Source organism: Xyrauchen texanus, chromosome 33 (assembly GCF_025860055.1).
Source record: "Xyrauchen texanus isolate HMW12.3.18 chromosome 33, RBS_HiC_50CHRs, whole genome shotgun sequence".
Taxonomy (NCBI): Eukaryota; Metazoa; Chordata; class Actinopteri; order Cypriniformes; family Catostomidae; genus Xyrauchen; species Xyrauchen texanus.
In genome coordinates this window covers 34,542,562-34,614,650 of record NC_068308.1, presented here as the reverse complement: position 1 = coordinate 34,614,650, position 72,089 = coordinate 34,542,562, and positions in this window count along the sequence as shown.

Sequence of the window (72,089 nt, the reverse complement as noted above, 5' to 3'; positions counted from 1 at the left end):
TCGCTGGAGGAAGCCGTACGGCTCGCGGAGGACCACATGGTGGCGATTCCCAGGGCGGATGAGCCCTCTCTCTCTCTCTCTCTCTCCTTCCCCTGTGTCTTCCCCTGTTTTTCTCCCCTCCCCTCTTCCCTCTCGTTCTGCTCTCTCCCCAGGGTCCGTTCCTGCCCCCCACAGGCGCGGAGGATTCACGAGACCAGCTTCCCGGCCGTGGGAAAACCCGCCTACCCCTTCCCCATCCTTCAGCCGCTCTCCTCCTCAGGTGGGGGCGCCCGCCAGCCTGGGCCGGTCTGCTGGAGGTGCGGAGACCCGGACCACTTCCGGGATCAGTGTCCGCTGATGGAAATAGGGACGGTGGTGCGGGTCTCCGACTTCCCGCAGGCTGCCCCTGATTGGGCTGGAGCGTACCGTGTTCCGGTAAGGATCCAGGGGGGTACATACCAAGCATTGTTGGATACCGGCTGTAACCAGACCACCATCCACCAACGCTTGGTTCAACCCGGGGCTTTGGGTGTAGCTAAACTGGTGAAGGTGAGGTGTGTGCATGGGGATGTTCACAAGTATCCCGTGGTGACCTTGGCGATTAAATTCAGGGGAAAAAACCATAGTGTGGAGGCAGCGGTTAGTCCCCGCCTCACCCATCCGCTAATCTTGGGTACCGATTGGCGAATTTTAAAGATATTTTAGAGGGTATTTGTGCGGATGGGTCCTGCATAAAGAGGTGTGCGGTGTGCGATGCTTTGGCAGGGGAGGCGGAGCCGGGGCCATCCTCGGCTGCTCTGAATGACGAGGGAAGGGGCGAGGTGGCGCCCCTCCTCTCAGGGAATTCCCTGAGGGGACTTTCCTCTGGAGCAGTCGCGGGATCGAATCCCTCAAACATGCTCTTGACCAAGTGAGAGTAATTGATGGTCAACAGCTCCGGCCGGGCATCGCCATTTCATACCCATATTTTGCCATGATTAGAGATCGGTTATATAGAGTGACGCAGGACGCTCAAACAAAGGAGGAAGTAACGCAATTGTTGGTTCCACAGAGCCGCCGGAAATGGTCTTCCAGGCGGCTCACTATAATCCTATGGCCGGTCACCTAGGGGAACGGAAAACACTTCTCCGTCTAATAGCCCGTTTCTATTGGCCGGGCATTGGCGGTGACGTCCGCAGGTGGTGTCGCGGCGTGCCGTGAATGTCAGCTGGTAAACCCACCGGCCACCCCAAAGCGCCATTGCGCCCTCTACCATTAATCGAGGTCCCCTTCGAAAGAATTGGGATGGACCTCGTCGGGCCATTAGAACGGTCAGCACGCGGACATCGCCGTGTAAGTCCTAGTGGATTACGCGACGCGATATCCAGAAGCAGTGCCTCTGAGCAACATCTCAGCACGTAGTGTTGCAGGGGCACTCTTCAAGATAATCTCCCGGTGGGGATTCGAAAGAAATCCTCACCGATCAAGGCACGACTTTTATGTCACGAACACTTCGCGAACTTTATGAGCTCTTGGGCATTAAATCGATTCGCACTAGCGTTTACCACCCGCAGACTGATGGCCTAGTGGAGCGATTTAATAAAACGCTCAAGAACATGATTCGTAAATTCGTACACGATGACGCTAGAAATTGGGATAAGTGGCTAGACCCCCTGTTGTTTGCGGTACGAGAGGTCCCACAAGCCTCCACAGGGTTCTCCCCGTTTGAGCTACTGTACGGGCGACGCCCCCGCGGTGTCCTTGGCGATATCCGGAAGCAGTGCCTCTGAGCAACATCTCAGCACGTAGTGTTGCAGGGGCACTCTTCAAGATAATCTCCCGGGTGGGGATTCAGAAAGAAATCCTCACCGATCAAGGCACGACTTTTATGTCACGAACACTTCGCGAACTTTATGAGCTCTTGGGCATTAAATCGATTCGCACTAGCGTTTACCACCCGCAGACTGATGGCCTAGTGGAGCGATTTAATAAAACGCTCAAGAACATGATTCGTGAATTCGTACACGATGGCGCTAGAAATTGGGATAAGTGGCTAGACCCCCTGTTGTTTGCGGTACGAGAGGTCCCACAAGCCTCCACAGGGTTCTCCCCATTTGAGCTACTGTACGGGCGACGCCCCCGCGGTGTCCTTGACGTCATCCATGGCGTGGGAGGAGGGACCTTCTAATAGCAAAAATGAAATTCAGTTCGTTCTCGATCTTAGAGCAAAATTCCACACACTGGGGCGACTAACACAGGAGAATTTGCTCCAAGCTCAAGAACGCCAACGCCGGCTGTATGACAGGGGTGCTCGGCTACGGGAATTTGCGGGTACTCGTATTACTCCCAACATCGAGCTCTAAATTACTCGCCAAGTGGCAAGGACCCTTTGAGGTCACACGACGAGTAGGGGATCTCGATTATGAAGTTAAACGTACCGATAGAGGGGGTGCACGTCAAATTTATCACCTCAACCTCCTGAAATTATGGAGAGAGGAGGCGGCCTCTGTGACGTTGGCCACGGTAGTTCCGGAGAGGGCGGAGCTCGGACCGGAGGTAAACAAAAACTACAATCTTAACACTCCGGTTACTTGTGGAGACCAACTCTCACCGCGGCAACTCACAGAGGTTTCTGGATTACAAAAGGAATTTGCGGATGTGTTTTCCCCTCTACCGGGCCATCCAGACATCATACAGCACCACATCGAGACCGAGCCGGGCGCGGTAGTGCGTTGCCGCCCCTATCGCTTACCCGAACATAAAAAGAAAATAGTACGGGAGGAATTAGATGCAATGCTTGATATGGGCGTAATAGAGGAATCCCACAGTGATTGGTCCAGCCCGGTTGTTCTTGTTCCCAAGAGTGGTGGGTCTGTTCGATTCTGTGTGGATTACAGAAAAGTCAACGCGGTGTCTAAATTTGACACGTACCCAATGCCCCGTGTTGATGAACTGCTCGATCGGTTAGGTACTGCTCGATTTTATTCGACCTTGGATTTAACAAAGGGTTATTGGTAGATCCCCTTGACACCAATGTCCCGTGAGAAAACAGCCTTCACTACGCCGTTTGGATTACACCAATTTGTGACGCTTCCTTTCGGTTTGTTTGGGGCCCCGGCCACGTTTCAGCGACTCATGGATCGGATCCTCAGACCGCACACCGCGTACGCCGCTGCCTATTTAGATGATATTATCATTTATAGCAATGATTGGCAGCGGCACATGCAACATCTGAGGGCCGATCCTGAGATCGCTGCGGCGGGCGGGCTCACAGCAAACCCTAAGAAGTGCGTGATTGGGCGTGTGGAGGTACGGTATCTGGGGTTCCACTTGGGTCATGGCCAGGTGCGTCCCCAAATTGATAAGACCGCGGTGATTGCGACTTGCCCTAGACCTAAGACCAAAAAGGGGTGAGGCAGTTCCTGGGGCTGGCTGGCTATTACAGAAGATTTGTGCCTAATTATTCGGACGTCACCAGCCCGCTGACTGACCTCACTAAAAAGGGGCTCCAGATCCGGTCCAATGGTCAGAGCAGTGCCAACAGGCGTTTACACAGATTAAAGCTGCACTTTGTGGGGGCCGCTTTTGCATGCACCTGACTTCTCTCTCCCTTTTGTTTTGCAGACGGACGCTTCAGACAGAGGGCTGGGGGCCGTACTCACGCAGGTGGTGGAGGGAGAGGAGCCCTGTGCTGTACATTAGCCGGAAGCTCTCCTTAAGGGAGACTAAGTACAGCACCGTGGAGAAGGAGTGTCTGGCCATCAAGTGGGCGGTCCTCACCCTCCGATACTACCTGCTGGGGCGGGCCTTCACCCTCTGCTCGGATCATGCCCCACTGCAGTGGCTCCACCGCATGAAAGATACTAACGCCCGGATCACCCGTTGGTATCTGGCCCTCCAGCCTTTTAAGTTCAAGGTGGTCCACAGACCGGGGTGCAGATGGCTGCCGCTGACTTCCTCTCCAGAAATGGGGGAGTGGTAGGCAGGCCGGATGACGCCCCGGCCTGAGTCGGGCGGTGGGGGTATGTGGCAGTGGGGGCGTGGTCAAGCGCCCGTCCGGGAGAGAAAAGCGGTAAGGGCGCCCACACCTGAGCTAAATTATGTCTAACACCTGTCTCTAATTGCAGTAGCGTGAGGAGAGCGGATAAAAAAGCCAGCAGCCACAGAGCATGGGGAGAGAGCCTGACACGAAGCACAGAATAGTTGTAAACTAAAGTAACTGTAATAATAAAGCTTACCCCTTGAGCTGACATCTGTTTCCGTCCCTTCCTTGGTCCACTTCACAATGATGCATACAATTGTTTCTTCATTTTCCCTTCTGTTTTATTGTATTTTCTAAATCTGCTTTGCAACTACAAATAACTATTTAAACTGCTTTTTTTGTTTTTGTTTGTTTATGTGCCTTTTACTTTAAACATGAAATGCGATTCACAATATAGACTCACTGAGAACATTATTAGGAACACTATGCTCCTAAAAAAGTGTCCGATGTAGTCTTCTGATGTTGTAGCCCATCCATCTCAAAGTTCAATGTATCATTAGCAAATGATGCATTGTGCATTCTGAGATGCTATTCTTTGCACTACAATTGTACAGAGTGATTACCTGAGTTACGGTAGCCTTTCTGTCAGCTAAAACCAGTCTGGCCATTCTCTGTTTACCTCTCTCACCAAAATGGTGTTTATGTCCACAGAACTGGCACTTTTGTTTTTGGGCAATATTTCGGGGGAAAATCTAGAGACTGCAGTGTGTGAAAATCCCAGGAGATTAACTGTTCCAGAAATACTCAATCCAGCCCATCTGGCACCAACAAGCATGCCACGGTTGAAATAACTGAGATCATATTCTTCCCCATTTTGATGGCTGATGTGAACATTCACTGAAGCTCCTGACCCGTATCAGCATGATTTTATGTACTGTAATGCTGCCACATGATTGGCTGATTAGATAATCGTATAAATATGTAGGTGTACAGGTGTTCCTAATAAAGTACTCAGTGAGTGTATTTTACTTCTGTAGTTTGATATATTTCTGAGTTAAAATGTATATTCAATAACAAAGAATGTAGGGCTATACTCCCTTCCATCTATCAGGAATTAGTATAATTGAGTAAATTGGTTTTTATAGAGGGATTTGTAATGTCTGAAAAAAAAAAAGAATATTGTTTCAGAGGTTTTTTTAATTTATTACATTTAGATTATGTAGAGCAGGGATGGTCAATACCACTTATTTTCTTTTCGATCCAATACCAAATGCTGTCAATGCCAATATTGCTGATACGGATACTGATGATAAAATGAGTAATGGCAAATATTGTATGTATAAACGATACAAACAAATATAAACGATATTGTGAGAAATGGGTTATTTCTCACCAAAACTTAGAATATGACTCATGAGTCAAATGGACTACATTTATGATAACTATTGGTGCTTTTTACGCTTTAAAATTAAGCACAATTTACTGACATCATGAAACATGAGCAGGACAACATTTTGTGTAAATTGTTTGTAAAGCTTTTCTGATGTAAGTTATCGGATTCACTTAATTTTTCATATTTTCAAAATGTTAGTTGGTGTTCTGTTCTGTGGTTAATTTATATGTATTTTATAGGTGTTCATGCTACTGGAATGTGGTTTTGAATGTTATTATTATTTCTGACAAAATATAGCTTCCTTTATAGCCATAATGTGTGCGTCTACATATAAGGACTCTTATTTTGACATATCAGATGGTAAAACGTACAAAAGCATGCTGGGTAATTGGAAGAAGCTAGTTCCTGATGCTGTGAGCACACAGAGACATCTGAGTTTAAATCCAAAACAATCCTTCTATCAAAACCCTTCAGAAAGCAATGGCTTTTTACACTATTCAACTGTTCATCATCCTGTCAATTTCACCTGTGTGAAAACATTAATTAAACCTGCTCCCGATTACATGTAAATCGCGTCATCTGATTTTTCTGTGTTCTTTCAGGCAAACTTCCATGATTTCATTTTGATAGAAGTTAAATGAAATAAGCAATGAAAACATGAATTAATAATTGAAGCTTGCCTAAATCCTCTATAGGGGCAATAGTATACACAAAACCACCTTCTTTAGGCACTTTCATGATCTGTACACCACAGAACTCCACAGGCCCTGGATTTCATGTCAACCTCTCACACTACAATCACAGAGATATACGAGCTGACCTTCCTTTAATGGTGTCTCTCGTACCTGCATATCGTGCTGGACATTCAGGTGATCTGCCACAGTCCACAAGTGCTCACGAGCCCCCTCAAAAGCAACCTGCAACCTATTTTGATGTTCCAGGACCCACCTATGTACGTTACCTGCCAATGGTTCTTGAATTCTACCAAACGTGAAATCCACTGGGAGTCTAGGCTCCTAACCAAACATCATGTAGAACGAAGACTCCGCAGTCACTTGGTGAGGGGTTGTGTTATAAGAAAAGATTATATGTGACAAGCAAAGTGCCCAATCCCCTTTTTGAAAAGCTGGCAGAGTGCGCAACAGGTTAAGCAGGGTCCAATTGAAATGCTCGCACTGGCCGTTTCCGGATGAATGGTAAGGATTAGTGTGAGACTTCGCAAACCCATATAGACAACAAAGCTGCTGAATGGGTGATGACTCAAAATTACAGCCCTGGTCTGGATGGATACGACCATGAGCCCCTCATTTTCTAAACTATTTCACCACATGAACTTGAGCCACAGTCACGGCTCGTTGATCCTTGGTGGGCACAGCCAGTGTATTTGGTGAAGATATCAGTCATCATTAAAACATTTTCAAGCTCAGAACGGGAGGGTTCCAAGACAGTGAAGTCAATTGCCAGAATTTAGTTTGGTCTTGCGCCCAATAAATATCCCATGAAGCTACCAGGGGCAGGTTGGGTGTCTTTAGCACACTGCCATCTATCACACTCCTGGCACCAACGGACAATGTCCGAGGACATCCCAGGCCAGTAACATTGCTGATGCACCAGCTGTATTATACGTTCCACAACCTGGTGCCCATGCTGTTGATGTAGTTGAGTCAACATGTCACCCATCATAGCTGCTGTCAACACGACTTGGAAGACCTCTTCCCAACCATCTGGACGAAACACTCAATGATAAAATACCACATCCACTTCCACCAGACGATCCCACTGGAGGAACAAAATCACAGTCAAATAGGAATGGCTCTTACACTCTTCAGAGCTGGGGAGTAACTTCCACTTCCAGAACACCAAAAGCTCTCCAATAACTGGATCTGCCTCCTGCCAATAACTCATGTCAGCCATAGAATAACAAGGAAATTATGTTATTTGGTTTACCTAAGACACCAATTCACCCTGAGCAGCTCGCTGTAACAAAACCAGAACCACAACCCTGGGCACAAGTCTTGAACTTCCCCAAACACACAGGTTTTTTGTCTTGACAAGGCATTGGCATTCTGGTTGCTCCTCCCTGACCTACACTTTACCTCAAAATCAAAGGCAGAATGCTGGGAAACCCAATGCTGCTCCATAGCACCCAGCTTTGTGGAAGTCAGGTAGCTGAGGGTGTTGTTGTCAGTAAACACCAAACACTTGTGCCACAAGAAGTAGTCCCTAATCTACTCAGTCATGGCCCACTTGAGCATCAAAACTCATGGAGCTATATTTGGACATATTGTGCTCAGTGGGCCTAAGTCTGCGGCTGGCATATGCTTTAGCATGCACCTGACCATGTTATTCCTATGAAAGGACTGCCCCAAATCCACCATGGCTGGCATCCACCTCCAAGATAAAAAGCAATGAGAAGTCAGCATAGGAAAGCACAGGGGCCTTGGTAAGTTTAACCTTCAACCCCACAAAGCTACTCTGACACTGTGCAGACCAAATGCCAGCAAAGTCATGTGCCCCTTATGCTTTGGATTTGCTAGATCTGCCACCACCCTATGAAGAGGGGAAGCCAGCTTGTAAATCCCCTTCACAAAATGGCGGTAAAAGCTAGGAAACCCCAGAAATGGTCCACTGCCTCAGACTTACATGGGTCTGTTGAAAGCCCTTCTGTCGAGATTACATGACCCAAATACTGTACCTTCTGCTTAAAGAATGCACGTTTACCCAATTTAGCCTTTAAACCCTCTTTCCACAGCTGCCTCAAAACTACCTCCATCCATGCAGGATGTTGATTAATGGAGGAGGAAAACACCACAATGTCATCCAAAAACAAAAACAGAGCCTGGCATTGCTGTTCACAAAACAGCCTCTCCATCAGCCGCTGGAAAGTACTGGGAGCATTGCAAAGCAAAAATGGCATCCTAGTCCATTCTAATAGGCTGAACGGCATGCAAAAGGCAGTGTTATGCTTATCATCCTCCTTAACAGGGACTTGATTATACTAGCTGGCAAGGTCCATTGTCGAAAACGAACGGGCCCCCGCCAGTGAATCCAGCATTTCCTCAATATGGGGTAAAGGAAACATATCCTTCCTGGTCTTTGAATTTAAATGACGATACTCTATGCACATGCGCAGACTACAGTCCGTTTTCTTGACCAGGACGATGGGCTGCATGGGGCCTGCAACTCTCTTGGATTACCTGTGATTACAGATCTGGATTACACACCATGGAGCTGTGTCTACCAGGCAAAGGATTTGGACTCTGCCCATATGCATGACGAGCTGAGGACATGTTGACATGAAACAAGATGGATCTAAAATCGGATCTAATCAATACACTCGAGTCAGACTTTTCCCCAACCGAGCTGTGGCCCTGCAGCTAGTTTTCACTAGTTTTCCAATGGTTGCCGAGACTGAGGCAACCCACAGATTGTGGCAAGGTGGAGGTGTGGGTTTATGACAAAAATATTGATCTTAAACTTTTGCAATTCGACTATGCCACCCCCCAGGGAAATATTAAATAAAACCCAGAATTCAAACTAGGTCACACAGGTTTGTTTCTATAAAGAGGGCAAGAGACATGGATTACATAGAAAAATAATTACACTTTATATGTACAATGCAAAAATATAAAAACTACAACACACTAAGATTCATACTCATTCACTCAAAGGTCTTCTAGGCCTTGACACATCAAAATCCAACAAGGGATCAAGGAAGAACAAATGCATATAAATACATATAAAAATAGCTATCCTCTTTTAACAAAAGAAAAGAAAAAAAAAAACTTTAACCAAAATATACAAAAGCACAGGGCTGGGGCTTACCAGCAGAAAGGAGAGTGACAGGGAAGCTATCAATAAAAAACACACTCCCACTCACACACACCACCGTGCACTTATCTTACAGCAAAACACTCAAGATAAAGTGTTACACAGCACATGAGGAGAGGAAACGCCACCACCGATAGGAGAGAAAGCCTTTCTGCTAGGGAGTAAACTATCGGATCAAAACAACAACAATCCTAATAATTATTTTGCTGGCAGCGGCATAACAACAGAAGGGGATCCCATACGCCATACAAATGAGACTAGAAAATAGATATCCAGTTACAGATGCCTTGACCCCAACAGAAAAACCAAGAGCACTTACCGGACAACGAAATCCTTCATGGGTATATGTCCCCAAAATCTATCCACACTGCCACACACTACTGGGAGTATAAACAAATCACCATGCCCCATAAGAGGGAAAAAAAAACGACACCACCAGCCCAATACAAAGAGAACTTATAAAATGTACCTGAGAGGTGAGCAGTTGCCAAAATGCGCTGATGAAAGTACAAGGGAATCCAAACACAAACATAAACAGAGTGAATCATTACTACAGCAACAAAGTTATTTTTAGCCAAATTGCTACTTGCTAATCACAACAGCACATATCTTCTGTTACCGTCAGAAACCAGGAAGTAGAGGGAAAATGGCACGTGACGCATACCAAGCTACATCCAAATGGCTCTAAATAAGGGAAGTGTTGTGTTGTCTTTCAGCTGTTGGTTGAGAGTCAGTTGCCAGTGTGCTATTAAGTGAAGTATAAAATGTGGGACCAGTCTGAAGATAATAAATTGCAGTGCTGATATATGTATTGTGAGCAATCAAGAGTTTTAAAGTCTGATTACTTGGGGGAAGATGCTTTCATGAAGTCGGCTAGTGTGGGTCCTGATGCTGCGAAACTGGCTGCCTGATGGTAGCATTGAGAGCAGCCCATGGCTTGGTGGCTGGAGTCACTGATGATCCTCCAAGCTTTTTTCCCACAACGCCTGGTATAGATGTCCATGGAAGGAGGGAAGCTCACCTCTGATTATGTGTCTGGTAGTTCGCACCACACTTTGCAGGGCTTTGGGGTTGAGGAGTGGTGCTGTTGCCATACCACGCGATGATGCAGTCAGGAAGCTCTCTACAGTGCTGGTGTAGAACTGTGTGAGGATGTGGTGGTTCATTACAAACTTCCTCAGCCATCTCAGGAAGAAGAGGCGCTGGTGAGCCTTCTTCAAAATGCCTCAGTATGGATGGACCACGTGAGTTCCCCAGTGATGTGGATACTGAGGAACTTGAAGCTGCTGACTCTCTCCAGCGGTGCTCCCTTGATGGTGATGGGGCTGTGTCTTTTCTCCAGAAGTCCACAACAAGCTCCTTGGTCTTACTGAAGTTGTGGGAGAGGTTGTGCTCCTAACACCAGCTATTTTACGAGTAAATAACTCCCCATTTACTAATTTATATACAAACGTTTTTTGAATGAAGCTCATTGTATTGAGAAGACAGATCACAATATTTATAAAAAAATAAAATATTCTGGATATGAAAGAATATGGGTCATATGGGTTTGGAATGACATGAGGGTGAATAAATGATGACAGAAATGTCCTTTTTAGGTGAATTATCCCTTTAAGATAGTAATGTCATGACTTTCAGTTACTCCCCCAACAACAGACCAAGACAGTTGGTCATGGTTTTGGCACTTAATTATAAAGGAAACATGCGCTTAACCGGAGGCTATCAGCATCTTTTGAGCACATTAAATAGCTACTTATACATTGAGATAGTTGAATTCTTCATTAGTATAATGTACTGGGAAATAGAAACTATTCAGATTTTCTATTTTCCCCAGAAAAGAAAAGCATAATGTATGTAAATGCATGCATATCAGCCCTCTGGTGGCTCTTAAATTAAAATGTCCCTAAATATGTGTATAAGTGCAAGTCTTAGTCTTTTCCTCTCCAACTATTCTACAGTCATTTCCTCTCCAACTATTCTACAGTCATAAGTTTATAGCACCATGCAATCATTATCAGACAAGTCAAATAGTTTGCTTCAAGAGTCAGTTGAATAATCATCCTGTGAGGCCAAAAAATATTCTGACTAACGAGACCTTGTGGCAAGGTTTGCCGTTTAGTGTCAGGAAACTGCAATGTTGGGTTCAAGGAGAGCCGCTCTTACTGATTTATGAAACAGGAGGAAGGAACAATGGGTCTATATCCACTATTCTTCAACTATATGTTTACACATTCTCAATCCCTTTTTCACCCAGAGAGAGTGCATTATTTGTGAAAAGTGGTGTTCACTCTGGGGTGAGGTTTTTAGGTCAACAGAGGTGATTTTAAACACAAAATGCCCTTTGGGGTTTCTAGAGGAAGTCATGCGGTAAGTCCTGCATCCACTGTAAATCACATATGCCCTCGATTCTGGCTAGATCGTCACTCTCAAATAACAGGCTGATATGTCAAACAGCAAGAGAATCTCTAAGTCTCTCTCTCTCTCTCTCTCTCTCTCTCTCTCTCTCTCTCTTTCACACACACTCTCTCCTTCTCCTTACTGTCGCTAAAGTATTGAAGCTGTCCATTTGACAGTATTGATTTTTTTTTTTGCCTCAGGACATTTTTTTTCTCACCTCTATGCTTGTAGCTTGATAGAGTCAACTCTGGGCTACATTTAAGTTAGATTGAGTTGCAGATAAGCCTTTAGGACAACATTCGAATGATCACTGTGGTCTTATGTCAGAGAAGATGAGGCAAAAGCGATTATGAATAACTTTGGTCGATCCTTTCTTTTCTGAATAGCATTTTCATGTCCCTGAATTTTGAGAGAATGTACATTTAGCCAACGTTTAAATTATAAAATAAGTGTATAGTTTAAAGGAAAGATGATTCCTTACAAAGGGCAAGAAGAACAGCTTGTTCCAGCTGTGATCTGATTTTTATTAAATGTGTAAAATACATCTGGCATCATAAAAAAATATATATATATATATATATATATATATATATATATATATAAAACAGTTGGTTCCGGTGCTCGAATCTGATTGGTCGAGAGACATTCCATGAACACTTGTGTTCTGACACCATCAGCAACATGCTTCACTGTGTGTATCACACCTCTTGTGTTTGTGCCATTCTAAACTAAAAAGCGTAAGAGAAGTGCAGATGTGTTAAGAGCTACTGTTTGTCTTTTTTAACATGTATTTTTTTTTACATCCTATATGTTAGCCAGCAGGTGGTGGCAAAATATTATTTTTGTGTGTAATATCAGCCAGTTAGGTGATGTGAAGTGAATCTGCATCAGCCAGTGTTTACATACTATTTCTGAAGTGACATTTTTGAATTACTAATGGATTCTTGGATGCATCATTTGGTTTGAACCAGCCATGTTAGATTTGGATCCGCCACGTAATAAAGTAGTTCCATGCGCAAATGTGTTATTATGACCGTACTCAGTTTTTCCTTATTCTTTTACATTTACTTGTTCATTGAACAGTTGTATAAAAGCAATATCACACTCGCAACCATGCTATGTGGCCCTAAATCAGCACTGCTGTGATTCGGTTGCAGGCCGAGTGCTGTAGCAGTGCTGATTTAGGGCCATATAGCATGGTTGCGAGTATCGCACTCTTGCTCATATGATAATGCTTAAATATACACATATATATATATTCTATGAAATACCATATAGGCCTATGAATACACATATTTAGACACCCATATCTATAACTGAATGGATCTTATAACAGCACAACCACACAATTTTAAGGAGTCCCACCTCAATTTAACCCCTGCATTCAAGGCACAATATTTTATTTAATGCATCTACTACCAACTGTAAATGTTCACACTCCATACAAAAACATCCAGATGAAGAAATGATTATTATTGTTGTTTACACAGATGCCTGAAAGGCTACTCATGTTAATAATTATTTTAGCAACTCAATATTAAGCTACATCAAGCAAATATGCCAAGGGAAGCCTAAGCCTCACCCAGCATTAAACATGCTCCGCATATGTTTATTTGGATCTGTGACTTGGGTATATTGTATTTTGCAGTCTATCATCCAATTTATTAAATCCAATCTAAATATTTTTTGCTCAAGGGATTTTTCAGACTCTAATGATTTAGAGCAGGGGTGTCAAATACACATCCGGTGGAGTAGTCCAATCTGGCCCATGGGATAATTTAAGAATTTTTTTTAATAAAAGTAAAATATGCAAATAATAAAATGTATTTTTTTAATAATGAATATAAAATATGGTAATACTACTACTACTACTAATAATAATAATAAATAATTATTTTATTTGAAACATTTATATTCATTTGATGCTGTCATAATAAAATTAGATGTACATTTTCTGTTTGAAAATGTAAATTTTTTGAATGGTTTATTAAAGCTACCAAAGTTTTTAAGCCAAGAGCAACGAATGTTTTATTTTCCTTTTCTTGCCAATATTCTTGTTCATATTTCTAAATAACCAATTGTGCATGTTATATAATCTAAAGGCCTCTGTAGAATAAAATTAATGAATTCCATTTGCTCCCATAAAAAAAAAAAAAAAAAAAGTTTTGAGGTGACATGTCCACTGAGCTGTTAATGCTCTATCGAGTTTTAAATCAACATAGCCGACCTCCCAACCCTAAACCTCAAACCTAAACCTAAAAGAGAGTGTCATTATACACTAATGTGAGATGAAAAACACAATTGTTGAAGCAGCCACGTCATTTTTTGGTGCTGCTGTGACACTTACCATTCGACTTAATTGCACTTGAACTTTTAAATTAGTCAGTTATGTAATGTAAATGGTCAAATGCATTGCCTTACAAGTCATGCACTACATTAAAATGTTTGGATGTCATGGAATAAGATGAAAAGTAAGCATTTATGGACTGTTTTCCACAAGTTGTTTTTGTTTTAGCACCTGCATGTATGGACAATGCACAAGTTATTGTAGTTCTTATTTCATTTAGTAAGCCAAATGATCATTTTCCTCTGTGTTAAAAAATATATTGGTACATTCTATTTACTACTTTTACAACAATTATGCTACTGTTTTCTCCAACTTTAGATATAATTGCTAGATCCCAATATTTCCAGTGCATAATTTCCTCAGATAACTGTTTCTCCAGCAAGGACTGCATGATTCAAGCCCTGTAACAGCACCTTAGTTAGGTATTTAACATTCTTGAAGGGGCAAAATGTTTTGTGAAGAACTTAATGAAGACCAGAATAAATAGCAGCCTGTTAATTAGATTAAAGGTAAGGCATTGAGATGAGTCATAAAAAGGTTTAAATGCCTTATGAAGAATTTCATTAATCTGACCTGTTTTCCTCTGTATGCACCTCTTCCTATGCTGCTACTTTTTTATTTTTTTAAGCCTTTGTTCCGATACAGTAATAAGGAGAGATTTTGTGATTTGGGCTCATGTTGTGTTAGTTGATTTCCTGTTATCTGCATATCAAAACATGTCTGATTACTTAGACACAGAGTGAGACAGGGAGAAAATCAAGCTAGAAAGTTTATAAATGTGCTTCCTTTCTTAATGAATATAACTGTTTCCCTTTCCACACTTGGTCATATCTGCACGGTAGCAATTAAATAACTTTATTCATATTTTTTCAAATTTAAAAGCACGTATTTACAGTGTAAGGTTATCGGTGACTACATTTACATTTATGCATTTCGCAGACGCTTTTATCCAAAGTGACTTACAGTGCACTTATTACAGGGACAATCCCCCCGCAGCAACCTGGATTTAAGTGCCTTGCTCAAGGACACAATGGTGGTGGCTGTGGGGTTCGAACCAACAACCTTCTGATTACCAGATTACCAGTTATGTGCTTAGACCACTACACCACCACTACTCCAATCTTTGTGACTAGCAACTTGAATTTCGGTCGGCTCCTTACACAAAGCTTTCGTATGGTTTCAGACGACTTGGAATATAGTGAACATACTGTATATGAATAAGTTATATGGACCCTTTTTTTTGGAGCTTTTGTGATGTTTGTTCAGAGACCATTACAGACTTGGTCAATGTGAATTGTTTTGGAAAAGAGCTATGTAAAGATTCTTAGAAAATTCTCATTTTGAGTTCCACTAAAAATACCACAATGCAAGTTTGCATTGACGTCAGTGCAAGTTCTTCAGTTTTAGGGTCTATAATTCCTTTAAAATGATGTTGCGTAGTCTGCAATGGTGAAGTCATGATATTTCTATAAGGCAAAGAAAGTACAATAGCTTGCAATTAGTTTATTCTATATTACTAGAAGGTCTAGAACACAAATTATTGATTAAACCTCTAGGCCCTTTTGCCTGTCTTGGGCATTTTGGCAGTTATAGTGAAAAGTGTATGTGCTTCCTTCATTTTTCCACCCCTGCACTTACCGGCTGGAAATGTATTACTGCAGCCCTGTGCAAGATATCCAGCATCCATAATTGAGGAGCGTTTGATAAATAGCTGGTATTTTCCATTTGCCAGCCATGGATGGGTAGAGACTATTTTTGCAGGAAGAATCTCACACTGGTCACATCCATGTGTGGAGAACATTTTCACGCTGGTTATTTAGCATGCAAAACATGTAAGAATTTTTTTTTTGACTTATTTATTTCTCATAAGCAGTGTCTGTGTGCTCAGAATGTAAAGATTCCAGCCCTCTAACTGCAACTGAAATATAATGTACATGGTCTGTATGTTAATATAAACCCTGCCTAAGATGCTCATTTCTATTCATAACCTTATCATATGGCATTTCATTCAGAGAAAGATTATGTTCCTCAAATTGATCATTACGTGACCGTGGCAAAAATTTTGAAAACTAAATTATGTGCCTTAATACACGTTTGACTGCAGTTTCCCAGTGAAATGTCCAGCAGGGGACGCCAAAAGCGAGTGAAATTGTGTCGTAGTCAGATGAGGTTTTTAAGATTTTAATGTGTAAAACATTCCTCCCTAACCTAAAACCTTAGCCTAAACCTAATCAATAGAGATCTAAAATTAAACGAGGGTAGACACAAAAGAGACTTCCTTGCCCTTAACCAACACCTAAACCTAACCGATAGTGCCAAAATAAGAAATGAAAAGCACATTTTTGAAGCAACTTTGTCATCTCGAGTTGCTGAAGCAACCACTTGTCAGTTTGCGTGATTGACTGATCTTGAACCTTGATCCTCCGACTCAAAACACAACACTCAATCAGGTGAGCTACCGCGCAAGCAAATCACATTGGAATAAGAGTGTAAATGTAGGTGGCTCTGTAAAAACTGTTAAAAAAGCATTTGGATATCATAGCATAGCAGTGTGTTTATAAAGTCATAATCAGCCATTGTAGTCATGATTTGTGTTAAAGTAAATAAAACGTGCAATTGTTGTAGCGGCTCTATTATTAATTTCACCTGGAAACTATGACAAAATTTTGAATTTGGCACGTAAAAGTCATTTTGCTAAAATTTTGTCATAGTAAAGTTCATTCTGAGACTAGGTTGGGCAATATTATTTGAGCGTTAAAACAAGATTTATGCCTATTGCAAACTGCATGCCGAAGCAGTGCAGAAGCAGCACATGTTTTTATTTATTTCTTTTTAGCAGAACAGCAGCAAGAGTTTTGGTGATGAGTCTATTTTTGCTGCACTGCTCATGCTGTATAAGTGACAGCGCACTGTTGATGGACATCATAAATATGGCAGAAGCGTTGCAACAGCAGAATAGCAGCAAGAGTTTCGGTGATGAGTCTATTTTTGCTGCACTGTTCATGCGGAATTAAAGTGACAGAACACTGTTGATGAACATCATAAAAATGAGCTCATTATGAGACACGAAAAAATATAAATTTCACAGAACAAGCATATATGTTTAGTCTAGTGTTTCTGCATGAATTAGAGCATTTAGAAAACAAAAACAAAAAATACAAAAATAAATAAACTCTAGCCTTAAACCAGAAACCCCATACCTGAGGCACACCCCTCATCTAACCTAATTTCTGCACAGAATCTCTTCTCAGCCATAATATCCCCAAATCATATGCAAGTAGAATAAACCACAAAAAACTATTGCATGAAAATCAGGTCTTTTAGACAAATTACAATTTTGTTAATTTTGCATGTTTTTTTTTTCAGTGCACAAACACAAAACATTTGCAATTATCTTAACTAAAAGTAAAATGAACCAACTGAATTGAATTAAAATAAATTAAATTAACACCTGCAACAGGTAAAATGCATTTAATTCAATGTTTTCCAATTATCACAGTTATACATTTTGCAGAGGGGACAAACGGAAAGCCTTGCATTAATGCAATATACACATGAAAAGGATCAAACAACATATAAAAAACAATACATTTGTGTATGTGTGTGTGTGGGTGTTTGTGGGAGAGAGATTTTAATTTAGATTTTTGAAAAAACTTTATTTACAATATATAAACAATATAATACATTCAACAAATTTCACAGAGAATAGAACGTTTTGAAATTACAAAGAAAAAACCAAATCACCTTCACATACAGCACACAAAGCCCCATGACTGCACCATATCAAATCAAAAGTAGAAAGATCTCCCATAGTTTTATAAAACCGAAAATCTATCAACACTTCTATTTAGTTTTTTCTGCTGATATAAATAGCCATTTTTGCTTGGCCTAAAATAAAATTGAACAGTTGACAGTTAAACCGTTTTTTGTGAAAATACTTAATACCCAAAATGAAAGTCTCAATACAAAAAGTTTCATTAAACCTACAACACAATTCTTTTAACTTCATAAATAAAGGTTCCAGTCTAAAACAATGCATGAAAGCATGAAAAACAGTCTCCCTTTGAAGACAAAAAGGGCATGCAGAACTGACTTCTGGATTTAACACCGAAATAAAAGAATTGACAGCAATGGTGCCATGGAGAATTCGCCATTGAATGTCACCTACCCTCTTAGATAATGGTGGCTTTTACAAGGATCTCAATTCAGGATTTACATCATTACTCAGTTTCAGAACAGAACGCCATGGTGTATCAATTTTTTGATCAAAAACCTTCTTATTAAAAATCAAAACACAGGCTTTATACAGCTTTTTGCCTTCAGTTGACAAAAAATCTAAAAACAAAGATTCACATGTTTAAGCAAAAAACTTAAACATTCATCAAGATTGGGTTGAACAACTAAATACGGAAAGGGATCTTCAATATCAGGAGTACTATCCCCAGTAAAAAAGTCTTTCAGTAAGTGGTCCTCTTCAATTGTAAAACATGATTTTAGTTTTGTCCAGAACTGAGTAAATACACGAATAGATCTGATTCCCAGATGTATGGATGCTGCCTCCACATTCTCAAAGTGAGGTCCAGTTTAAGTCAATAAATGTCCCAAATTGAAGACCCTGGATTCCTGAAATAAAGTACTGAACCCTGGTAAATTACATTGCATATTAATGTCCAGACGGGCCTCAAGTATCAAAGGTTCTTGTAATAGCCAGTGGAGAGAATATGAGTTCTCAGTCTTATGAACATGAAAAAAACTAAAAAAAACAAGCATTCCGGAAAAATCCAATTTTGTCGGATCCATAAAAAGAAGGGTTTATCCCGTCCAAAACCTCCAATGGTGCAACTAACAGCAAGCCAGCTAAAATCTGTCGAACCATCAAAAATTATTTGTAAAAACTTTAAACGGAAAGCAGCAACCCTGCTTTGTAAATTAATCAAACCTTGCCCACCTTCTTCTTTGGGGAGGTATAAAACACTTTGTGGGACCCAGTGAAGTTTGTCCCAAAACATTTTCAAAAGGGCAGCTTGAACTTCAGCTAAAAACTGTGATGAAGTGTCTACGCATGCCAATCTATGCCAAAGTGAGGATGCCACTAAATTGTTGACAATGAGAGTTCGACCCCTATAGGACATATTTGGTAATAACAATTTCCATTTTTCCAAGCGACCTTTAACTTTTTCCAAAAGCCCATCCCAATTTTTTTGTAACACACTGTCATCTCCTAAATAAACTCCTAAGTATTTTATACCCCCTCTACCCTATCAGGAAGGCAATGTTTCCCATCAGTCCATTGTCCCAACAGTAAAGCATCACTTTTTGTCCAGTTAACCTTTGCAGAAGACAACACTCTAACATCTTCAATTAAATTAAGTAAAATCTGCACATCACTATGTCTGTTGATCATTACTACAATATCATCAGCATAAGCTGACAAACAAAAACTAGTATTACAATTTGGTAAAACCAAGCCACTTAAATTACTTATTTGTTGAAGCAAAGGCTCAATAGCTACGGAATACAACATTCCAGACAAGGAATAGCCTTGTCTGATACCTCTAAAAACCTTAAATGGAGCACATAAGCCACCATTAATTTTCAGTGTACTCTCAACATCACAATAGAGTACTCTGACCATGTCAACAAACGTTTTGCAAAAGCCAAAAGCTTTTAAAGTACTCCACAAATAAGAATGCTCAACACGCTCAAAAGCTTTCTCCTAATCCAACGATATCAAGCCACAATCTAAATTCAATAATTTTGAGACATAAAAAATATCTCGAATTAAAGAAATATGATCAAATATAGATCTACCGGGGACACAATATGTCTGGTCTGGATGGATAACCTGATCCATTACTTCAGCCAATCTGTTAGCCAATGCCTTGGACAGCAGTTTATAGTCGCTACATAGAAGTGAAACAGGTCGCCAGTTTTTTATATCAGTAAGGTCTCTTTTTTTTTGGGATAAGAGTGATTACCCCTCTTCGGCAACTCAACGGCAGCCTACCCTCTGACAAGCTATCATTGAGTACATACAGCAGATCTGCACCCAACACCAACCAAAAAACCTTATAGAAGTCAACTGGGAGGCCATCCACTCCTGGAGCCCTCCCAGACTCAGCCTTATGAAACTCTCCCATGGTCAAAACTCCTGCGAGGTCATCATTAGCCTCTTCTGATACCTTTGGTAGACAGTCAAGGAAATTTTTTTCCACACAACACCCTGACTTGAGCTCACTTCAGGATCAGACAAAAGCACTTCGTCTTCAGAACGCAGTGCATGAATAAAACGTTTCTGCCCATTCTTTTTTTCCAGATTGAAGAAGTATTTGGAAGTTGCATCCATCTGATCAATACTTTGAAAACGTGAACGGACCAGAGCCCCCTGTGCATTATACCCCAGTAGATCAGCTAACTTAGCCTTCTTCTTTGAGTAGGCTTCCAAATAGTGAAGCTCACCAGTAGATTGAGCTAATCATTGAGATTCAATTGTCTCTTTTTCCAAAAAACCTAAAGAACGAGTCAACTCTTTAGCGACGTTGTGAGTGTACTGTTGAGTAAAAGTCTTAATTGGACCTTGACAAAATCCCACAACTGTTGTATTGAAGAAAAAGAAGACTTTGATGTTCTATAAACTTCCCAAAAATACTTAAAAGATTCCTTAAAAAAAAATATCATTTAACAGGTTAGTATTAAAATGCCAGAATGCGCTTCTTGGTTTTAACAAACTTAAAATAAACTTACAGTGCTCCATACTATGATCTGTAAAACCTACTGTAAAATATAACACTTATTAAAAATACTAAGATCATAATTAAAACTATCAATTCTGTCCAGTCTAGCTAATGACATAATATTATCATGAGTATGAACCTAAGTGTACTGTCTCATCGACATTTAAAGATCTCCAGATATCACATAATTCATATTTTTTTATAATATGACTAAGATGTTTACGTGAAGCCAAATGAGGCTCAATGTGATTCCTATCTAAATTTAGCTCAGTGAAATCACCACCAATGAACAAGTAGTCTTCAGGTCAGCAGTTTTGTAATGTTGAACACAGTGTAACTAAAAATAATATTCTTTCGACTGGTACAGTTTTAACTTTTAAAAGTCTACCTTTTACAATTTCATCAACATCATACGAAATAGGACTACAATTCTTTGTAAATAAAATGGCAACTCCCCAACTTATTGAAATACTGTGACTTAAAACATGGACACCATCAAACTCCCTCGCCCAGTCAACAGCATTTTTCAGATCACTGTAAAAAGAGATTTTCAGATTTTTTGTAAAAAAGCATCATCAATATTTTTCTATTTAATTACTTCATATAATGTTGCTCTTTTTCTGGAATCCCTTGCACCATTAACATTCAAAGTAGCTAAATGGACTTCACTCATAACTAACAAAATAAGCACAACCCATAAAGGCAAAACACATCAGCCTTACTCTTAAAAGTTAACATGCATCGTTGTTCAGGGCATTATTGAGATTTCTAACAATTTTCTTTAAACGATACACTTCTTTGTTTGTGAAGGGACCCTCTGCCATTAGGCTTCTTGCTTTTTCACCAAACTGTTTTGAATCAGGAAAATATTAATGCATGCACACACCTCTTTTATTTTTAGTTGATCGAAGAAATAACTTGATATCATCAAGCTCGTAGCTCTGACCAATAATTTCACTCTGGGAAAAAGTCACTAGAGTCAGAAGACTCACCATCACTATCTGTATCTTGATCCTCATCCTCTTGCACATCACACTTTTTACTTACTTTGGCATGAAGTATTTTGTTACTCTTCTTTCTTTTTGAGGGCATTTTAAAAAAGTTTGCTCTTCCTCCATTCTAACAAAATCCGTCTCTCATGTTTTTTTAAATAACACTGAATTATTCTCTGAAACACTGTCATTATGCCCATCTTTTTTGTTTACAGTAAACTGAGTCACGCTCACTAAATAATTTATTCCATTTATTCCTACGTGCTCATGGTGCGACAAGGTCGACACAGTCACATTCTCAACGGGAACATCTGTAGCCGTCACCGCCACAGCTGAGCTCAGCCCGGGCAAAATGACTCACAAAAACAAAAAATACAAAAATAAATAAACTCTAGCCTTGTAAATAAACTCTCAAATATAAATAAACTCTCGCAAAATAAACCGCAATGACTCGCTTAGCTGGCAAAAAAGGGGAAGCACAGGGACAAATTCACCACTGATAACTATTCCGTGTTCGACTAATTAATCTAGCTTTATCTACACTGTCAAGAAAAACCACCATGGCACTGTACATTCTGGAGGCAGATAACATGCTCGCGTGCCCCACAACCTCTCCAATGGCCAGGCAGCATTCTTCCACCCCCACCGCAGACGCCACCTTAACAGCGTGGCGCCGTGTGAGTGAACTTAAAACCTCCACGTGTGGGGCCGACATGCTTGCCCGATAAAGCAGTATCACGCAGCCCAAGAAAAGAGCAAGAGACCAAAAAATAGAGAAAAACAGAAAACACACGCACACACCAACAAAAAAAAAAACGATATTAAGCACAGCAAAGAGAGAGAAAAATAAATCACTCACAACACTCTACTGGCACTCACAACTCCATCCACTTGCACCCAGTCACTCCGGAAAGAGAGTGAGAGAGAGAGAGAGAGAGAGATTGTGAGAGAGAGTATAGTCAGAATTGTCCTAAACAAGCAGCCATATCACCCTGTAGCACAAGACTGGTTGCCTACTGAAGCTAAGCAGGGATGAGCCTGGTCAGTACCTGGGTGGGAGACCTCCTGGGATAAACGTTTGCTGCTGGAAGAGGTATTAGGGAGTCCAGCAGGGGGTGCTCACCCTGCGGACTGTGTAGGTCCTAATGCCCCAGTATAGTGAGGGGACACTATACTGTAAAAAGGCACAGTCCTTCAGATGAGACATTAAACCAAGGTCCTGACTCTCTGTGGTCATTAAAAATCCCAGGACACTTATTGAAAAGAGTAGGGGTGTAACCCTGGTGTCCTGGCCAAATCCCCCCCATTAGCCCTTATCAATCATGGCTTCCTATTAATTGCTTCTATCACACCACTCTCTCCTCTCTGTGTAGTGAGTGTACTGGTGCACTATGGCTGCCGTCACATCATCCAGGTGGATGCTGCACACTGATGGTGGATGAGGAGAGTCCCCTGTTTACTGTGTACAGTGCTTTGTGTGTAGTGTCAGAAAAGCACTATAAAAATGTAATGTTCATTCATTTATTCATAAACAAGTAAGCTAAAATTGTCCTGCCCTTCTATTTGCCTCAACCATTTCCTCCTTCCTCAATCTCTTTCAGGGGCAAACTGAAGCCATCTCTTTGTGAACTGCTGTGGTGTTGCATGCCAGGCGATTTTTTTTTTCATAAATAAATAAATACAAATCATTAAAACAAAGGCTTTGCTAGATAATATTTAGGGGTGCTTCAGCAGGGTCGAGTGCAGGATGAGCAAAGATCAGGATCTGTTGACCGACTGAACGAGCGGAGACGGCTTGTCGTTCTTTTAGTTCAGCAGTCTTTTTTAACAAGAGTAAGGGGGTGGATACATTACGAGTAAAAGTAATGTATGACATGACAATGTCATCAGGATATAATTGAACTTCAAATAATTTTTGGGCCACATTGTAGACTTTTTTGTATAGTCATGCACAGCAGTTCACAAAATGAAAGATATGCTTTGTTTTGATTTGTGGGAAAAACTTGTATAATTCTTTAACACTGCTAAATTATCTTGGTAGATTTGTAGACACGCAAATATTAATTAAGTATAATTACAGTTGGTTATGAACAACTCAGGACTTTGTCAATGGTTTAAATAAATAGTTGGTTAGAACATTTTAAACTCATCATTTACTCACCCTCATGCCATTCCAGATGTGTATGACTTTCTTTCTTCTGCAGAACAAAAATGAAGGTTTTTTGGAAAAATATTTAATCTTAAGTGAATGGTGACCAAAACTGAGAAGTTCTAAAGAGGAAATATAGGCAGCTTAAAAGTAACCCATATGACTCCAGTGGTTAAATCCATGTCTTCAGAAGCGATATAATAGGTGTGGATGAGAAAGATCAACATGTAAGTCCAGAGTAAACCAGAGTAAAACCAGAATTCGCAAATTAACAAATTATTACGTTTTACTTGGTCATGCCAAGACATTCTTCTCAGTGGTGACAGCCCTTTGAGAGTTAGGAAGAGATAAGTGAAAAATCTGCTGTTCACTAGGCAGTTCTTCTGGTCTGCACAAGAGAGAGATCTAATAGAAAAACAAACTTATAGCAACTGAAACTTACACTTTCCTTGGCTTTGGTTTCTTCTTAGCGAATAAATCACCTTGGAAGTCAGGAACCAACGTGCGTTAGATCTTCAGTGCACCAGACAGGTTTTCTGGTCTGTACAGAAAGATAGTGAGAGGCAAATATAATAGACATTTCATAAATTGCTTACAGGAAAAGAAAAAAAATTGTCAAACGCAACCAAAATTTACCTTTTCCTTGGCTTAATTTGTGTCAAGACAGACTTCAAGGGTGAACAGATACAATTGGGAGTGAGGAATAAATGAGTAAAAGATGTTTGGTGCACCCAGCAGTTTTTGTTATCTGTATACAGAGAGAGAGAGAGAGAGAGAGAGAGAGAGAGAGAGAGATAAGCAAATATAATATTGATGTTTTTATATTATTTACAAAAACAATTAACCCAGAAAAGCTGCAGAAACCTACATTTCACTTTAGCTTTTGAGAAGTAATTTTCGACTTCATCTTCCCCAGGAAAAAGGATGTTTTTCGGTCTAATGAAGCATTTTATTAAATTTTGGTTGGATCTCATACATTTTCCCTATAAATAAAGATAACTTAAATTCTTCTTCTTTTGACTTCTATTGGAGAATCCTCTGTCCCGGGGTCTGTGTGATCAACATCTTCTGGTAGCTTTAACATGCATTCATTGTAATTATCTACAAAAAAAGGACTGTCCCCATACAGTCCAATGTTTGCACAGGCAACATTTCAGATTAATCAACTTTACAGAACTCTGACATAACATGTGAAATTATACAGTATGGCTTTATGATATGTCAAGGTGAGATATTATTCTACATGTGAGGGACATGACATTTTTACTAATGAATAAACAGATGTATCTCATATATGATTCCCCAACATAAACAGAATCTACAAGATTGCACTTACCTGATGTGAATATTCTAGCATGGTGTGGGGTCCATCCTTCTCCAGATTATATTGCCTTGACGACATCTATATTGTTTGGAGGACACATACAGTAAATTCATTTTTGTTTAATGCTTGGCATCTCATGTTGCTCCTGTTATTAGAAGTCCAATTACTCTCCATACCAAAGTCAATGTGTTCCAATTCCAATTTTCATTGACACCAAAAACAGCCCTGCAGGGAAGGAAAATGAAAGATATACATAAAAATCACTAAACTGTTTTGTTTTAAGACACTGATCCTTATGAATCATCATTATAATCATAATGTCTGGTGTACTACTGTACATAGATGCATACTAAAACATGATCGAGCCAAACTGAGTGATCAAACCAGACTCTGCTGTACAAAACAACATTCAAAGGCTCATCGTCCTTCCTCTCCCCATTCCACTGAATGATGATGTTTGAATGAGCAGAGCTTATTGAGTTGGCTGTCACTACGTGAAAAAGTTGAACAAGACTACATTATGTTACACCAGCATAGTGTAAAAAAGATTTTATGATGATAAAGTTTGCAATATTTATCAATTATTCATTTCTGATAACCATTTTATGACTTTCACTTTGTATATAGCACAGCATTTTCTAGAGCAGAAAGGTGTGAAAGAGTTTGTTGGCTGCTAAAGTTGTCCCGATGCTCTGTTTTGGTGCAAGTCAATTTGAAATTGTTCTGCAGTTACATAAATCAACAGATTCAATCTTATTATTTCAAATGTATTGGACTGTAAAAAAAGAAAAAAGATCCAGTTGTTTTTACCAAAAAAAAACAAACAAAAAAACCTAAAACTGGCAGCTGTGGTTGCCAGAATAATTATGTAAAAAATACAGTATAAATAAAAAATGGCCTCGGGGAAGACCCAGGACTAGGTGGAGAGATTACATCTCCACACTGGCCTGGGAACGCCACAGGGTCCCCCAGTCAGAGCTGGTTAATGTGGCTCGGGAAAGGGAAGTTTGGGGCCCCCTGCTGGAGCTGCTGCCCCCGCGACCCGACTTCGGATAAGCGGTTAAATGTGGGTGGATGGATGGATACAGTAAAAATGTAATCTTTGTAAAGAACAACCTGTACATTTTACAGTTTAAAACTGTTGTAATTTACATGACCACGCTGGCACTGTAAAATAAATACATAAAAAAAAATCTAAAATCTGTTAAATTTACAGTATACCTTTTTTTTTTCATAAACTTGATATTAACATTCTGAAACTGTAAAAATCTGCTTTTTACTTTATAAAGCATTTGTTAATCACCACAGTAACTACAGAAGAGCACATGCTGACATGAAGTTCACCAATAGTGGCTCTTCCAGGAGCAATGACCAATAAACATGTAGAGACAGTGCTTAGTGTCACTCACACAAACACCATCAGGGTAACACGTGAGATTTAAATGATGCACTAAACATTAACTAAACTACATCAAATATAAAACAGAACACCCCAATGTACGTAACTGATATTAAAAATAAGAAGAAACATAACTATTCACGTAAAATATAATGGGTCGAACAGTGAATTGTGGGAACACCCGATTATTGTTTTTACTGTAATTTTTACAACAATTTATTGTAAAAAGTACACATACTCTATTGTTAAACATAATGTAATTTTTTTTACATAAATTATACAGGGAAATCATAATTTTATATCTAATGTTTTTTATTTTTTACAAAAGTTTATTGTAAAAACTACTGTATTGTCTTTTAAAACATATTAAACAATTTTACTGTATATTTTACAGTTAATACTCTTTAATCATTATTCATTACTAATTAATGTTTTTTTTTTTTTCTCCTGTATAATTTTTTGTCTTTCACCATTAAATATTACAGACAGTTTTTACAGTGTGGGTTTGCTGTGTGGCTTTGCAAGTTGTTAATTAATTTTAAGTCTAAATCTTTGATCTGAAATGCTAATGTATTTGTGAATTTGCTAAATGCTTGGAAAAAAAATATGTCAGCATATGTTCCACTGGTCTTCCAAACAAACCACCAGCCATGTAACCTCGATCATTTTGTATGTCTATTTATTAATTAATTGCTTTAATGCCTCATTTTTTCCCCCCTTAACATTAGATGAAGGCTTAATTGTATCACAAGTCCTGAATGGTTTAGCCTTGGAAACTTAAGGACATACAGTAACATTATTTCTTTTTTTTTTTAACACATTTTATACAGAATAAACAACAGAATATATATAAATAGGACAAAATAAATAAATAAATTCATATATAAATAAATTAATCTGTAAATTCTTTATTTTCTTCCAATTAGTGTAATTAAAATTATTATTATTATTATTATTATTATATTTTTTGCAGTATGATAATGAGAATGGCAAAAGGAGAGTAGTTGTTCTGAAAATGTAATGGTCATTTACAATGCAAATAGTCATTATGGTCTTCATGTAAATTATTATTTGCTAATTCTTTTGTTTGATTTTGTCATTAAAAATGTATCTGGACATGTTCTTGGCCTTTTTGTGAGAGTCACCCTTAAATACACAATTAATTTTTGAATAAGTTTCCACAAATCAATCTTTATATTACATATTGCAAGTCAAGCCGTGAGAACATGATGTCACCAGTCCAGCTCTGTGGTGTATAACTGTGGATTTAAAGTAAAGGTGCTCTCTAGAAAAGACCACTGAGGTGCGGTCTGGGTAGGCAAACTAGGCACTGCCTACCCTGCCAAAATTAAAAAATAAAATGTTTATTAAATAATAAACTTGTATTTGTATTTTTACTTTTTATTCTTGTGATTTATATATGCAATATGTGTGTTATTCCAATTGTTTAGACGTTATGATGACAAATGTAGCAGTTACGCATAATCAACTAAAAACAAATGGTAGAATAAGCAGTGCTTTTACGGTCCATTCATTGCAGACGACACGCGGAAAACCCATGTTACGCATGCGCACTTCGATCCTGTATTCTTTAACATGTACGGCAAAAGCACAAATCTACTGTGCCTTTTGACGTAAATATGTTATGCCCGTAATCATCTCCGTTACGTATCAGACATGGACCAATTAAAATCGAGATATTCCTGGACATTTGCGTAGCTAACGTCATTACACCACAGCTAGCGTACATGCCTAATCCCCGCCAAATTCAAAATCAAAATGACAGCACCGGCCGTAATCACGGAATTAAGAAATTTTTCCAACTTCCAAGCTCGATTTTAATTCCAAATATGAGTTAATTGCAAGAGGGAGGTCTACGCCAGCCTTAGATGGACTAGTACAGCAAAAGGGCACAAACATTATCCGATCATTTCAAACTGATTGGTATGTAAGAAAAGATTGGCTATGTGGCTGTGCTAACAATCAGCATCCCTGCCTGCTTTTTTCAACCAGTCAGACTGTTTGGACTTCAGCGGGATATTGTGATTTGAACAACCTGCCCGCAGCTTTAACCAAGCATGAAAAGTCGTCAGCTCACATCCAGTGTCAAATTACACTGAAAATCTTTGGAAAATCTCGGATCGACCTTGCACTTGACGAGCAAAGGAAGCTGTATATAACCTACCACAATGAAAAGGTAAAGGATTGTTGTATTGTATCTTCTGTTATAAAGATGAAGATTGCACATAAAAAAATAAGCACATAATGTTGTAAAAAATAAACAATTTATGTTCTGTTATATGTTCTGTGTTTTGACTACTGAATTTTGTATAATAATATCTAATGAAGATATAATAACAAAATCGTATATATTATATATAAAACATATATAAAATACATATACATTTCTTGATATGCCGCGCTTGTGCGTAACGTTCACTGTTTACGCGCTTGTGTGTGTGTGTGTGTGTCTGTGAGAGAGAGAGAGAGAGAGAGAGAGAGAGTACACGATATACATCCTGATTTTTACATTTGTTGATATGCCGCGCTTGTGCGTAATGTTCACTGTTATTACGTATTATTAGCTTAAACAATAAATCAGGTAATCTGGCTTTCATAACTCAGTGCCTAGCCTCTTTAAGACATCACCACACGTCACTGGAAAAGACAGCTGTCTAAAAGGAATCATTGTTACATTAGTGATGTCTCGTGTTCAATCCAACTGATATTAAGGATATTTATCACACCTCATAAACCCCTCCTATTTCATAACAAGTGACCATTATATGCCATTGTCTATTAAGGGCATATAAGTTAAACCCTGTGATGTGTCTTGGTCATAATAGGAATGGGGTGTATTTATAATTCTATTACGAAGGATCCATCCAAGGGCACACACATACTCTCTCTCTCTCTCTCTCTCTCTCTCTCTTCCTGGCATGAACATTTATTAGAAGAGTGCACTTGATTAAAAAATGATTTAGTTGAGCATCTCAAATCCAGAGAAACTTTTTTTATGGCTTCCATTCGAGGGCCAGCACCTGAAAAGACAGGGGCAGACAGTTCACTTATGGGTTTGGTAAGACACTGTGGTTAATATGCATTGATTTAAGATGTCAGACCTGGTCAGTCAATAACCCTGACCACTATAAGAGCTCTCATCTCTCAAAGCTTATTGCCAGTTGGCGAGTTTGAAAGTGGCCCATGAAGACATCACGAGTACAAACTAAATAGGATATTACCTCAGTTAAAGGAGATTGAGTTCTGCTGCAAGACATTAACTTAAACTGTCAAAGCATGGAGTGGCAATATACTTTACACATTAACCCACAGTCATACACAGATTGATGGACTTTTATACTTATTGTAATTGACTGAAAGGTTCTGGAATGTGGCAAAGGTTGTATTATTTCCACAAAGTTGAAAATTTAACTTATTTGTGCTATAATATTGATATTCCTTATAATTACAGCATGGCATGAAGCCAAGTAAATGTAAATGTTTCCATTTTCTAAATTTTTACTACATAACTGCATTTGTCAATTGCAAATCGATTGGATTAAAAAACTACATATCATGAATTTAGGCTTAATTTGAACAATTTTACCCATTATATTATTAATATTATTTATTTAACAAACTTTAAGCTTAAACTTAAGTTTACCAATGACTACATATCATCAATTTAGTCTTAATTTACAACTATGCCACCCATTTTATTTCTTTATTTCAAAATACGATTTATTTTATGAATGTTATGTTTGTTTACCAATAACTAAATATCTTCAATTTCGTCATAATCTGCAACCCTGTTACCCATTTTATTTATTTACAGTATTTATTTATTTATTTTCAAAATATATTTTTTAATTTTAATTTTTTATGTTTAGTTTAGCAATAACTACATATAATCAATTTAGGCTTGATTTGCAGCCCTGTTACCCATTTATGTTTAGTTATTAATAAAAAAAAATATTATTATTATTCCATTTTATACATTTTAAGTCTGATACTTATTTAATGATAGCGCATTTCAAAATCACAAAAATCATGTTTTTAAGCAAAATTGTTCCAAAGCTTTGTAACAGGGTTGCAGAAAGTGTAGACCTTTTATAGAATAAATGTCAAATGACACAGCTAATATAATATTTGTATAAATAAATCTATATAAATAGTTTGATCTATTGAGGATGATGATCAACATTTTTCTGAAGGACAAACCCTTAAACTTTTGTTAGCCTCCATTTTCTTCACCAGTTGAACAGAATAAAATAAATAATAATGATAAAAACCTTAATTTTATTTAAGCCTTTTAGGCCCTACATTCATGAAAAGTGTCTGATGCTGAGATCAAACTGATCTGTGCTAGTCTCTTGAGCTTTTCCTCCGAAATGACACGTGGTGCTGGATGGAACATGTGTTGGGTTGAGTTCATGTTTGTAATATTTTTAGAGGGTCCACTGCTCACAGTTCAAAGTAACAGTATGGAAATCACAAGGTCATGAGTCTATTGAGAGTAATCTAAAACATTTAAATTTCTTTTGAAAAAAAAGAATTTCAATTTCATCACAGATTCCCGTAGGGAGATGTCTAAAAGAAAATTTCAGGGGTATGGATGAATGTCAGAGAGAAGCTTTGTAAGCTACAGCACTTACAAATATCAGAGAACTCGCCATGAACTGGCTTCAAAGACAGTCACTCAAAGAGATGCTGTGTTTGACAACACAATGTCTGTTTTTCAAGTCCATTTTTGTGATTGACAGTGTCATCACTTTGAAACACAAGTGAGTGAGTCATAACTGATACATGTCAGTTGGCCTGGCATATACAGTATATCTATATGAATTTATATGACCACATTACTTGCCCAACCCCCTTTCCATAAAGTGGTACACTAAGACTTTGTATCTTCCTCACGAGGCCCTTTATTCTCTTCAATCTTGAGTCTTCTAATGGATGCTAAAATGGATTACTCTGAAGAGATGGCTTGGATCAATAGGCTTTGGTCATTCTATTCTTAATGATTACCACCCACAATGCTTCTCCGTAGGTTCTCCAGCTTATCCGCGGCCCATTTCATGCATTCAAAGCACACCAAGGTGCTGAGTACATCAAAACAATGCACTGTTTCGATTTGTTTCGATTTGTAGGAATTAAATTATTAAAGACTGGGTTTGCAAAATGAAATAAATAAATAGATAACAGGGAAAGCTTTTTTTTAATTTTTTTTTTAGAATTGACAGCATCCAAAGAGAGTGTAGATATGTCCTAATTTACAAACTGTTTAACAATGATATAGTCCAGAGAAATGCTCTATAAGTGAAAGCTATCGTAAATGGTGATGTGTGTAATTTTTGCAAAGTAAAATTAATCCCTTTTAGCGACAGAAAAATGGTACAGAAATCGAACATGTTTTGCTACATCAAGAAACATTAACAAACACTAACTGTATCTGCACAAAAGCTTTTTATGGTGAATATATTTATGGCAAAACATTTATGAGGTGCATTGCAGTTCAACCGGCAGGTCATTTCGGTGAGGTTCGGTGGGGTCCATCATAAGTCCAAGGTTCAGGCAGCAGCATATGAAGTATCCATTGTCTTACAGTTAAAGTTGGCATCAGTTCATCCTCTGAAGTCAAACGACTGAAGTGATGTCTGACAAGTCTCAGTAGCCTCCACTTATGAGACAGTCACTCCATGCATCTTATCACGTGGCTCACTGTGATTGACACTGCAGAGACTCACAGCACATGGAAGCTCATGCTACTCTCTGCAAAACACGCATAACTTACTATGCACCCACTTGAGAGCGAGAACCCCTAATCATGACCACGAGGAGGTTACCCCATGTGACTTAACCCTCCCTAGCATCCGGGCCAATTTGGTTGCTTAGGAGACCTGGCTGTAGTCACTCAGCACGCCCTTGATTCAAACTCGGGACTCCAGGGGTGGTAGTCAGCATAAATACTCGCTGAGCTACCCAGGCCCCCTGAGTCTTTAATCTAGACTTAAACTGAGAGAGTGTGTCTGCATATGGAACAGTATTAGGGAGACTATTCCATAATTTAGGAGCTAAATATGAAAAGGACCTACCTCCTTTTGTGAATTCTGATATTCTTGGAATTATTAACAAGACAGAAGTTTGAGATTGTAATGAACTTTACTTAAGTACTGTGGAGATAGACATAGCTTAAGTACTTTGAAATTAGACATAGCTTCGTATGTAGTTAACAGAATTGTAAAATTAATACAAAATTTAACAGGTAGCCAATTTAACGACAATAAAATTAGGCTAATATGATCGTATTTCTTGGTTGTAGTCAGCTTTCTGGCATCTGTATTTTGAACCAATTTAAGTTTATTTATTGAACTTGCTGGACATTCTCCAAGTAATGCATTACAATAATCTAGTCTCGAGGTCATGAAAGCATAAATTCATTTTTCAGCATCAGCAACAGAGAGCATGTATCATAACTTAGCAATATTTCTGATGTGGAAGAATGTTGTTCTACAAACATTAGATATTTGATTTTCAGATTGGAACTAAGTTCTTTGCTGTAGAAGATGACATGACAGTACATCCATCAAGAGTCAAATTATATTTTAGCCTCTTATTTTTAGAGGTTTTTGGTCCAATAATTAGTACCTCTGTTTTGTCACAACTGAGTAGAAGGAAATTTCTGGCCATCCAATCTTTGATTTCATTGATACACTCTGCTAATTTGGAGAACTGTTCTTGGGTTTAGAATAAATATTAAATTGGGTATTGTTGGCATAACAGTGGAAACTTATTCCATGATTCCTGATCATATCTCCCAGTGGAAGCATGTATAAGCAGAGGCCCTAAAACTGATCCCTGTGGCACTCCATACTTACATTTTGTTTGATTCAACAATTCCTCATTTACACATACAAAATGTGGTAGTGGTCTGATAAATAGGACCTAAACCATACTAATGCAAGTCCAACAATGTCAACATAATTCTCCAGCCTTTTCAAGAGAATGTCGAAGGCAGCACTAAGATCTAATAGCACTAGAAGAGAAATGCAGGCACGATCATGTGATAAGAGAATGCCATTTGTAACTCTGATAAGTGCAGTCTCTGTACTGTGATGGGACCTAAATCCTGATTGAAATTGTTCATATAGACCATTTTTCTGTAGAAATGAACATAGTTTTTTTGTTTATTAAGCATTATTAGTTCAAAAGACTTAAACTTAAATCCTGTCCTCTGAGTAACATCAACAACTTAACTGTAAATTGTGTAGCAACACCTCATCCTCAACCTTTCAGACGAGGCTCATGTTTATAACAATAAACTGGGGGAGTATATTCATTGAAACTAATATATTCAAACAGAGCGTATCCAACCTATGATCTGTAATAATTTAATTTACAATTAGTGATTTGGTAGAAAGAGATCTAATGTTTAGTTGTCCTACCTTTATATGTTTACCTTCATTTTTGTATTTTATTTTGACCTTAATCAAACATTTTTCCAAATGATTTAGTAAGGGGTCTGCATTTGGTAGTTCGGGGAGCAGACACAGTGTCAGTATGACATCTAGGTGATATCTATGTGTTGTAGTTTGTGACCTGTTTCTCAAGAGAGCAAGTAGATTTTCGGATTAACCAGTTTGTCTGCTTCCTGACCTGGGCCCCAGTAATTTAAATACTATCACTATTTTGACTATGAGCCAAATTACTAGAGAGGAGAGTGGCACCTTCCTTGGTGGGTTGGAGTCCATCTCTTTTATCAGGTCAGATCTATCCTAAAAACTCTTCCAATTGTCTATAAATTCCATGCTTTTCTCTGACACCACTCAGACATCCAGCCATTCAGTAACACTAATCTACTGTAAACCTCATCACCACAACGAGCAGGGAGTGTGCCAGAGCTCATTACATTGTCTGACGTAGTTTTTGCAAGTTCACACATTCATTAACATTATCTTTAGTGATCTCAGACAGGTGAATCCAGACATTGTTAGTGGTGACATGAATGACAATTTTAGAAAATCTACATTTAGCATTAGCCAACACTTGTAAATTTGATCTGATGTTAGACGTCCAAGCCCCCGAAATGCATTTAACAATAATGGCTGGAGTCTCTATTTCCACATTCCTCACAATAGAATCACCAATAATTAAGGCTCTTTCAAAATGACTCTCAGTGGGTGCATCACTGAGTGGGGGAGAATCGATTGGAAACCCAAACAGGAACTGGAGAGTGGTGTCACTTTGCTGAGCGAGTATGCCACCAAGACGTAACCCAAATGCCCTGCTGCAGGGGCTCTTCAGCCCGAACCAAAGTGTGTGTTATTCGCTGTTCTACCCTTATCCGAAACAGTATCTACCAGCTTCTGTTTCTCACTGACCACCACTAGCGTTCGGATGCGTGTCTCTAACTCATTAACCTTCTCCGTCAGCCTGACTAATTCCTTACATTTATCACATTTAAATTCTTCACTGCTGACAGAAAAAGCTACAGTAAACATGTGGCATGCAATGCAGGAAGAAATAACATGAGCGGATGCCATGACTTACCATGATTGTTTGTTATTGTTGTTGTTATGGTTGTTCTTGAGTGACGAGGGTTTGAGATCAATGTGGTTCAATGACTATAATGAATTATTTGCAAGATCATAGGCTACATTTTAACCCTTTCATTACATAAACAACTACTTTTACACGCTTATTCCAGCATGAGTGAAACTGATAGAGCGTTGGACTGTGAATGCGGAAGACTGGGTTACGAGTCTACAAAAGAGATGAAAATGTCATAGAAGCACCATGAAATGATGTGGTTGCTTCAGCTATTCAGTTTTTCATCTCAAAATTGCTTTTATGATACTCTCTATTAGGTTTATCTGTAGGATTTAGGGTAGGGACATCCGTTTTGTGAATTTAAAACTAGAAAAGTAGATGCAGTTTTTGAGTAATGCATATAAGCAACATTATGTATGCAATAAGGCATACATAATATTGTATGCCTTTTATGACACTGTCGGTTGAGTAATGCTCCATCATCTTACATTTGCTCTTATGACACTATTGGTCATATCAGAAACCTTATAATAGCTGTTTTATTCTACATGGAGAGGGTCTGCACATGGGGGCTGCCTTATTAGAATCCTATGACCAGCCAAATACTACTTGCTGTTATTTGACACTCTCATTGATTAAAGTAATCATGGCTGACTGTGAATACAACATTTCAACATGGCATCTGCTACTGTAAACTATTGATTTTAAATGATGCTGCATTCAAGCTGCTAGGTGTCAGTGTAAGTCCAAAATGATGCGAAGACAAAAGTTACTGAGTGCACCATTAACCTTAAAAACCTCATCTTTTTGGGAGACATTTAACTTGCTTTTAGTGCCACTCAGTGGACATATCACCTTGAAACTGCAGCAAAATGTGTAATCAACCATGTAATTTAATTTAGCACAAATTTTGCCACAGTCACACAATTATCATGTGACCAGGCTGAAGCTCTCCTGCAGATTATAATTTTGGTTTTAAAGTCTGTAGCATAAAGGTCACCACAATAAATGTCATGTTATTGAGTGTGTGTGTGTGTGTGTGTGTGTGTGTGTGTGTGTGTGTGTGTGTGTGTGTGTGAGCGTGTATTTATCACTTTGTGGGGACCAAATGTCCCCATAAGGATAGTAAAACCCGAAATTTTTGACCTTGTGGGGACATTTTGTCGGTCCCCATGAGGAAAACAGCTTATAAATCATACTAAATTATGTTTTTTGAAAATGTAAAAATGCAGAAAGTTTTCTGTGAGGGTTAGGTTTAGGGGTAGGGTTAGGTTTAGGGGATAGAATATAAAGTTTGTACAGTATAAAAACCATTATGTCTATGGAAAGTCCCCATAAAACATGGAAACACAACATGTGTGTGTGTGTGTGTGTGTGTGTGTGTGTGTGTGTGTGTGTGTGTGTGTGTGTGTGTGTGTGTCTTTTCATCTTTATATTTGCTGGGGCCCTTGTTTAAATCAAGTCATAAAATCATGGGCTCTTGATATTGCCTACAATCCCTTCAACAAAAGCTATTGTAATATCACTTGAATTAACAATATCAGCTAATTGATGATGGCAGAGTCAACCCATCCTCAAGCCCTTATCTCTCTTTTTATGCATAGGTTATCCACCTCTTTTTTATCAACACAAATGGGCACAATATGCTTTTATATTGATTAATTTGTGTTATTTTGCTTGTGATCTGTTGCCATATGTACCCACTTCCTGATCCCCAAGTTTAACACTAGGACATGATCCCAGATTATGTACACATTTACATTGCATTCTTACCTGTAATACATAATTTAATCATGCACTCTGTTTTTAGTCAAATCCCATACACAAATACATAAATCAATATAGTATAACTAGATACAGTGGTCCTCAAAAGTATTCTCACACTTAAGGGGAAAGTTCACCCAAAAATGAAAACTCTCATCATTTCCTCACCCTCATGCCATCCCAGAGGTGTATGACTTTCTGTCTTCTGCAGAACATGAATATTTTATCTCATTGTGTAGATCCATACAATGCAAGTGAATTGCGACCTGACCTTTTGAAGCTCTATAATGCACATAAATGCAGCACAAAATGAATCCATAATACTGCAGAAGTTAAATCCATATCTACAGAAGTGATATGATAGGTGTGGATAACAAACAGATTATTTAAGTAATTATTTTCCCGATAAATCTCCACTTTCACGATCAAAATGTGAAAGAATGTAAAAGTGACAGTGAAAGTGGAAAGTGCAATTGCATTATAAGTGTGACGTAAGTGTTCAAACGTCTCCAAAACCTTTTTGGAGCCACTGAATTTAAAAATGTATATGTTTATATCTTTGATTGACATCACAAACATGACCCAAAAGTTGTTGAGGTACACTGACAAAAGAAAAGAAAAATAATAATAATAATTACTCATTTTTATTTGTCAAGATTTTGCAGTAAATATTCATGGTATAAAATTAAGTAAAATCTACTTAACTTCATTACATAATATTGATTGAACTGAGTAAATTTATCTTAAACATTCAGTTAATACAGTACATTTTATTAATGTACTGTACAATCTAATGTACATTTAGTAAAATGTAAACAATCATTTTATTGGAACATTTCACATTTTTAAATATCCTTATAAGCACGTTTAATCATGTACCACATGACATATGGAAGCCTTTCACAGGGAAGCTTAGTACATGGTATGTAGTCTCTTGGACAAAATCACCTTCCACTACAAATCAAATCAAATCACTTTATTGTCACTCAACCATATACACAAGTGCAACAGTGGGTGAAAGTCTTGGGTGCAGTTCCAAGCAACATAGCAGTCATGACAGTGATGAGACATATACCAATTACAATAAACAACATACTTACACAAAACAATTTATTAAAATAATATACGTACACATAATTACTCACAACTCAATATACAAACAATAATATGTAATGTACAGTATACAATAAAAATAATATATATAAATGTGCAGGAAGTTTGTATAGTGTTGTATTGACATTTAGGCTGTCGGTTGATAGTTAGTTGCCAGTGTGTTGTTAAGAGAAATATAATTATGACAGTCCAGTGTGCGATTAATAAAGTGCAGTGCAGATATATGTTGATCGTGAGTGATCAAGAGTTCAAAAGTCTGATTGTTTGGGGGAAGAAGCTGTCTTGTAGTCGGCTGGTGCGGGTCCAGATGCTGCGATACCGCCTGCCTGATGGTAGCAGTGAGAGCAGCCCATAGCTTTGGTGGCTGCAGTCTCTGATGATCCTCTGAGCTTTTTTCACACACTGCCTGGTAAATATGTCCAGGAGGGAGAGAAGCTCACCTCCGATGATGTGTCTTGCAGTTCGCACCACCCTTTGCAGGGCTTTGCGGTTGTGAGCGGTACTATTGCCGTACCAGGCGGTGATGCAGCCAGTCAGGATGCTCTCTACAGTGCTGGTGTAGAACCGTGTGAGGATGTGGGGGTTCATTCCAAACTTCCTCAGCCATCTCAGGAAGAAGAGGCGCTGGTGAGCCTTCTTCAAATCAGCCTCAGTGTGGACGGACCATGTGAGTTCCTCAGTGATGTGGACACAGAGGAACTTGAAGCTGCTGACTCTGATAAGCTTTTCAAAGCACTTTCTGATGATGGGAGTTAGGACGCCAATAATTTAGGCAAGTTTTGATTGTTTTGCACAATGGTGGAGGTCTTAAAACATGTTGGAACCATAGACAGGGACAGGGAGAGATTGAAAATGTCTGTTAAAAAACCAGCTATTTGATCCATGCATGCTCTGAGAGTGCGGCCCGAAATGCCGTCTGGTCCCATAGCTTCACCGAATATTCACAGAATTTATAGGCAACAGAAACAAGATGCCGTTCTGCACACATGATAACAGTAACAATCAAAAGGTAATTTTATTGATCATGAATTTTTTATTTTGAATAAAAAATAAACTTTATACTTCACAAAACAGGAAGCTACCATATGTAACAGCAAAATCAACAATACTAATGGTGCAAATAAACTTGGAAACCATGTAAGCTCATTAATTATGCATTCTGGGTACACCAGCTTTGAAAAGTTCAACAAAATGAAATGTGCTCAAATTAGCAATAAATATGAAGTTGATTTGTACTGCAAGACTGATACATAATAATGCATAATTCATAAAGATAACAAACAATCATGAATAATAATAACTTAAAAGATAGCGCAGTCATTTATAAACATTTGAAATAAGAACATTTGAAAGAATGATTTTCAAGTTCATGCTTAAAAATTTTTTTCTTTAATGTACAAAGTACTTAATCTTTTCTGGTATATTTACTTCACCACAAAATATTTTTTTCAATGTATATTTTAAGCATTCATTTCTAACAATTTTATTTTATCTTGCTTAGCCTTATGACTGTGACATGTAAACCATATGGTTACCATAGTCCCTGTGTATTTCAATATATATTTATAATAGCCTCCCACCATCAGATCATTCTATAGCATGTAAAGTCACAGGGTTCAGAAACTGTAGAGTTGTGAGTGCATAACATCCAATCTTCCTGGCTGTATCTGAGTAAAACTGACACTAATGCACCATCGGATCAAGAAAGTGACATACGATAGAGCGATATCAGCATGCCCCCTGGCTAAGATTGTGGGGCTCATACGCAGACAGGTTTGAAATGGGCCAAACATCCCATAATTAGATCTGCGGGTTGAGAAGGAAATGGCCTCATCGTCTGATCGGATAACTGAAGAGCATGGCCGAGAGATTAGAGCTGTGTAATGGTGAAGCCATCTCGTTTAGCACCGGCAGCGTGCTGTGATAGTCTTGCCAGCCTGATCAGATAGCATCTCATGAACGGTGCCACAGATGGCACTGCTAGAAGTGAAGATTGCAAACTGATGGGAGACATGCAAAGTCATGTTAAGCCAGTTTCATTAAGAAACCTGCCACAGTGGGACCATCCTCTACCTAATCGTGTTGCTAAGTGTGCATAAAGGGATAGTCCACTCAAAATGAAAATTCTGGCAATATTTACTCACACCTCATGTTATTCCAAACCTCCATGTCTTTCTATGCAATTAGAATATGTGGAATTGAAGCTTCCAAGCTTTAAAAAGTACACTAAAGCACATGAGTATCATAAAAGTGGTACATACAACTCATGTGCTATATTTCAAGATTTTTGGATCCAAATGAGCCAAACAGTTATACAATCTTGATTTAGATCGCTCTAGCTCTCCTTGGCAAATTCATGAGAGAGGTAGCGATGTCCAATTCACAAATGTATTGTTCTTTTGAGACTGAATGATTCAAACACCATTCACCAAATCCAAACATTGGACTTATTTGGTTCTCGAGTTCAACACACTGACTCAATGTTCTGATTGAAGCCATTAACAGCTCACAGGAGGGGATGTGTATATAACGGCTTAAGGGTCAGTGCATAACATCACTGTAGAGCCAATAAAGAAAATCGTTTGAAAGCTTCTATGCTCAAATCTGCTTCTCATAATGAGGCCTCCTGTATATGAATTGCCCGTTAAAAGAATGTAAGGGCCATGAGCTTTTGCAACTTCCAAAAGAACTAGAGAAAGAGTTAGAAAGAAAGTGAAAAGGGTAAAGGACATTATTTTGAGGGCAGGGCTGGTTATTTCAAGTAATGATGTCTAAAATTGGAAAGCAACCAAACTTAACCCTCCTATTATCTTTGGGGTCAATTTGTTTTAGCTGTATAAGACATGTAAGAAATATCAACATTTTACACATATTTGTTTTGGATGATATTGAGGTCACTATAACATGCAATTTTATAATCTTCAAAAAACGTCCCTCTGATTTTGGGCCCTAACCTAACATAACCATTTCTATAGTATTGTGAGAACCACTGATGGTTCACATGACATTTCCTATATAAATAAAAATTATTAAATATAATTCTTCTTTGTGTTCATTTAGTGAAAAACACAGCCTTCATTATTTTCAACTAGTACATAATACATAATTATTGTTATAAACGGTCTATTGAATATTGTCAATATGTTGAAATATATAGAAATATAATTTTTGTAGCCATTTCTCCCTGCCCTTCCAGGTCTTTTACGGAATCAGTGACGAGCATGTTTTGGAGGTTTCATTTTTTCCTCTAAGATTACATTTTTACTCCTCTGACAAACTCATTTTAGGGTGGGTGGTTTGGGGGTAGAATGAATAAAATATGCATTCCTTTTCTCTGTATTACATGATTTACAAATAAAAATAACTTGCTATTCAATTCACTTTTAGAGCCATTCTGTGGACATTTCACCCTAAAACTGGAGCTTGCATGTGCCCAAACATTCAAAAAACCTCCCGTTTCTGCCACCTGAGGCAGTGATTATAATTTCGATAAGAACAGTCTGATTTCAGCAAGAACGTTTGACCGCATTCACAGTGAGATCATTCTGGTTTGATCAAATCTTTAACCCAAAGGATGAGCAATTTTATTTGTGATGCTTGCTTTATATATTTTGGGGTACCTAAAATTTAAATAATTTATATTTCTGTTCTGAAACGTATCCTTCACTGTGCCTGGAGTGTGCTCTGCCTGGTCTGACATAAGAATGATATGAAAGATATGATAATGTCATTAGTTTCCATTCTCCAATTAAGTGTTTTACATCCTCCTCCCTGCCGTTGATGTGTTGGCAAGGGAAAAGTGGTTTGCTAATTGAGCATGTGCTAAGAGAAGCAGTGATGTCATACACATTGAACCATCTCCTTCTCCTCTCTCACTGTCTTTATGATCTTATTCTTCTATTTCTCTCTCAGGTAATGAGCTGGCTGCGGAAGTGATTGCCTGATCACTCTCATTAACACTGGACACCTTTCTTTGAGTGTTTTAACTTACTGAATGTGTTGTGCCAGGAGAGCAGCTCCAGATCCGAAGCTGGACGGTAAGCAGGGTCTTACGTGTGAACCAGAGGCACAGTGAAGTTAATGAGAAAGGATATAAATGAGCTGGTGACACTGTAATTATACACCTTGCAGTCTCAGCTAGCGACTCACTACACTACTTCATAGAAGTGCTATTTGTGTGCGCCGTGTGTGTGACCATCCATGAAGAGTGCTTCAAATCAGTCACTTATGAATGAGGTTCCATTTGGGTTAAGATGCGACTGTGGCTCCTAAGGCTGTCAAATGAAAATTAAAAATAAAATAAATAAATACTATTAAGATAAAAATGCACTTTCAATGCTAAAATGAGCTAAAATTGTGGATGTGTGCCAAGAATCTATGATGACTAACATTCTTGGGCTAGAACAGGTGCAGTGCAATGGATATAACAAAAATGTCTCGAGACACATTTTAAAGGTTGAATTTCCTTTTTAATTGACACACCATCACAAAAATCCATTGTTACGGCACGCGATGCTGAAAAATAGCGAGACACAATGCAACAGTCAAGGTTGTCCGTCTAGTGCATGCTTACATAGAAAAAGGAGTGAATGGCCCCCATATGTTAAAGTCTTTGGCTGTTGTGTCTTGACTATGCTTTACTCTCTTATCAGCATCCCGCTATGTAAGCTTAAGCATTTGGTTCTTAAATACAACTGTATTTAATGAAAACACTATTGTACCGCTGGTATTCTGAGGCTTGAGTTTGTGGTAGTATTACGGCACCGTTACAGGCTACTGTGAAACACCAAGTTAACACAGAACCATCTATTAAACCGTTTTACACTTTTACTTAATATTTAAGAATATGAACTGGTTAAATCGTTTGACTTTAACATTTTACGCACATTTTGTTCACAGCGAGATATGTTCTTTGCAATAAATAAATCGCTATAAACACTGTGTTGATTAACTTCTATTGATTTTTATAAACTGAAAAATGTTTTTGAAAATGAAATATAAAAAAATACAATTTTGTCATTATATTTTTGTAATAATATTTACAATTACAAAAAACAAAAAAAAAAAAGTCACTATTTGATTCTCTTCCGATTTAGATTTATTAGATAATTTATGTTTCCGTTATAATGTCCATTTTGCTTACATATGAAAGCAATTTGAAGAATCTAAATTCTAGATTTGATACCACAGCAAAAAACTACAATTTAAGTTAACAAGTTAACAATGTTCACTTTGGATATAAATGACTGTGTTTGCATAAATTAATTTAATTCATTAATTCATTCTTGTTATTTGTGTAGTTTCTCTCTTTGCTATGTTTTCCTTTTGCCCTGTTAATGAGATCAACCAGTGGTTGTCTTGAAATCCATAGATGTAATGAGCAGCCCTGGCATAGATTAAAATATTGATCTTGTGATTTCAGGAATCAATATTTGGATTGTTTTAATAATGAGATTCATCTGAATTTTTCAGACCTAGTATGAAGTCAGTTTCCCTCATGTTCACACAGTTGTCCTATAAGAGTCACTTTGGACATGTTCCATAATGTTTGATAACCAGAAAGTGTCCAATACATTTTTATCTCAATTTTAAACAGTATATCTATTGTTTTAGAATTCACAAATTTATTTTTGGAATATTCTGCATGAAGTGTGCTTGTGTGATCTTTAAAATAAACCACACTTAGTTTACTATTTTGCTATCTAATGCAATGTCATTCATAATTTTTTTGGAAGTGTGACTAAGGTTCCATAACACTTTTTGCTGACATTGAAGCTGCCTCTGTAAACAATAGACTTATTTCCTTCTACTTGTTTTTCATTTTATCTCCTTTGCTGGCTCTGTCTTTCCTTCATTTACCTCACTGTTGTTGTCTTTGACCCGATTTAGCTTCTCTTCCCCATTCATCAGTGAGTCAGCTGGAGTTTGGCTTCCAATCTGTCTATTTCTCTTTGTGTAGAACTTTCTCATTCACAGAAGTCATTCCTTCTTTCTTTTCATTGTCCCCACTTAAAATATACCCTCTACAATGTTTTTCAAATTGAGTCCTATATGACCATTTACCTACAGTAAGTGAGACATGCATGTGCCACGGTTGTTTCCTTACGACCTCTCTTTACAATTTTCTCTGGGTGCCTCATCTAGGGGGCATGTCTTAAACATTCACTCAAAAGTTTATTGGTTTCTCCCATGTGTGAACTGTCTGTAATACGTTCTGTCATTGTAGGAAGGAGGAAGGGGGAATCACGTTGTGGCAGGGCGGAGGGCGTGGCCGGGTCGTTATCCTACACACCCGGTCCCGTATTAGGCTAATCAAGCCTCTGAGGTTTAAAGGTCGACTGCAGGGGATCGTGCGGAAGAGAGAGATGGTTAGCGGACATGTCCGTCATGTCCGTGTTTATGTTGTCTTTTAAGTTGATCATTAAAACTATTATTTATATTGTAAAGCCGGTTCTCGCCTCCTCCTTTCCATTGATCCCTTTACACTGGTGCCGAAACCCGGGAAGGAGGAGGGATACGCCGTAGTAGAGTTCTCGCCACTACCGTCCACCCCAACGGAGCAGCCGCAGCCATCTGCCGGGGGAACAGAAGGGGTCTCCCTCGCCCCTGGCAGCGGTTCTCTCGCTCCAGGCAGTCGCCAGTGAGCCCCTCCCCGCTCGCGGTCGGTGGTCTTAAACCCCGCTGCGTATCAGCGGCCGGTAGGGAACTCCTGCGCCCCTGGCAGCGGCCCTGACTTCTCCAGGCGGTCGGTTAGGAGCCTCTTCTCCCCTCGCGGTCGGCTGCCATCATCCTCTTTCAGGCGGGTGGGCTCCTCGTCCCCCGGCAGATGGTCGCAGCTGGGGTGGACTGTAGTGGCGAGAAATCTGCTACGGCGTATCCCTCCTCCTTCCCGGGCTTCGGCACCAGTGTAAAGGGATCAATGGAAAGGAGGATGTGAGAACCGGCTTTACAATATAAATAATAGTTTTAATGATCAACTTAAAAGACAACATAAATACGGACATGACGGACATGTCCGCTAACGATCTCTCTCTCTTCCGCACGATCCCCTTCTTGAACACAAACGCATCACACTGATGTGCATCTCTCTCTCTCCTCGTCTCTGGCATGGTCTCTCCTTTTAACGCTCTCCCCAGGGCTTACTGCAATCAGAAACAAGTGTTAGACATCATAGTGCTCAGATGTGCATCCTTACCACTTTCTCTCTCTCCGGACGAATGCTCTACCATGCCACGCTGCCACACTGTCCAATTGCATTGTTTAATTTAATTGGCAAATTTGTCTTTTGGCAAAAATTATTTATACAATCCATTGACTAATGCATTAAGTAAACCAATTAGCAAATGTAAAAAACCAAAAAGCAAAAAACATTTGAATGTTTATGGAGAAGCTGCATTCACCTCCATTGTACTGTTTAACGAAAATTCGAAATTCGTTTTTGTTTCTGTGCTCCAATTTACCTCTAAACTACCCAATAAAAAAAAAAAAAACTCTTTCCAAAGCCAAACCTACATTGTAACAGTTTTTTAGGACTTTTTGTTCTTTCTTGTTTATTGTTTGTCAACAAGATTGTCAACTTTATTGTTCTTTCTCTTTATTATCTTTATAATCTGGGAGGGCCAAGTTTCCTACATGCATAAGCATAGTCTGGAATGCAAATGTGGGAGGCCATATTTCAATGTGTTGGGTTTCTGATGTCAGAAATCCACAGATTTTGCAGATTGAGTCAATAGATGGTCTTGGAAGTGCTGAGTTGTGAAAGTTATAGTTAGCTTTCATAGTACACAGAACTCTTTTATCTCAAAAGATCAAAGGAAATTTGATTTTTCACCATATGACCCCCTTAACCAAGTGCACAACCACCTCAGCTCAGGCACACACTGTTTCTGAGACAGAATCCTCTTGTTGAGTATATCCCTCCAATGCAATCGTCACAAACTTAAATGCTATATTTGAAAGCAATTTCCTTTGACTCAATACGTTTACTGTCTAGCCTGCTCCTTTTTCCTCTGATATTTCACTCGTTCATTCATTTTTATTATTTTGCAGTTTCTCTCACCGCTCTTTCAGTATATTATGTTTCCTATTCTATGTCTCATCTTCTTTTACCGCCTTTCATTCTGTCATTCTGTCTTGCACACTACCCACAATAAGTGTCAATTTGCTCACATTCTCTCTCAGTCTCTCATCCTCTGTTTCTCTCTCTCTCTTTCCTCTATAATCCTAATGAACAGCGATGGAGGGACTCTTGTTATGGCTGGTGTCGTGTCAGTGAGCGCATCGTCCTCGTTCTGACAGATCGCCCCAATTAACCTTATTTACCACCATTTCCCTCCATCCTTTAACAAGTTCCTCTGGGCTTTCCCCCTCTAATGACCAGGTGCCTGGGACGAAGGCTCGCTGTGGTTACAGCATCCTCTCAGTTCATGTGCCATTATTCAGGTGCTCTGGCTACAGATCTCATGCTTCTACAAGCACATTATTGTTTTTCCATGAATGTTCACACCAGAGGCAAAATCTCACGCCATGCATTGACATCAGCAACAGTTCCCATCTGCACTAATGCTTCATTTTAAAAGGGTAGTTCAACCAAGAATGAAAATTCTCCTATCATTTACTCACTCTCGTGTCTTTACAATCCGGTTAGGCTTTCTTTTTCATCAAGGAGAAATTTATGCTGTCTAGCATACAATGAAAGTGAGTCAGTACAGGGGCATTCCAGAATCAAAAAAGAAGAATTAAAGCATCATAAAAGTGTTTCTTATGACTATATATATATATATATATATATATATTCTAAAGCCACACAGCTTTATTTGATGTACATTTTCAATTATTATTCACTTTCATTGTACTGAAGTAAAAAGATACAATGAAAGTGAAAGGTGACTGAGGCAGCTTCTTTAAAGTAAGGATTATAGACACTAATTTTTCTTCTGTAAGTATTTCAGAAGAGGCTATGAGGCTCTTCAAGCCTGTAATGAATTGGAACAAAGGAGGCCAGGGAAAAAACAAGACGTGGATGCTGTTTGCCACTGCAATGAAACGAAATGTTTGAATACAATAGCAGAACAGTCATTGTGTCCCTTTATTGCTAGGCAACATCAACCCTAATATTGATGTGACCTCTAATGAATACCATGGGACGTTATGCAAGGTAAACATACCCAGTGCATGACTCTATACCCCACACTCATTAACAAACACTAAAACATACTGACATTTTTTCTGCCTAATTGGTTCAAGATATAATTACCATTTCATTCCAGAAACCCTTTTATAGGGCCATTGCAGCTGCAAATAAAGAGAAATATTATAATACATAGAAAAGTGAGAAAAAAATAAAAATTTAATCATGCCCCCTTAAGGTGCGTATACACTGCCAGCGACTTTGTCGCTGCAGGTCGCCAGTGGCTGGCTGTGAAGTCGCTAGTGGGTGTTCCCACTACCGGTTGCCTTGTAACGTTTATAAATGACATTCACGGATGTCATTCCATTGCTGTTGACAGCGAATCTCTTTTCTTGCCATTAAAAACAAAAATTTTGGAGGGAAAAGACTAAATATAAATGGAATCAGTACATAAAATGCTTTATATCAAAGATGAACGAGAAATAAGGCATGCTCTTTGCACGGTCTGTCTGGGTCCATAAAATCCCCACGATCTCAGATACACCTTTCCACGCAGTATTTTTCTTAAAAATATCCTTGTACGTGGGAAGAGACATATCATAGAGCATTGGAAAATTTCTAACAGCAAGAATTAGCCTTTCATCCATCACCCAATCAGCCTTTCCGTTACTGCAGGAGCTGAGAGAGAGAGAGAGAGAGAGAGAAGGATCACGTGAGCTCTCCCATCATCTCTCCTATTGGCTGTCGCTTCCGTTAGTCGCTCTTCATTTGAATAAAATTGAACTTGTCTCAACTCTGTCGCGTCGCTGGACACGCTCACATCTAGCGCCAACGGTCGCGACAGCTCGTGTCGCCGGAAGTCGCTGTGCTCGCATTGAAAATTAATGGTATGGAGTCGCTGTCATGCGCGATGTCGCTGACAGTGTATACGCACCTTTACCTGACAATTCACACCTACAGAGAGCAGGCAGCATAGAATGAGTAAGGGGCCCTTCGCACAGGGAAAATTCTTGCATTCAAAAACAGCAATAATAGTCTTTGCAGAATGTAGGTGTCTCTATTTTACTTGACACAGTGTTGTAAAAACAGTGCTCAACGAGATGCAACATTTAAAACAAATTAATTGTATTTTCTTTTAATAATCTTCATTTGGGGACTTTTCTCAGAAAATATTTAAATAAACAGTTGTTAGTGATTAATTAAATTAATGAATCAGCATATCATGCAATCATGTACTTTAAATAAAATATAATATAGATATAGATATACTTATACACATGCATGTACAAACTGTATAAATACTGTATGTAGCAGTACCATGTTGCATATGAGTCAGATACAACCCAAACTCATGAAAAGTCATACACCATTTATGAGTTGGCTTTTTCGTATGGTCTCGCAGGATGTTGTTCGCATAAACTCGTATAACTTCATCACGTGCAAATTCCCGGATGTCTAATGCGGAAGTAAGCGTGAGTTTTGCACACAAGGCGTTAAGGACAAACATATTAATATTATGCCCTCACCCAAACCCCTTATCTAAACTTAACCAATCAGTAGAGTGTGTAAACATGATAGGAAGCTGTTGTGTGTGACAAAAGCAAGTAATTGTCACGTATTAGATGGAAGCAATGTCCAGCGACGTCATTGGCTGTAGTGACAGTTGTAGGAATTCAAACGAGTGCAGTCACGCGATATCATACAAATTAGCCAAATTTAGAAAAGTTGCACAAATCCTGACGATTTGTGCAACCACGAGAGTGGTTGGTGATACCCATAGAGGAGAATGAAATTGGTATGTGGTCTTTAAATACTGCACATGTCTTTTCAACGGCACACCCTTATTTCTGCACTCAAAGACACTTTCCCTGATGTCCCTGAGAGACATTTTATGAGTGGGGGGAAAGATATAATGACAATGAATATTTATCTGTTATAATACATTAATAACAATGTAATTATAGATACTTTGTCATTTATTTTATAGTCAGAGAATACACATGCAACGTTGTAAAATGTAAAGTAATAGTTTACCGAGCATGAAATTCTGTCATTATTTATTCACTGCCATGTCGTTCCACACCCATATGACATTCTTTCTTTAACCTCTTTGCACGTGAGTCCTTACTGCACTATCTAATCCCCCATCGTGAGATATGCATGCTGTATTTATGAAATATGTCGCCTTACAGCTCACAGCAGACATACTGGTGGAAGGACTTTAATGTTAATAAGCAAATAATGTGATTTTAAAATGTTGATAAAATTGATTGATAAGATGCGATTATGAACACGATTGCAGTTATGTGAGCCACCATGTTGTTTACATCGCAATGCTGGATGGGTTTATGAGTCTGGGGTGCACTATTCCTTTAAGAAAGAAAGTGGGGTCAATGTTAATATTATATTGATTTTATAAGTAATTTTCTGGCAGTGTTGAGTTTTGGAAGCATATATATATATATATATATATATATATATATATATATATATATATATATATATCCTGTAAGCATATTTATGCCTAAATGCCAATTTGAAAGGATACCCTCTGCATTTGTAACTAACTTTGAAAGCGTGACAGAGTCATTGGTCTGGTTTCATGACACTGATCTGGGTAATGAGCAGGGAAGGAAGTGGAAAGCTGGAGGAAAGTCCTAAAGATCAGGAAGTCCAGTTTAGGAATCCGAGTTCAGGAAGTGTTGCTGCGTCATCCTGAATGTCACACCGCAACACGGAGGGGCTGAAACCCAAGCTGTTGAGGAATTCTGCCATTTTTAAGATGCAATAGCATGCTTGCCTTAATGTGTCTCCCTTTGTTCTGTGTCCCCTGGGAGATCTTCTTATGCATTTTATGAAAAAGACCTTTTTAGAGTAGTAAGGTTTATTGGTGAGGATAAGAATGCTGCATATTGTCATTTTTGCCTGTTTAGTTATACAATGTTTAATTATCTTTTTTTGAATGGTCTTAAGTGTGTCCACCCATTGAAATTTGTACAGGGAAAAACACAGTTAGCAAAAATGTTTGTTTTCTTTTATTGCATTAGAAGGAGGAAATTGTATTTTCCATTTCCCATCATAACTTATAGGTTACTGCAAATCGTCCTATCTTTGGTGTAAGACTCCAAATGTACTGTAAAAAGGTATCTGTTTCATTAATAGACTTATAACGATAAGACTCAATCAAAATGTCAAATATAATAAAAGTCAGAATATTACGACTGTAACAGTTACTTGCATGATTGCAACAGCAGTTAGGGACATTTGCAAGACTTTTACAATCACAGAATGAATCATATAAGGGTATCTTAAATGAGGGCACACTGGTAATAATATAATTGCTTTACAACTTACATTAGTTATATTACTCAATAGATTTCTCATTTCTATGTTGTTTATTATGGTAGTTGTCAAGAATAATATGTGTTTCAAATTTTACTACACAATTTTTACAAAAAATATAATAATATATATTATCATAATACAGTAATTTGTCTGCGATGTCGGAAGCGTAGTACTTTTACCCCCACAGAGAAAATATAAGCACACCAATGAACAATGTTATAAAAATTGTTCTTAAGGTTCTATAGGAGGCTGGCAAAAATGTAAAGCCTGTATATTATTGATTTGAAGTTTTTTGTTTGTTTGGTTGGTTGATGACAATGGGAATAAAAGTTGTTGTCTAAAGTGATATAAATCACAAAATAAATAAAATGTTCTCTGAATTAATTAGCTTTCGGTCAATAATCCCCCTTTTTATTTGTATACAATTTTTTCTCAATAAGTTGCCAGGATTGAAAGTGCTACGATATCTATAATGATGGCTTGTCTAAAATCATGCGTCACTTTACTTCAGTGGAACTGTTAAAATAAAGAGTCACAGGAGCCTATTCTACATGATGACTGCTTAATGTATTAGCCATCTTTGTCATCTTTAAAAAAAAAAAATAATAATAATTAATGGTGACTAAGGCTAACATTCCACCTAACATTTTCGTTTGTGTTTGATGTAAGAAATAAAGTAAGGTTGGGAACAACATGAGGATTAATGATGATTATTTTTTTTTGTGAAATATCAATTTAAGTTTTTAGCCCAGTTGCTGTTTAAATATGGGACAGAACACACGTTGGGCTAATCTAACCAAACATGTTGGGATGCTCATTTTAATCCAGCAAAATTAGTTGTTCATATGATGAAAATACTGGGTAATTGTTTCTACAATACTGAATTAATTTGATCTCACAAGTGGGATAATATTTTCAGGTTGTTTTATTATTATTATTATTATTATTATTAAACTACACCATAAACAAATGTGTTAACATGGTTTTGGGCCTAATTTTAATACAATACTGCAATAAGTATGTATAAACACATTTAACAAAAAGCCTTAATAAACAGTGTGTATAACAATAAAGTAACATTTTAAAATAATGTTAATTAATTTAGGTATTCTAAAGATTTATTGTATTATAAATGTTACTTTTTTATTCAAGTGTAAAATAATATCTCAGCTATGTAGGTCAAAACAATGCAATTGAATGGTGAACAAAACTGTGACGCTCCAAAAAGCAACTCCAGTAGTTCAATCCATGTCTTCTGAGACTACTGAAGGATATTAGGTGCTGGCAATGTGACTTGAATCTAGAAAACCCAACCTTTTAATCCTGGAATTACTCAATGTCACAAATTAAAAGATTGTGCTCTACCAGGCACCGAGAAGTCTCACATCTGGCCAATAAATCTAACAAAAGTGTCTTGTCCAAATAACGGATGACTTGAGAACTTCTCTGAAAAGAGACCCTAAGTGAAAGGTTACGGGCAATAAAAGACAGAACACACTCTCAGGCTTAAAACACTCTTTTTGTCCTTCGATATAAACCAATTTGCTACACTTAGACACATCAGATCATGAGATCCTCATGAACATTATTCTACAAACAGCAGCAAAAAGGAATGAATGAACATTTCACACAAAGTCCCAGTACCTGTGATTTAACATTCTAAAATGTACAGAATGCATTTGGAACCAAAATGTACACAATAACTAGCCTAGTCTGTCTGTTTAACTCTTACCAGCCAGAGTGTTCAAATTTGGGAACAATTATTCCCATGGTTCCTGTCTCAATATCTTCGTCGTCCAATCACCGATTTTATTAATGAAAACTGCCAGATACGCATGACAATATAAGCTACAAGCACATATGATTGGATAAGGGGTTACTGGGCGTGAATAATAAATGTATCGTTATCATCGTCATCCTCCATTTGCATGGGCGGAGCCAGAGAGGATATCCCGGGAGATTACCTCCGGTGTTGAACTTACTGCTTCAATTTGAAAACTGAGGAGATCTTTTGAGGTAAGACAAGTTATTTAACTTGTGTTGTCAATATTGTCTATTGAAAGTCAAAACGTTTCAGTTACGAAGCATTTGTTTGTAGGAGTAACACTAGTTATTTCTGGAAAAAATAACATGACCATCGGCGTTCATCGGACAGGCCGCTAGCCTCTATTTTTAAGCAAATTTCTGTGAAACTTGCTAAAAAACATTAGCTAGCAATACTATGTACATATTTAGCTAAATATCACAAACTTTATTTGCCAATTGTGTCGCTTGTGGAAGACACTCAAACGAACCTGTAGCAGTCTAGCTCTACATGTTGTAGACCCTACCACAGAGGATAATCAGGATCACCTTAGGAAGTTGGGTTATTTTATGGACCATCTCAAACAAAAATGCAAGCAGCTCTTTCAGCCTAAACTAAATCTTGCAGTAGATGAAGGTATGGTCAAGTCTAAATCTTGGTCAGGATTTAAACAATACATGAAGGGCAAGCCTACATCATGGGGTTTTAAATTATGGGCAATTGCAACATCAGACTCAGGGTATACTCTCGACTTTAATGTTTACACAGGTAGTCATGATGGGCATGTCACTGACTTGGCCACCAAGGTAGTTGAATCATTACTGCAGCCATTCAAAGACCAGGGCCACAATGTTTGGTTTGACAACTTGTACACATCCCCAGCTCTTATGGATACGTTGTTAGAAATGGGAACTAATGCCTGTGGGCCTGTTTTTTCACACTTCATATACCTTGCTGTCATCAATATTTTCATATTGTTTAAGGAATGGCAACACATTCATGCAGCACAAGAGGTTGAGTGTAGACTGGTGAACTTAACCCAGATAGATTTCAGAGAAAACCTGGCTTGTTAGCTGGGAGTTATCAATATTCATGCAAGTTTCCCTTTGCATACACTAAAGCCTGTAGTCCCTCCTTTGCATCACTCCATGCAGCCCATGTCCCTAAATTTAAGGAGTCCTCTAAGAGATGTTGGCTATGCTATTGGAAAAGTAGGACTTAAAATAATACTAAAATAGCTTGTTGCATGCCTGAATGTAATGCCAAAAGACTTTGCTTGGTTCGCTATAGGAACTGTGACCAGATTTGCGAAGAGGCCTAGGTTGGGCTGTGTTTACTCTAGTTATCGTCCTTGCCTCTTTTCTCCCTCTCTTCTCTCCACAGGTATTGCATTTGTTGAGTATATATGAATTTATATATACATTCTGTTCATGTAACTCTTGCACTCTTTATTAAAAATGTATTTACTGTAGATAGTTCGAAAGTTTGATTTTGTATGTTTTGCTGTGTAATTCGTGTGTAATTCTAATGTTCAAATTGAATAAAGTGTGTGTTTTATTGAACACACAAAATGTATATTTCAGTGTTTGTGTCATGAACTCCAGTTCCACAATCCACCCTGCTTCTTCCAGTTCCCACACTCGTTCCCAATCACCCGAATATTTTTTTCACCTGCACTGTTTTTGTTCTCTATTTATACCCTGCCTGTTCACTTTAGTTTTGTTGGTTATTGCTTGTAAGTCACTCTTTGCTAACTCCAGTATTTCGCTTAAACTACCTGTTTGGTCGTTCTCGTGTTTTGTTTTCTTGTTAACTGACCTCCTGGCTTTGACATTGCTTTCGTCTCTACTACGCTCCTCTTGATTTGCCCTCTCTACTTTTGCCAGTCTGTTATTAAACCTGTTTTATGCATCTGAATCCATCTCGTCCAGCTTTGTTACAGTTTGTGTCATTCAATTTCAGATGCAATCTCAATTTAATATAACAAGTGCTCAAAAGGAGTATTTTAGGAGTGGTCATATGAAATGTATCTTAACATTCAAAATATTTGTTTTATTCTGTTATCCCACTAATTACTAGAATAGATATAACTTGTTATATGAATATGAATATAATATGAATATATTCCCTCTCGAGGCTTAATTAGCCTGGTAAGGGACCGGGTGTGTATAATCACGACCCGGCCCCGCCCTCCGCCTTTTCACATTCCTCCCTCATTCTCTTAGGCAGGGGAGCCCCCGGCATGACGTACACCCCCCTTTCCCTGGGGGAGGGCGTGCCCTAAGTCCCATCTGCCGGCAGGTCATCCCCATCTACCTGGATGAGGGAGGGGACAAGTGGAGGGAAACAGAAATATAAAAAATGGGGGGGTACTTCATGTAACAGTGTAGTACCCCCCAAAAAATATTGTAACATTTAAACGAGAGGGAAAAGGCCAACGCGGAGCGGCAGTGAGAGAGAGAGGAGAGAGAGATGGAAAAAAAAAACACTTACTCGCCAGTTCTCCGATACACCGTAGCTTTTTCCTCGGCCACTCCTCCATCCTCTAACGGATGACATCCATGCCTCTCCAGACAGATCAGAGGCAGTCCTCCAGCATATTTTCTGGTTAAAATATTTGTCAACTATAAGAGTCATCTTGAAATGTCAAATCATTAACAAAATTTTGTGTGTTCTCCCTAGTTTTAACCTCACGCAACTACTTTCTTTGCGTTTATCAACGCAATCCAAATTCCGGCATCCAAACACAGCCAGGTCCGGAAATAAATTGTAGAAAAGCACTAGGTAACCGTCATCACCCCCCGAGCATGCCTTTTGAGGCATCTGTGGTCAGCAGTTCAACTGTACTGCATAAACAGGTGTATGGTGTCAATCCTGCCAGATTGAAAAAGTAAGAAACATTTAATTACACTTCACTAGTTGTTCACATTCATTGAAAATAACAATTTGTTGACACTACTCGTTTGTGTCCCCACTGAAGCCAACTTCCATCTGTAACACTACACCTAGGCCCTTAACCTGTGTAGATCTGTGTCAGCACTCTCTCCCTAGTCTTCCACTACAGTGTGCCAACATGTGGCTGAAGACTGACCCCATGGCTCCCTGGAAAGACTTGAAGGTAATACTGAGTGACTTGCTGGAAATATTCACCAACTACCTTGTCCACAACCTCATAGGACAGATGAAACTGAGTGATAAGAACGCACCCATCTGACACAGGAAGTATACGACCTAATGCTGCAGTCCACAAAGACCCAAAAGGTGCTAATATATGCCATGTGCTGCATAGACCAGCAAGAAGCTGAAGCCCAAGAATGAAGCAAGGTGTCCAAGCAACTGGAACAAGCATCAATGAGAGAAATCGAATGGCCCCAGGAAGCACTGACAGCTCCAAGCACAGAGAGCAGCAGACTAAAGCCACCCAAGAAGACCTGGAAAAGAAACTCCAGCACACCAAAGCGCATCAGGAAAAGGTCATGTTTGATTTTAAAGATGTGACCTCTCGAAACAAGGCCTTGGAATGCCATCTGGAAATGTCCAGAACTGAAATTTAAACTCTGACCCAACAACTTGACATGATCAGAGATGAACTGAAACACTCTTGTGAGTTAAAGCGACAGTTTAAGATGGACAGGCATCCCATAGCATTACCCCTGGTCGACAAATCAGCATCCTACTACCAAAAGCTTCCACAAGATGAGAGACATGAGCTGCGTGCCATGTGGAGTCGGGAAGTCCCGAGGAAGCCTCTCACTCTCTGCTCTACGGTTCACACATCCAATGGGAGTCACAAGACCTCCTTGTGGAATACATGGTTTTTCCACTTAAGTTAAACAGATTTACCACAAATCCCTAGGGTGATTAAACATTTACACTCGTGTTCAAAATTTCACTCGGACAATGATGCACATTAAACAAGTTATTTTCAAATTCGCTCAGCGAGCAGACACAAAAATGTGAACATCTACTTCAATGATTAAACCACAGACATTTAAGATTGTCTAGTTGAATGCACTGGAACATCACCATGTCACCAAACTAGCTATTTATAAGGCCATTTAGAAAGAGATAGAGGAACATTACTCGTATCTTTTCCTTACCACACAACAAAGATATTTATTCGTCCTGGCAGGGGAAATTTCAAACTCAAAGTTTTGGTTTAACAGGAACTTTATTCAATAAAGTGTGTCTGGGGTTGTTTAATCAGAGAGTTCAGTTCAATTTCTGTGCTCTAAATTCAAATGGTTCTTCATGTATTGTCAACAGACTCCATAAAGTTCATTTTCACTGTACTGATAATTTATTTCACATTCTGTCACTCTTCTAACCAACCTGTCTCATGTATATATGTGTTAGATTAGAGTTATGTTTAGAACAGTAATAAAGTTTGTCTGTATTCAAAGACGACGTGACTGTGGTATATTTGGTTAAATAATCTCATCCCTGTTTAAAAAAGATTTCGCTTCAAAGCTGTACCTAAATACATGTGATATTATTTTCAATAAGCCATGAGAATAATATATCACTCCAATAAGTGAATGAATCATAATTCACTTATTATAGCTAATTCCTTACGGTAGAAATTTTGAGCGGATACAACTAGACGTTGTATTACAATTTTAATGGTGGAGAATAATCTGGTTATTTGTCATTTATCTAATTTATAATGGTTGTTGAATGTAACTAATTCCATTAAATATTTCATTACCTAATAATGTACAATAAGGACAGTTTAATTTAGTTCATAGCTCACATATTTCAAGACACTAAATTCCCTTCTAAGTTTAGCATACAAAAAATATCCTTATGTATAATGGTGGGAGAATGAGGGCAATTTAACAGTTCCCTCCTAAATGTTGCATACCAAATATCCTACATATAATGATGGGAAATGCAGGCACTTTAACATTCCCTTCTAAATGTTGCATACCAAATATCCTACATATAATGATGGGAAATGCAGGCACTTTAACGTTCCCTTCTAAATGTTGCATACCAAATATCCTACATTGGTTAGACATCTGTTGGATGTGTGATGGCTGGGCAGGGGTTTCCAATATCTGGTAGACTGGAAGGATTACTGCAAGGAGGAGAGAAACCGGGTACCGCCACCAGGTCTGTTGAATTATTGCTGTTTTCCAACTCTACTAACCAGAATTATTTACCTTGGTGTTTTTCTGGTTCTGCTCCACTACCACGCCTCTCAGCCACCTCTGCCATCCCCGTTGGCTGTCATTGCTGTCTCACCATTGTTTATCATCGCTGTCTCATCATTGTTGTCATCGCTGTCACCATCACTGCCTCAACTGCTACTCAACTTTAATGACTGTTATTTCTCCTGAGTTTTGCCATCTACCGCTATCTATGTACATCACTATTAAACTGTGTTTTGTGTATTTCTGCATCTCTGGGTCCTTCCTTACAAACTCTGACAAGCATGAGCTTTTAAATAATGAAGAACAATGCGAACGGCGGTGGTGGCGTAGTGGGCTAAAACACATAAATGTTAATCAGAAGGTCACTGGTTCGATCCCCACGGCCACCACCATTGTGTCCTTGAGCAAGGCACTTAACTCCAGGTTGCTCCGGGGAGATTGTCCCTGTAATAAATGCACTGTAAGTTGCTTTGGATAAAAGCATCTGCCAAATGCATAAATGTAAATATAAAAAAAATTTAATCTAAAATTTTTGAAATCAAGCATTATGCAGGAAGAGTGATTAATACATTTATGTCGGTGCTCCAAAGTTAGATTTTTCTCACATGCATTTGCCTCACTAATAATGTCTTCAAAGTACAAAGCACCAATAATTAAAAAAAAAAATATTCAATAACTTTTCATAAAGTTTCATGAGTTTTTTTCATGATTTTGAGGTTTTCAAATAAAAGCCAGATCTCCTGTGTAAACCCCGATATATTGAAACATCAAACAGCTTTCCTTTGTTCTAATTTCTGCCTGTGTCCCCTGGACATGCCTGCAGTCATCATAGCCTAAATCTCCATCATCCATATTCTCCCCTGGGTCTGTACCTTCTTCCTCTGCAGACCATATTATACGTTGTAAAGAAGCATGTTCAGTATAGAAAACAGACTTTTTGTGCTTAAGGTACATTTTCTGTCTTTAAAGTTTTTAAGTATTCTGCCTGAAAATAGTGTTTATATCTTTGATAATCTCTCAATTATAAGTTATAAACTTGGAATTCTATGAAAGCTCCAAATTGACAGATATGATGACTTTTAAAATGAACCAATATGGCAGCAGGCTCAACAGTACAAGGCAGTTTACTTATATATCAGTTCTATTTCTCATATTAATATGCATTTATTAACTGGAGTCCTTCTTTGTTCTTAATCATTTTGCAAGTATTTATAGAGGTGAACTGATTAACTAATGTAGTGATACCTATTTTGCTTTGTGTTTTGGCGATAGTGTTGCCATAGAAACGAATAACTTCCTGATGACATGAACAGCTCTGCGTAGAACCTCAGAGAGAATTTAAATAATTTCGACATGACGTGAATGCACCAGTATTTATAGATGAATGTCCACTGCTATTTTTAATACAATAAAAGTGAGTCGCCACACAAACCTATCACATTTCTTTGAAAGACTTGGAATATAGAACATCATATGGACTACGACTATGAAGTTTTGCTATTTTTTTATTCTTTGGTTTGGTTTTTCTAATTTCATAGTATGTAAGAAGACATTTTCTCAGACTAAACTTATCTTTGGTGTTCAAAAGAAGAAAGAAAGTCAAACAGATCTGGAACAACATGAGGGTGTGTAAATGATTTCAGACTTTAGATTTTTGGGTGAACTATCCCTTTAAGCTGTGGCTGAAACACAAAAACTTTGTGAAAGTAACATTACAGGCTTTTTCAAAGATTTTAGATTTAATGGTTAACTTAAACGTTTTTTTTTTCTTCTTCTTCACGGAACATGTTATACCGTTGGAAAATGTTGCGATCTAAAAAACTACAGGGGAAAAAAGTAAATGAACCGATTGCAGTTGTAAAATAGGGTACATAATGCATGGATACAGTCCATTGTAAAATGTGGTGGCCTGCTGGTTCTTTTCAAGTCTCTTTAGATGTAGACCTTCTTGACATGGTTTATTGAAAGGGCCATCTGAATGGGCCTGTGGGCTCCGCAGGCAACCTGTAATAAAAGTGTTTGGACATTCTTTGTTGGAACGACTACCAGATTCTCAGATGGTTTTTAAAGGGTACTGTTACAGTCCTCGTAATTGCAGGAAAATATTGTAAATAAGCAGATTAGAAATTATGTTTATTTAAAACTTGCTGTAAAAGGTATATATATATATATATATATATATATATATATATATATATATATATATTAGATGGGGAAATAACCTTACAACTGAGAATACTGGACTTGATAACAGGCCAAGACAGAATCTTTAGGCCTTTTCACATTTTCCATGCTGACTTTTGAGTTCTGAGTTTTTTCTGAGTTCCACAGAATGGATTCAGACATGGTAAAAACATCAATTAATTAAACAGAAAATGTATAATAAATACTCTGACTATTATCTCTTTATCTCTCTCTTTATCTCTCTTTATCTCACTCTTTATCTCTAATGATCTTAAATATTATTATTTTATATAAAGGCTGTTATCTGTTATCTTGGTGTTCACTCAGTTAAGTATTCTCTGGGATACAACAGAGCTCAGGGGGATCTATGAAGCCCGCAAGTGAGGAAGACAGTGATAGAGTGTTAAATTGTTCTGTGTTACAGTAGAATCGTCTTTCGATGTTGAAAGGGAGCAGATGGACAGATCCACTGAAAGAAGAGAGGGGCTGTGAAGTGCTTGTAGGCAACGTGTGGTGCTGTTCACTCAGCCGTTCTGCTTGAGTGAACTTGAACATGATTTTAGGGGTGTGTTTAAGGTTTGGAGTAATACATGCTTGGTCAAGGTGAGCATGTGTGTGCCTGTCCATTTCTTCTGTCCATTTGCACGATGACATGGTGGTAACTTGGGTGTACTGTATATTCTGTGTGTTTTTGGTCACATGTGTGTCCCTGTATGTTTGTGTGAGTGTGTGTGTGTGTGTGTGTGTGTGTCCCTGTATGTTTGTGTGTGTGTGTGTGTGTGTGTGTGTGTGTGTGTGTGTGTGTGTGTGTGTGTGTGTGTGTGTGTGTGTGAGCGTGTATTTATCACTTTGTGGGGACCAAATGTCCCCATAAGGATAGTAAAACCCGAAATTTTTGACCTTGTGGGGACATTTTGTCGGTCCCCATGAGGAAAACAGCTTATAAATCATACTAAATTATGTTTTTTGAAAATGTAAAAATGCAGAAAGTTTTCTGTGAGGGTTAGGTTTAGGGGTAGGGTTAGGTTTAGGGGATAGAATATAAAGTTTGTACAGTATAAAAACCATTATGTCTATGGAAAGTCCCCATAAAACATGGAAACACAACATGTGTGTGTGTGTGTGTGTGTGTGTGTGTGTGTGTGTGTGTGAGTGCATAGTCGGGAAAGTTGTTGAAATTGTTTTCACAAACGGGTGATGTGCATGTCATGTGAGTGTGTGTCTGAGATTGACATGGGGTAAAATGTGTGTGTGTGTGTGTGTGTGTGTGTGTGTGTGTGTGTGTGTGTGTGTGTGTGTGTGTGTGTGTGTGTGTGTGTGTGTGTGTTTTGGCTCATTTTAATGACATGTTTGTGTGGGTTGGTGTTTGTGAGTCAAGCAGTCAGCCTTGTCAGTCAGGCTGGAAATACACTTGACAATTAGGGTTGGGCCAAATTTCGAATTTAAAAATGAACTTCCTTTCAATTCATGAGTTGGATTTGGAATTAAATTGGCCACAACCCACATGATGTTGAATTATAATGACATAAATAGGAGTTTACTGAATTGATATTCAAAGAGATTCAGCACAGTCACACATAAGACTTGCATTAGTCCAAAAAATATTTAGCTACAAAACATAAATATTTGCATGATAAATTTTGACTAATTATGACTATTATTATTATTATTATTAACCCATGTATTTTTTTAGCTGATTAAATATATTTATCTAAACAAATTTTAGTACTGTCAAATAAATTAACACAGCCATCAATCAATTGCAATTTTCTGACACTACACTCAAAGCGCTTTACACAGTGAACAAGGGACTCTCCTCAATCACCACCAGTATGCAGCATCCACCTTGATGATGCGACAGCAGCCGTGGTGCACCAGTACACTCACTACACACCAGCTATTAGTGTAGAGAACAGAGTAGAGTTATAGAAACAATTAATGGATGGGGATTATTAGGAGGCCATGAGGGGAATTCGGCCAGGACACCGGGGTTACACCCCTACTCTTTACAGAAGAGACTGTACTTTGGTTTAATGTCTCATCCAAATGTCCCAGCTGCAGTTCCAGTTCCAGCAGCAACCTTATGGGGCATTTCCACTGCAAGCTACAGCTTGACTCGACTCTACTCTGCTCACTTTTTGGGGGTTTTCCACTATGGATAGTACCTAGTACCTGGTAATTTTTTGGTAGCACCTCAGTTGAGGTTCCATGCGAGCCAAGCCGATATTAAATGTGATGTCAAAACCCTGCAGATCACTGATTGGTTAGAGAGAATCATTTACATTTACATTTACATTTATGCATTTGGCAGACGCTTTTATCCAAAGCGACTTACAGTGCACTTATTACAGGAACAATTCCCCCAGAGCAACTTGGATTAAGTGTGTTGCTCAAGGACACAATGGTGGTGGCTGTGGGGATCGAACCAGCAACCTTCTGATTACCAGTGATGCGCTTTAGTCCACTACGCCACCACCACTCAGAATCATCACTACCAGCGTCACTGGATTTGTGACATGGGACATCAATACGCTAGTTTTAAAGTTAGTAACAACTATAGCAGTATCATTTGTTCACGTGACTTTCGAATTGTAAAAAGGAAAGGTTATATGGATGTTAAAGTTTCTTTCTGGAACCATACATGCAATAAAAAACCTTTAATTTTTAAGAGTGGAGGGCCAGAAAATCATGGCAGGCCATATACAGTCTCTTAAAATTATAGCATTAAATAAATTGCTAAATATTATCATATTAAAATGTTTTTTTTTTTTTTTTTTAATAAAGTAAAAAGTTATTTAATGTAATTGTTTTAATGTAATTATTTGTAATCAATTTTATAATTATATCATGAAGACACTGAATGAATCAGTAAATTTTTTCCATTTATTTCATATTACTAGCTTTGCATCCATTTTTATATTGCCATCAGCTTTTGGTTGATCTTCAACTATGCACAAGCTTTGATCTTTTCATTATCTAAATTTGACTCAGTGTCTGTTCATACAGAATGTGTTCTTGCACAGCATACAGGTGTCTAAAGATATGTTTTAAAATGGTAAAGTTCTTTTAACTTGACAAGATATCTAAAAATACTTGGTTTAGGGCACGAGATGCTGAAAAATCCGTGAGATGTGTTGCAACAGACTAGTGTATGCTCAGTGCATAGAAAAACAAAATAGTACAGATGGACTCAAAAATTTTGACTGGCCCCTAGAAATCGTTTGTGAAAAAGAATACAAAAATGGTAAATGATAATAATAAAAAAACACTTTAAAAAATGATTGACATCGACATACATTGAATCTATTTATTAGATAATATACTATGCTTTAACAACACACAGTGCTCTTTAATAAACGTTCATTAGTAAATTTTTGAAATATGTTGTCTGTATGTTAATACGTTTATGGGTAATTCATACTTAAAATAAAATGTATTCTTAAACAATACACCTAACAAATTTACATGTAATTCTTTTTAATTTCATTCTCATTTTCATTTAATTCTGCATCTTGTTTTCAACATCAATTTAAAGTCAGGAATTAATTCAGCGCAATCCTGCTGACAAGCCCAATGTGTGTGTGTGTGTGTGTATGCGTTTGAGAGTTCATAGTTTGAGCAGCATCACAGAATGTTGTAGATATGCTGGTGTGGGTCAGCTTGTGTGCTTGTCTGTCTTCATCATTAAATAAATAATTAGAAAACATGATGAATGTGTGTGTGTGTGTGTGTGTGTGTGTGTGTGTGTGTGTGTGTGTGTGTGTGTGTGTGTGTGGTGTCCACCTATGTGTGTCTAATATGTCTGTAAATGGCATGCTGGACAGATTGTATTCACCCTTGCATGCTGCATGCTCTTTGTGTACGGTCCCTGATGGGGGCTCCTGTGCGTGACGGATTATGTGTGCAGGTGCAGTCCACTCACTGGCCACCCTGCAGAGAGGTTAAGCACTTTAGCACATCACTTCAGGGACCTGCTGTTGACAGACAGACTGGTGCCCATCCCTGCTCCAAAAAAGCCTCCATTCTTGATAAGACAGTCAGAAAGATCCTATTTTTTGGCAAACAAAGACCATTGATGGATTCCTTCTTTTCAAAGAATTAAATTATAAAAACTTCAAAACACAATGACTCACATCCTTGGTAAAAACACCAGTGTTCCCAACTCATCCCTTAGATTACAAATGCATTCATTGTAAAATAATGAATCACGGAAAGCCTGTGCTGTCTTCAGTTTTAATTTAATTTACATTTCTAATTAAGAGTGTTTGTTTTTATTTGTGCCAGCCCCTTCTAGTATCCCCTGCTAATCAAAACAGTGCAATCACAGATTGGCAAAAGGACATAGTGCCTTTCCAGATCATCATATTTGAAGGGTCTCTGTTGTTAAGGACTCTAAACAGGCACCCCCAAACCCCAGTTCATGTCTCATGAGATTTAATTTTAACATTTTAAGCTTGAAGAATGGTATCTCAGTGCATACATAAATAAATAAAAATCAGTTTTCAACATTTTAGACAATACATTAATTATTTTAACAGGTGAGTCAAGCTCTCAACATCAAATGCCAAATATGGTGTCTTTGGGATAACTTGGAAGTCAATGATGTCAAACTACTGCGAAAGTCTTTCTGTGAATGCGCCTTCATATAGCGAAGTCTATAGACTTGATTGATTGATAGAGTGATACTTTTATAGTGCTTTTTTTGTCTTTTTGGAGCTTGAAAGCACCAGTCCCCATTCCCTCTCATACCATGAAAAAAGTGGCAAGTATCACCTTTTGTGTTCAGCAGAAGAAAGTTATTGCTATGGCTTGGAAATGAGAGGAAGGTGAGTAAATGATGACATAATGTCATTTTTATAGTAGGTAAACAATTTTAGAGGACACAAATGTAAACAAATGTGGTCCTCAATGTAATAAAGACCATACATGTAAAAAGGATCAACTTTATTTTAGTGTCCTTGATACAATGTAATTACACGTGTAAGTACTGAGTAATTACAACATATTACAAATATTAGTTAATGTACTGAACAGCTTTTTCCCCAGAGCTGTCTCTTTACTGAACTCTAACCCTCACTGATCCCACTCCCCTCATATACTGATAAACTCTCCTCTCCCTCCTCATACCTCATACACTTTGTTATTTGCACTGCTATAATGTTCATTTGCACTGCTGACTATATTATAGTAACAACTGTTTACATATGCATCTTGCACTACTTATCTGACTGGAATATCATTTGCACTGCCGACTGTTTATTTACAGTACCAATTGTTTACATATACATTTGCAAAACCGTACTTTAACTGTAATATGCAATTACTTTCCACTGCACTTTTACTCGGATAGTTTTTGTCCAATTTAATTTGTACTAATAGCATTTATTGCACTTCTGGTTAGACCCAAACTGCATTTCGTTGCCTTGTACCCGTACTTGTGTAATGACAATAAAGTTGAATCTAATCTAATCTAATCTAATATTAACAACATGTACTTACTTTAGGTTTATGGTAAGGGGTTGGTTTAGGTTTAGTTGCTTGTAATTGTGCATAATGTACTGTTACTACTATAGTTATTACATATAATAGTTAGGGTTAGGGTTAGGGACACTGTAATATAAAGTGTTACCTGTAAAAAACTAAGTTTAATAATGGCCTAAAATAAGTTTTTAATAAATATAATTAAGACCCAGAATGTAATTTGTTGTCCTAAATATAAAGGCTCTAAAAATGATAATTCTTACATTGCACTCCAGTTAACTATATTTCAGATAGTTACAATGTTTAGGCCGCAATAGGCCATTTATTAACGAGTTCTATTCATGACTACTAAGTGTGACAAGATTACATCAGTGTACTTAGAAAGAATAAGGACCAAAAGTTATTGGATTTAGGGCCTTTATTACAGTACATTTTGGAGTACAGGTTATTATATTTAGGGTGTTTATTACATTTAGGAACAAATATTATTATAATAGGGTTATTGCTTTTAGGACCACAAGTTTAGGGCCTTTATAACATTTAAGACCATAAATTAAATATTTGTATTTATCTATTACATTTTTGTTTTTATCTATTCCTTTAATGTGTACCCCCTTTTTGAACACAAACCCAAGAAATTATAGAATAATAATAATAATAATTAAATTGTTGCAGTTCATAACTCCTTTGTAGTATATGTATAATTGTGATATCTTTAAAGAAGTTAGAACATCTCAAATTCATTTGAAAGTGATCAGAAATATATTTTCACAAAATCTGCATTGCTTGTGGGGTCCCTCAAGGATCAGTATTAGGTCCTAAATTATTTAATTTATATATAAATGACATATTTTGTGTATCTAAATTACTGAAATTTATATTATTTGCTGATGATACCAATATCTTTTTTTCTTGTGATAATTATAATACACTTATAAAAATTGTAAATGAAGAACTAGTAAAACTAAAAACGTGGATGGATATTAATAAATTATCTTTGAATTTAAATAAAACAAAGGTAATGATGTTTGGTAATTATAAAGAAAACGCAGAAATATTATTAAATATTGATGGTGTTACATTAGAAATAGTGTCAGAAATTAAATTCTTGGGAATAACTATTGATAGTAAATTAAGCTGGAAACCACACATCAGATACATACAAGGCAAAGTATCTAAAAGTATTTCTATAATTAATAAAGTTAAATACGTCTTGGAATATAATGCACTATATATATATTGTATTGTTCACTGGTTCTGCCCTATTTAACTTATTGTATAGAAATTTGGGGCAACAAAAGTTCACTACATACCCTCTTCTTACTCCAAAAACGATCAGTTAGAATCATACACAAGGTGGGATATTTTGATCATACAAACTTATTATTTTTGCAATCTAAAATTTTTAAACTTTTTGATCTAGTTGATTTTTATACTGCTCAATTCTTGTATAAAGCCAACAAAAATGATCTGCCGGGTAATATTCAAAAGTTTTTTTTAGGAAGATAAGGGGGCTATAACCTGAGGGGATGTGAAAACTTTAAAGTCCAGGCGGTGAGAACCACCAGGAAAAGCTTGTGTGTGTCTGTGTGTGGTGTCAGACTTTGGAATGGTTTGGGGATACAGTTCAAGCAATGCCCAAATATTCACCAATTCAAATTCAAATTTAAAGAAATGGTGTTGATCAAATATGAGACTGAGTGAGGGATCTGGGTGCTCTTGTGTTTGTGATTGGGAGGGGTACTGGTTATGGTAAAATAAACTTAAGTATTTAGGATTATAAACGGTTCCTATTTATTTATCTTGATATTGTAAATGGTGACACAATTACAAAAGAGTGGGATATGTGTACATAGCTGAGTAAATAATGATAATGATTATTATTAATTATTATTGATATTACTGTTATTGTAAAACTATGTTTAAACAATATGCTAGGATATGGTTATATTTTATATATGATGTGATTATTATAGATATCGGGACATATTTGAATGTTTACGATAATGAGGATTATCATATAGCATTATAGTGATTATTGAGATAGCATAATGTAATTGTAAGAAACTATAATATCAAATAAATATTATCAAAACAAATAAATTATTATTTATTTAACTGTTAATGGCAGCGGATATATGGGGTAATATATGGGAAGGAATTGGGGGTGGGAGTAAATAAGTTCTACTTCTTTCCACTCCCTTTCGAGCAACTATTATTATAAGTGTAAATAATATGTGTGTATATGTGTATATATTTATATCTATGTATATGGGAGATAAGCTGTGCTATGTTATTTTAATTTTTATTTTTTTATTTGTGTTTGTGTGTGTTAATATATATGTATATATTATTTATTTTATTTTGCTCGAAATAAACTTCAATCAATCAATTTATTTATTTTTTATGAAAAAAGCTTATGGCCACAGTCACATCATGAATTTAACAGTTTGCTAAAAGCAAAGTACAGACAACACCAATTAAGAAAAATGAACACTCCTTGGCTGGCAAGGTTTGATATTATTTTATTCTTTCTTGTTTCAGTGAATAGTGGGAGGTTATGGGGTGTGTTGGTCTTCTGTTGTATAGATGTTGTCTTTGTGCTTGTTTGGTATTCCTTTCAGAAAATGATCTCCTTGTTGTGTTAAGCCAAGGTTAACACTTCTGTACCATTAGAAACATTCCGCTGTATGTGACCGATGCCTCATACACGTGCAAATATGCAGCCTGCACACTTTCATTTTCAACATTAAACAGCACAGGAAACATAATACTAGAATAGCTTTAATTATTCATGCAGTTTATAAATTAATAATGCTGTTCTATTGGACAAAAAATATTGATTCTGGAAAGAAAAGCATGGATGAAATGGCTCAAATTTGCTTTCTTTTAGAAAGTTCAAAGAATAAGATTGCCACTTGCTCTCTTTTTTTTAACAGAGTGCATATTATACCTTGCTTAATATTTAAATAGGAAAATCCAGAGTTCAATAATGACTTAAAAACAACAATGCATCAACATCACTGGATTGAAGCACAGGACCTATGTTAGAGTAAATATACCATTCAGAAGTAAATATATATATATATATATATATATATATATATATATGTATATATATATATATATATATATATATATATATATATATATATATATATATATATATATATATATTTATATATATATATACATCTCTGGATTGTGTTCAGGAAATATTGTATGTTTGTTTCTTTGCAGTAAAATATGAGGAGTGCTCTTGAGAATTGCACCACCTTTCATTTGCATGAATCCCCAAATTCCTTCCATCACATGCTGTTTGAAGAGGATGTTGCAAAATTGTCTCCCAGATGCCCTTGTTAGAGTGAAAAAGTGATAGTGAAGGGTTGTAGAGAGAGCAAAAGTGACAGACAAAGAGATAGAGAGAGAGAGATAGAGAGAGAGACATTGGCAAAGAGAATAATATGGCTGATTGAGTTAATATAATTACAGCAATCAGCATCAGAGAGAAATCATCCTATACTGCCCTGCAAAAGCAAAAAGCAGTAACTACACATTTAGTCAAAATTTGTTATGACCAAAATTTGGTCTCTAAGATTGCAATCTGTCCAGTAACAAACCGGTTTGACTAGACTATGCTCTGAGAAACGAAGTGAGAAAGTTGTATTATCCATATTTGCCAAAAGACTGCCCTGGTTTTCAATTTCTCGTTCACTTTCACAAGCTGTGCTTATGCAAAAAAGATGTTCTCCAGTGTGCACCAGATTAAATGGGTGAAGAAGATTTTCAGTGAATTAAGACTTAAATGTCTGTCTATTCCTCATACAGCGGTATTGCATGGCTTCAGAAGACTTGAAAAATAGCGAACGATTGATATGGACAGCTTTTATTTTGCTTTTGGAGCTTTAAAGTCACAATCTCATTCCCCATCCTTGTGGTCTACAGATGAAAAAAAGGCAGACTGTTTTAAAATGACTTGGGAGGTGAGTAATAAATATATTTATTCATTTAATTGTTTGCTTATTTATTTAATTATTTAATTTTTAGCTTGGGTGACATTTTACTTTAACATTGCTTAATTAATTAATTTCAATTCCTTTAATGGACACATTTTATTTTTATTTGTAATATTTTATTTTTGGATAATTTAAGAATATAATTAAAATGCTTTAGTTTTGTAACATAGAAATGATACAGAAAATCACAGAACATTGCAGACCTCGTGACAAAATCATTGTGACAGATCATTTTTTTCAATGAACAATTTAACTTTTCAGCAAACTTTTTATAATAACTTTTCGTTATTAATCAAAAACAGTGGGCAATGCTGGAATTATTTAATTTAATTCAGTTACTGTTTTTTTTTTATTAAAGTTGAAAAAGTTTACATAAAAAGATAATAAAAATAATAATAATTATAAAATGTGGAAACTCACTGCCGTAGTTACTACACTCTGTCTTTGTAGTGCAGTATATGTTGAGGAAGTCTGAGATAAAGAAAATAAATGGAAAAGCAGCTGTGAAATAGGTACAATTTTAAATAACTAATGTTTTAAAAACAAAAACAAAATAAGAACAAACAAACAAATAACATATAAATGTATAAACTATTTGTTTGTTTCTGGTGCTTGATTAGGAAAACTATTACTACTACTATTGCACATATTTATGGTTAAAATTTTGAACAAATCCCTTATCCTAAATAATAGCAATAATAGGGAGGAATAATATCTTTTTGTCTCTAATATTTTTTCTCAAGTAATATTTTCAGTTAAAAAATGTCTGTATGGGCCAGTGTCAATCGTTATTGTATCATCAAGGGGTGTCATCTTTGAACATCACAACAATTAGGCCAATTCATCAGTTTCAGAGATGGGTGGGTCAAGGTGACAGTGCAGAGAATGTGTATGACCTTTTATGAGAGAAACACAAATATCTTACCGTGCTGATGAAGTAAGAATCAGTTGCCAGTAAAAAGGGATTTCATTTTATTAAATTAGGATACGTCAATCAAGACCAATATCAGAACATTTGTGGAGCTTTAGTGCGATGACAAAGTTTCTATAAATCTAATATAGAAATCAAATCCATATGGAATTTTTTTTTTAATCTCTTATTATGCTTTACTGTACACGGCACTCACACACACACACACACACACACACACACACACGTTGGGTTTCCATGTTTTATGGGGACTTTCCATAGACATAATGCTTTTTATTCTGTACAAACTATATATTCTATCCCCTAACCCTGCCCCTAAACCTAACCCTCACAGAAAACTTTCTGCATTTTTACAAAACATCATTTAGTATGATTTATAAGCTGTTTTCCTCATGGGGACCGACAAAATGTCCCCATAACGTCAAAAAGTTCGAGATTTACTATCCTTATGGGAACATTTGGTCCCCACAAAGTGATAAATACACACACACACACACACACACACACACACACACACACACACACACACACACACACACACACACACACACACACACACACACACACACACACACGTTGGTCTACCTATCATTATGAGGACTTTCCATAGACATAATGACTTTTATACTGTACAAACTATAGATTCTATCCTCTAAACCTAACACAACCCCTAAACCTAACCCTCACAGAAAACCTTCTGCATTTTTACATTTTCAATAAAACATTGTTTAGTATGATTTTTAAGCGATTTGACTTATGGGGACACTAGAAATATCCTCATAAATCACATTTATAGCATAATAACCTTGTAATTACCAGTTTGCAACTTACAAAATTGTCCTCGTAAATCACAAAAACACACACACACACACACACACACACACACACACACACACACACACACACACACACACACACACACACACACACACACACACACAAAATGAAGATAGCTTGTCTGTAATAACCACAAGGAGACAACTAATGAATCAACTGAGAAACATTTTGGAGCTCTGTCATAAGTCAAAGAGTCATTTAAAGCAACAAACCCCTTTTAAAACATGTTTTATTTATATCTGCAAAAACTAAATGGATCCTTCAACTGCGGAACAAAGACCTAATGGCATCAAAACACACAAAACAAGCACACAAATATAAATACACTGTTGTCATAGTGGCACATCCCAGTAGGTATCATGGATTTATGGGATTCATCAATGTTTCTCTCTCTTTTGTGTGTTTCTTGAGCTCACAGTGTCTGGAGTATGAGCAGACTCACATAAGAACCATTTAGATATTGCAGATATAAATAAAATATGTTTTAAAAGGGGCAGATGGCTAAATAGCCTTACACAGGGTGAAGAAAATTAAATGCACACATCTAATACACTTAGCAAATTGCATTATATTGACTGTCAGAGAAGTGAAATCCCAAGAGACACAGAAAAGATGGGATGGTACACTTTTATTCAGGAGAAAGGAAACCGTCTCATTAGATGATCAGCTTCAAAAGAGCCTCCTCATATAAAAGAGTGCACTAACACACACCCACTTAAACAAATAAACTCATTCATACATCAGCATCCCCCACCCTCCCCCAACACACACTCATCATTCCAAACACTTTTTACTTGCCAATAATCTTTAAAGGGGAATAAGAGGAGAGATTTTGAAGAATGTTAGTGCTGCTGTTTTATCAATTCTATCAATGAAAGTGAATGGTGACTGAGGCTGTCAGTCACTAACATTCTGCTAAACATCTCCTTTGTGTTCAAAGGAGGAAAGAAATTCATACCTCTTTGGAACGAGTAGATGCATTTAGTCCAAGAGAGCACATATCCTTTGATGGAAATCAGATTGACAGAATGCATGTCAAAATCCATTCTGCAGCTTCTGTCAGCACACTAATTGGTGATGGGGACTCTTCTTAACACATACTCTGAGGCTAAACACTTTTTTTTTTTTCAAGGAGAGTCCATCCATTTTGTATTACAATTTGACTAAGACAGCTTGAGAAACAAAAGCCACAAAGTAGATGCAACTGAGAGGTGCTTTTGCACACAGGGCCGACCGCTCATACACTGAATTGCCGCCCATGTTAACAGGTGC